At 36.1% G+C, this 61,289-nt stretch overlaps 2 protein-coding genes and 1 long non-coding RNA gene across 5 annotated transcripts; all 3 read right to left on the bottom strand.

Annotated features, from left to right (window-relative positions):
• Window positions 1–15,078: 15,078 nt before the first annotated feature.
• Window positions 15,079–20,106, bottom strand: LOC126610497 (uncharacterized). Its single transcript, XM_050278595.1, has 3 exons — window positions 20,056–20,106; window positions 15,930–16,195; window positions 15,079–15,840 (listed from the first exon to the last, which is right to left on the bottom strand). Exons 1-3 carry the CDS (start codon window positions 20,099–20,101, stop codon window positions 15,496–15,498), a joined length of 657 nt encoding a protein of 218 aa, XP_050134552.1. The 5' UTR covers window positions 20,102–20,106; the 3' UTR covers window positions 15,079–15,495.
• LOC126610485 (uncharacterized) lies at window positions 20,094–31,083 on the bottom strand. 3 transcript variants are annotated; one of them, XM_050278589.1, is made up of 13 exons: window positions 30,541–31,083; window positions 30,361–30,438; window positions 29,486–29,643; window positions 28,751–28,823; window positions 27,334–27,401; window positions 26,908–27,160; window positions 26,431–26,565; window positions 26,220–26,326; window positions 26,071–26,124; window positions 25,901–25,984; window positions 24,265–24,428; window positions 23,731–23,878; window positions 20,094–20,110 (listed from the first exon to the last, which is right to left on the bottom strand). In XM_050278589.1, the coding sequence occupies exons 1-12, from the start codon at window positions 30,824–30,826 to the stop codon at window positions 23,737–23,739; spliced, it is 1,602 nt and encodes a 533-aa protein (XP_050134546.1). In that variant the 5' UTR covers window positions 30,827–31,083; the 3' UTR covers window positions 20,094–20,110; window positions 23,731–23,736. The 3 variants fall into 3 exon arrangements, with proteins under 3 accessions (XP_050134546.1, XP_050134536.1, XP_050134527.1); XM_050278579.1 differs by lacking the exon at window positions 20,094–20,110 and adding an exon at window positions 23,306–23,659; XM_050278570.1 differs by lacking the exon at window positions 20,094–20,110 and having other exon boundaries at window positions 23,306–23,878.
• Window positions 31,084–48,124: 17,041 nt separating this feature from the next.
• LOC126610502 (uncharacterized) lies at window positions 48,125–49,925 on the bottom strand. The gene is made up of 3 exons (XR_007618544.1): window positions 49,670–49,925; window positions 49,365–49,444; window positions 48,125–48,484 (listed from the first exon to the last, which is right to left on the bottom strand). It is a non-coding gene; the product is annotated as an uncharacterized LOC126610502 (long non-coding RNA).
• Between the last annotated feature and the right edge of the window lie 11,364 nt (window positions 49,926–61,289).

Raw genomic sequence — 61,289 nt, 5'->3', positions numbered from 1 at the left:
AAAAATGGGTACAAATAAATTTAAAAAATATGGGTACAAATAAAAATAAAAGTTTAAAATATATGGGCAAAAAAAGAAATTAATATATGGGTACAAATTAAAGCTGAAAATAAAATTAGTACAAATTAAAAAAAGGGCTGCAAATTAAAAATGGGTACAAACTAAAAATAAAAATATATGATAAAAATTTTAGCCATAAATATAAATATATTAGATGTAACGTTTCTAACACTAAACGAATGTATTTAGAAATAAAAAAAATATTTTATTATTGAAATAATTAATAGCTTTTATTAAAACCTAAGGACCTTAATCAAAAATTCAAAATGAATAAGGTTTTAATCAATAGAATAGTAAAAAGAGGGATAGGAACCTAATTTCTCCTATAAAAATCTCTTCCTCATGCAGCCCCAGCACCGCTTGAGGCAGTAGCGTACTTTTAACTCTTCAAAGGATACCCCAAAATAGAGCCAATGACACCAAAAAATACATACATATAAATTCAAACCCTAAGTTGGAGGCGTGCCATAAATATTAAACATGAATGGGCAAGCATGTGAAGAAAAAAAAAAGTGAGTGAAAATTAATTTCCTACATTGTTAAAACAATGGCACATGTGTCACTTATACTACTACGGTCTAGTAGTATTTTTCTTCACTTGTAAGTGAAAGGTCTTAGGTTTGATTCTCGTCAAAAGAGAATTTGAACCACATTATTGCTAGCTCATTGTGAGGCTTAGTCCACTCTCTCTCTTTTAATGTAAATAATATCGTTTATTAAAAAAAAATGGTAAATTACATTTTACCACCTCAGGTTTGAGGTCTATTGCAACCTCATACAACATCTTCAAAAAATTTACCAAAAAAAAATAGCAGTTGAGGTATGAAAGTAAAATGTTTTGAAGATGTTGTATGAAGTTGTAATTGACATCAAACCTAAAGTGGTAAAGTGTAATTTACCCAAAAAAAAAATGGCACAAGTACATAGTACTGGACTATTGATATCCACCCACCCGGTCTTCATTTTTCACCGACCATTTAATGAAGTTTCAGTGACAAGGACCGTATACGCCTCCCTGCACTTTCGTTAATTCAACTTAAACAGTCTTAATTCTCGTGTCACTTTTGTCCACCTTCTACGATCCTTCCTTAAGTACCAAATAAAATCCATGAAATAATTACACATCATCCAGTTAATTCACCACTTTCGAATTATATTATTTAAACCCCTAAAATTCAATACCAACCCCGTCCCATTTTCTTTATTTCTTTTTGTTTGGACCCGATTTTACATCATCGACCCAAGTAATCGAGGTCGTTGAGTGAGCATGGTTCTTAACTGTTGGTTGAGAAAATTAAGATAATTTGCTATTGTTGAAAGATTATATTATGGTTTTTAATCATAATAATTATCTTTCAATAAATTATCTCAATTTTCTTGTACAAAATAAATGGGACAAAAATCATAGCCCCAACGAAGAAACAGGTGAAACAGTCCGATTTAATTTGGCTTTGTTAGCAGTGTACCGTGTGGATTAGAGCAACTCAGCTTGGATTCTTATCACGTGGCATAGCATAGGATTTGCAAGGCTTGGATAATGGTGAGATAGGAGACCTAAGTAGGTTGGGTTATTTATGGATGTTGTTAGATGAATTGAATTGATGATGGACTTCTTCTTCTTTTTTTGTCAAAGAGTAGATATTATTAAATACGAATTGCAATGTTTACATCAAACGCTAGAGTGTTGAACAACCACTCAGGCTCAAACTCATCCCAAGAATGCACACCCCCCCACACGCGTGACATAAGATGCCACAAAATGCCACAAGATGCGTAGCCTCATTACAAGCACGAGAAGTGTAAATAAACTCAATAGAACATAATTGTTGCTTAATAAGATTAATATCCCACAAAATAGCTTCCATGGTTGCTAGCTATATAATTATAATTATATATATATATATATATATATATATATATATATACACAATTGGTGGTTGCCGTACAGTCAGCATATATATATATATATATATATATATATATATATATATATATATATATATATAATTGGTGGCTATTTAGATGAACGTTATTTGTTCAAATCCAAGCATGCAGGTAATCTTGGGATTCGATGTGATAAGACTAAACACAAGGATCGAATTTGGTTGCATTTTTTACTAAGTTCAGAGTCTTGGGAGTAGTAAGGCTTATCCGAGACTCAAGTCAGTGGAAGAGTTTTAATAGCTTGGGAGTCTTTATCAGCTTATCAACCAGCGAGTACTCGTCCCTATAAATACAAGACACCGTGCAACATTTCAAGCTCTCTCCAACTCAACATACAAACTGCCCTGCGCAAACTCTCGCTCTACGCAAAACTTCTCAAGAACCTTGAGATTTTTATTTTCTTTTTCGTTAACACATCTTCAGTTTGGATAAACAGCACTATGAAGGCAACCGGCGAACACCTTCAGTTTGGATAAACAGCATTGTTGCTATAGAATCAGCCAACCGCGGAGCACCTTCAGTTTGGATAAACAGCACTACGTCAAGGCCGACTGATTATCTATCCAAGTCTCGGTCTAGAAGGATTTTCAAATCCTTATTGGTAAAGATCATCTCATTAGCCTTCTCGGCGAAGTAAGGTGTTACGGATTACTAGGCTTGGTGCATCGAACGTCGAGTTGTTTTATGATTGGATACTCCCAAGTGGGATTTAGAGTTCGTCATTCTGATGGCCGAACTACGTTTACGATTAAGACGCACATTTGCTTTAAGTACTTGTGCCTGTATAGTTAAGTGTCGATTCCACGTGCTTATACTTTTACGAATATAATCACTGTGACCGAATCTGGCGCCGACGGTTTGTGAACTTCGCAAGACTAGTAGCCTTGTCTTCAGGCTCTAGAACCCAAAAGGCCGAGGTGTGTTCCTTCCTTGGCCGCAGTCGCAAGATCAAGAAGTCAGCATAGCGCTCAATGCAACATCAACAAATTTTACTCCCCGGCCGAGCTCGGCTGTCAAGTTGGCACGCCCCACACACAACCAAATGACGTAGTTAGCTCATTAGTTACTCGACCTACGCGCCACGTAGGCTTGATAGTTTTTAGTGTCAACACTTTTATAATAAATAGCCTGTTGTGGTCTATTTTTATCTAACAAAATAGAGAGGGCAGGCGGCAGTGGGAGAGAGAAGAGAGATGTGTGTTTGTAGAATTGTAGAGGAATGTGTGTGTTGTTATCCCTCCTACATTGTGCCTTTATTTATAGTAGTAAAGGGAGAGAAGATATTCCTTCTCCTCCAAGTAATACAAGTTGTAATAGGAAAGGATAACTAGAATCAAATCTAATCTAGGATTTACACAATCATACTTATTCTAGGAATGTTTACAACACTCCCCCTTGAGTGTGCAAATACTTAAGGTAGATTTAGCATCATGCAGAAGTTGAGGAAGTCGACTCGTCGGCACTGATTCCAAGGAACAACGCTTATTCTCAATAAGGTAGGAACTTGCATAAGTAGTAAGTCTCACTAAAAAAAAACCCTAAGGCTATGGCAAAAACCCAAGTAGGGACAAAATCCATAGTCTAAGGAAAAATGCGTGAGAAATGCAAAGTCAAAAGAAACGTCTACAGGACGTCATCAGGGATATGACCAGCCCAAGGTGGGTGCCTCGTTAAAACCTAGTTAGGTAACAAAAACCCAGTGAGAAAAATGCTCCTAATCGTAAGGAAAAAGAGTACATTAAGATCAAGCAAGTATCCAGAAGATACTCCCCCTAAGTTTGACATAATTCCAAAGAGAAATAGCAAAGTTACAACTCAGAAAGTTTACGTATACCAATTCCATGAACAAGCTTCTGAAACGTCGCCTTCGGTAGTGATTTGGTGAAGAGGTCGGCCAGATTGTCTTGTGATCGGATTTGCGTGACTTCAATCTTCTGATGCTCTTGTTGTTGATGTGTAAAGAAGAACTTCGACGCAATATGCTTGGTGTTGTCTCCTTTGATGTAACCCTTCTTGAGCTGTTCGATGCAAGCTGCGTTGTCTTCAAAAATCGTCGTTGGGGCATTAACGGCGGGATGAAGATCACAGGAGCTTCGAATATGGCCCATTACTGCTCTCAACCAAAAGCATTCCCGAGTTGCTTCATGTAAGGCGAGAATTTCAGCATGGTTAGACGAAGTGGCAACTAAGGTCTGTTTAGTTGACCTCCAAGATATTGCGGTGCCTCCAACGGTAAAGACATAACCCGTTTGAGAATGTGCCTTGTGTGGATCAGATAAGTATCCAGCGTCGGCATAACCAACAAGGCGAGAATCAACCCGATGAGCATAGGGTGCGGCATCACTCGAGGATTCGTAGGGATAGAATAAGCCCAAATCCGTAATACCCTTAAGGTAACGGAAGATGTCTTTCACGCCAGTCCAATGTCTACGTGTTGGTGCATTGCTGTATCTTGCCAAAAGATTAACAGCGAAGGAGATGTCGGGTCTAGTGCATTGAGCTAAGTACAATAAAGCGCCTATCGCACTTAGATAAGGAACTTCAGGCTTCAAAATCTCTTTATCATCCTTCTTCGGACGGAAGGGATCTCGCTTTGCATCTAGCGTACGAACGACCATAGGAGTACTCGAAGACTTCGCTTTATCCTCATTAAAACAGCGCAACACCTTCTGGGTGTAGTTCGATTGATGTACTAAGATTCCATCCAAACAATGCTCTATCTGGAGACCGAGACAGTATCGAGTCTTTCCTAGATCTTTCATCTCAAATTCTGACTTCAGGTGCGAAGCAGTTCTAGCGAGCTCTTCAAGAGTTCCGATCAGATTCATGTCATCGACATATACTGCAACAATCGCAAATCCGGAATGTGACTTCTTAATGAACACACAAAGGCATAGTTCGTTGTTCACATATCCCTGACTAGTCAAATACTCACTCAGACAGTTATACCACATTCTTTCGGATTGTTTCAAACCGTATAGTGAACGCCTCAGCCGAATTGAGAGCGTGTTCCGGGGTTTGGAAATATTTGAACCAGTCAATGTAAGTCCTTCGGGAACTTTCATATAAATTTCCGTATCAAGATCCCCATAGATATACGCGGCTACTACGTCCATCAGCTGCATATCCAATTTTTCGGAAACTACCAAACTGATAAGGTATCGAAAAGTAATCACATCCATAACGGGTGAGTAAGTTTCGTCATAGTCAATCCCGGGGCGTTGTGAGAAACCTTGTGCTACAAGACGAGCTTTGTAACGCACAATTTTGTTCTTTTCATTACGCTTCCGAACGAAAACCCACTTGTAGCCAACGGGCTTCACATGTGGAGGAGTAGGAACTACAGGTCCAAACACCTTACGTTTCGCAAGTGAATCAAGTTCGACTTGGATTGCTTGTTTCCAGTTTGACCAATCAGCTCTACGTCGACATTCATCAACGGAACGCGGTTCAATGTCATCGCTCAACATGATCTCAGTAGCTACTACAAATGCTAATGCATCGTCGACAATCATCTCATTTCTACGCCACACATCATCTAAGCTAGCATAATAGACCGAAATCTCACGATTCTCGGGAGGAGGATTCGTCTCTTCAAGGACGCTTCCATAATCTAGAATTTCCTCATGAGTTGGGTAAAATGAGTAAGCGATAGTCGGATTCACGGTAGGCTCTTCAGGACCTTGTGCCGTGGTTTTCCTCTTCCGAGGGTGTGAATCCTTTGAACCAAGGGGTCTACCACGCTTTTGTGTAGGGGCAGATGATTGGCTAGCTGCTAATGTACGTAGATCACCAGAATTGGCGTCCCGGGCTTCCAGGAGGGTAGTCCGTCGTACATTTAGTACATCTATCTTTGCAGGCGTATTCGCAGCTGGAATATGTGATCTTGTCACGCGCGCTAGATCGGTGAAAGCATCTGGCATGCTCTGAGCTATGCTCTGAAGATCTAATATGCGCTGCACTTCAGCTTCAAATTGAGAGGTGCAGGGATCTAAATGAGACAAAGTGAGAGTCATCCACGATAATTCGCGTCGTTCATTCGGAACGTTGACGTTCTTATCTCCCCCTAACGACGGGAAGACTGTCTCATAGAAGTGACAATCCGCAAAACAAGCGGTAAACAGATCGCCTGTCAAAGGTTCTAAGTAACGAATAATCGAAGGAGAATCATATCTGACATAGATTCCCATCCTTCGCTGAGGCCCCATTTTTGTACGTAAGGGCGGCGAAATCGGCACATAGTCCGCACAACCAAAAACGCGCAGATGCGATATGTCGGGTTCGCATCTGGTGACCAACTGAATGGTACTAAATGGTTGTGTCGCAACAAGCCTCAGGCGGACCAACTTTGCTGCGTGCAATATTGCATGGCCCCAAGCAACAATCGGGAGCTTGGTACGTATGACCAATGATCGAGCAATCATTTGTAAACTCTTAATGAAAGCCTCTGCCAGGCCGTTCTGGGTGTGAACATGGGGTACATGATGTTCAACTTCAACCCCAACCGACATGCAATAGTCATTAAAAGTTTTAGATGTGAATTCTCCAGCATTATCCAATCGAATAGATTTGATCGGATAATCAGAGTGGTGAGCCCTGAGCTTGATAACCTGAGCCAACAGTTTGGAGACTGCAGCGTTCCTTGTGGACAACAAGCACACATGTGACCAACGTGTAGAAGCGTCAACCAAAACCATAAAATATCTAAATGGTCCGCAGGGAGGTTGAATCGGTCCACAAATGTCCCTCTGAATCCGTTGTAGAAAAATGGAAGGATTCGAACGAATCTTGTCATAAGAAGGCTTAGTAATAAGCTTTCCCATAGAACATGTTTGACATGCGATTTCATGGATCGAACCTAAGCTTCAGGTTAGTGGATGCCCGTGTGAAGTTTTGAGGATACGGCGCATCGCTATTCATCCAGGATGTCCCAAATGATCATGCCAAAGTGTAATTTCGTGCGCGGTCCCTGTGGTAAGGCCGGCCACATAGTGGCATTCGATGGGGCGTATGGTCGTAGTATACAGACCACTCGGGTTACGCTCCATCTTCTCTAGAATACGCTTCTGGCCATATTCGTAGGAAGTTACGCACAGAAATTCAACTCCGTTTTCTACGTGGGTTTCAGCGTGGTAATTGTTATCTCTAATGTCCTTGAAACTTAGTAACGTTCTTCCGGAACGTGGAGAATAGAGTGCCTCAGTAATGGTCAAGATTGTACCATTGGACAACATTATACGTGCCTTACCGTATCCTTCTATCAGGTTGGATGGGCCTGAGAGGGTTGTCAGAGGTGCATTCTTAGGTACGAAGTTAGTGAAATAGATGCGTTCACGCAAAACAGTATGCGTGGTTGCACTATCTGCTAGACAACTAACTTTCCCACTAGTCATACCTAGAATGAAAAATAAATCGCCAACTAATAATCCAAAACATGAAGGAAAATTGTTCAAAATCAACCAAAAAACAAGGTGGGGTGCGGCCACTATGTGGAATTCGGCCCCAATTGTCTTATTTCAACTAAAAAAAAGTCTATGTCTAAGATTCTAATCTTCCATAGGAGTGGTATCCTCCTGAAAGTCAGAAACCTCCATCTTTGTAGTCTCCGGTTCGTCCACTTGCATGAAGTTTGATTCAAACTTCTTACGACAAGAATGATATTCATCTACAACCTTCTTGGGAGCACGACAAATACGGGACCAATGGTCCTTTGAACCACAACGATAGCACATATCGTCATTCATTGTGGCAAGTGCTTTGCCCTTATTCTTGAAGTTCGGGGCCTTAGGAGCGAGGTTTGGGCGCTTCTGGGCTTTGTTTCCTCCCTTGGATGAGCCTTGACTCTGTTGACCTTGGTGGGATGGCTTCTGGCCGCCCTTACCACACCTCTTTTGGCGTTTTGGGTGCTGATTAGTGCTATAATGTGTTTCAGGCACAGCAGTAGCCCCAGTAGGTCGAGCTTGATGATTCTTCATCAACAACTGGTTCTTCTTTTCAGCAAGAAGTAAAACAGAGATCAAATCTGAGAACTTAGTGAACTTCTGAGCTCTATATTGTTGCTGCAGGACAATATTAGAAGCAGAGAAGGTCGAGTAGGTCTTCTACAAGAGATCATCTTCAGTCAAAGTTTCATTGCAAAACTTGAGAAGTGATTGGATTCGACAAACTTCAGAATTATATTCATTCACAAACTTAAAGTCTTAGAAGTGCAAGTGCTGCCAGTCGTGTCTTGCTTCAGGCAAGAATATGTCATTTTGGTGATCGAAACGATCAGCCAAAGCGACCCATAATGCACGTGGATCCTCCTCAGCAAGATACTTAGTTTGCATAGCGTCATGAATATGTCTTCGGATGAAGATCATAGCAGTGGCTTTTTCAGCTTCGCCAACAAGTTCAGTTGTTGCTTCTGCAATAGCAGGACGCAAGTTCTTGGCAGTGAGGTGGAGCTTCACATCTTGAACCCACTTGAGGTAGTTCCTTCCAGAGACCTCCAAAGCAGTGAAGTCGAGTTTGTTCAAATTCGACATGTTCCTATCACAAATAGATGGACAAGATGTGGTTAGTGTAATGGAGAAAAATCAATCCATTCACATAGGAGTAGAACATACAGGTTCTAATAGACATGTATTGGTTTAATTTTGCATGAAAAACTTCGGGTTTTCATGGGTGATATGTTTAAGAGAAAACTTTAGGTTTTCAAACAAGGCATGTTTATAAGAAACTTCGGGTTTCAAAGTAATTATGAACTTCAGGTTCATATATTCCTGCAGGCAAACACAAATATATATGCAAACAAATATGCAACAAATATATGCAAAAATATTGTATAATGATAATTGAATTAATTTATTTGGTCTTCGGGGCCAAATTAAAGTGTGGGTGAAAATATAAAAACCCATATTATTTAAAAATATTAAATAATAAAATCGTGGGGCCTAAAAATATAGGCCGAGAATCCCCGGGTGTAGGCTGCAGGCCCACGGGGTGAGAAGGGAATGGACTGCTGCAGGCAGACCCCCCCCAAAAAAAAAATTTCTTTCCGCGCGCGGGCCACTTGAGGTTGACCCAAAAAAACAAAAAAAAATTCTTTTTTTTTCGGTTTGGGCCGCAGCAGGCGAGCCCAGGAAATAAACAAACAAACAAAAAATTTTGTCTTTGCGGGCTGGGCCGCTGTAAGCGAGCCCAGCAAAAATTTGTTTTTTCCATATGGGGCTGAGAGACAGAGCCCGGATAGGGCTCGGGGAAAGGTCCAAAAAAAATCCCAGCCGTGCTGGGTGTGCTTGGCAGGGGAAGAAAACCGGAAAAAGGTGGACGGCGCCACTGCAAGTGGTCATGTCGAGGTTGTTGAAGCTCAGAGTGAGTCACGGTTGTCGTGGACAACCACGGAGATAAGGAAATCTCAACGTATCAACAACTATAAAACCCTAAAAAAAATTGAAATCGAATTAAAAAAATCCAACGAGATTCCGGTGAATCTCAGTTCAATTTGAAATGTGGGACGACTTCTAGTCGTCGGCGACGTGAACCAGAGGTTCAAAGCAATGGCTGCAGGCCATGTCGTGGCCAATGGACACCATGAAAGGTGTCGAGGTTGGTTTGCTGGGGACGCGATGGGCGTCGGGCTCTCGGCTCGGGAAAGCATGGGGATGCAGGCTGCAGGCCTTGCAAGAAGATGGGCTAGCCATCGCAGGTTGTGGGCCTGGTTGCGTTGTAGCCTTGCGTGATGCAAAGGCACGGGTTCGAAGAACCCTAATTCCCCAATCGCAAAAAAAAAAAAAAAAATTTAATTCAATTATATTATATGCATGTATAATTCTAATGAATCACATATTTACGTTGATGCATATGCAAATAATAGTTTCAATGCATGTACATATGTAAGATTCAATTCATGGCAAATATCAAATTCACATAATTGTAGCAATTTTGGTTATGAAGCATACACAATTTATGTAGAATCTAAAATACGTTAAACGTAAAGTTGGGTCATGCATCATGGTGAATGTTCATGCTATCAGGGCTTGCAAAATATCGAGTTAAAAGCCGTTGTTTGGAAAGAACCTGATTGCGTGATGATATGGATGAACTGGTTTGATGCAGAAAAAAAATCTCCAACGTCAGATTCCTAAGCGCAGCGGTAGGAGCGTGCTGATAACGTGTTGTGGTCTATTTTTATCTAACAAAATAGAGAGGGCAGACGGCAGTGGGAGAGAGAAGAGAGATGTGTGTTTGTAAAATTGTAGGGGAATGTGTATGTTGTTATCCCTCCTACATTGTGCCTTTATTTATAGTAGTAAAGGGAGAGAAGATATTCCTTCTCCTCCAAGTAATACAAGTTGTAATAGGAAATGATAACTAGAATCAAATCTAATCTAGGATTTACACAATCGTACTTATTCTAGGAATGTTTACAACATAGCCAAAATTAATACAATCTTATTGAGGCAAAACTAAAATACATGAAAATGCAAAAGAGCACCAAACATAAGTCAAATGTATTCTACGATCTTCTCTTTATATTTACTTTTTACTGTCTTTATTGTCAATCGTTACAAAAAAGTAATGTGAGCCGTGAACGGAGTTAGAAAAAAAAAATTAACGGGACAACCTTACCCTCTAATTATACGTGAGGATAAAATATCTTCTATATTTTACATTGCTTTTCTTTTTTTTTTCTTTTTTTATTTCTCAAACTTCATTAAACTACAACTTGTAGGATTTTTTTTTTTTTAAATGATGGCCTATTGAGAATATAAACTGAAATCAACGATCTCTAATTCGCGGATGTAGATACCAAGTAATATATTCATGATGAACCGTTCATTTATATGATATGTTTGGAAGATAAAATGATATCCAATTCGAATGATTTTTTGTAGAAGTGATCTTTAGTTAAAGATTAATAAACTGAAAGATTTCAACTGTTGATTTTATTTAGTTAAAATACATTATACGCAAACAGAGGAATATGTGCATCCCCACATGAGGGTATCCAAGTATTATCCATTATTTAAAGTAATTCAATTTTTTTTTCAAAGTGGTAAATTCAAGTTACATATGTCTTGCTATGAAACCTTTGATTGACAAAAAAAAGAAAAAGAAAACTAAAGGTCGGTTCTATAACTGTTTGCATTATGACAGAGAGGAAATACATAGAGAGAAGAAGGGACGAAGAAGAGTGGACAAAAAATAGTAAACCCAAAGTCTATTTAATAACCATTTCGTTTTTTATTTTTTATTTTTACTTTCTGTATTGAAGATATGTGAAAAGTAGTATATAGGGGAAAAAATGATGTATAAAGAATGGTGATGGGAGAGAGCAACAAAAATAACGGACGAATAAACAAAGACAAAATCTTAAAAGTGAAAACAACATATTTTTTAATAATTTTTAGCTTTCATTTTATGTGTTATTTTTCTTGAATACTTATTCTATATCTCATATTATCCTTCATCCCATGTCTTGATCATTTCTTCCCTTATGTATTTTTCGTCTATCATTAACAAAAAAAACAAAAAGAACTAAAATAGATATTAAACGAATAAAAAATAGTTCTAAATCATATCCAAGAAACCTTTGTGATGAGACCCCAAAGTTTTTGCCTTGATGACACGGATTGCTACGGTAACTGAAAGGGTGTGAATCCCTACCCAAGTCCTAACATTGCGCCCTCCTAAACGGATCCATCACACACGATCAACGTGTCGAAGAACATGCCGATCAACACCCACGCAATTAATGCTCGCAAAATCTCAAACGTGGTTAGGTTAATGAAAACAATGTATTGCTGCTATAATAAATTCTAACTGCATTTTCTCTTTAACTTTCCATTCTTCCTCTCCTGCATGATATTCAGAAAATTAAGAGAAGAAATTATTTCTCACATTTAATATAGTATCATTTCGGGTAGTATGGTTGGACCAACTTGGACGTGGGAAAATAGTTGGAGAAACACCGGTGAATACTATACCAGCGATGTACAATCCCTAAAAATGCGGTCAAATTTATGAATGACATATCAACTACAAGGTACTACAATCTTGTATCAACGACATATCCTCATTTATCAACGACATATCATTTAAAAAATTCAATAAAATTGTCAATATGTCAACGATGTATCATTTATTATTCGGTTTTTCTCTTTCTATAATATTAATTTTAAAGTGTTTACCACCATGGTGTAATGTTATCAAGAGCTTACATATGAAGAAAATTTTCTTTTACCGTAACTTAGTATGGTTTTGTGGTAATCTCCTTCGCTTGTAGATGAGAGGGCTTAAGTTTGAACCAAAGTATTATTGTCATATCCCTAAACAAAATGTATTCGTATATGGTATGGCAAGGGTATACTCAATTTGTACGTTATTTAAAAACCTAATTCGTTATAAGAAATTATGAAAAGATAGACTGCATTGTGTATAGACAAGTCGGGATTGTTTCCTCAATACATGTATTTTCCTTTTCTATTATTTCTTTTAACACGAGAGGAGGTAGGAACCATTTTCTATTTATGAGGTGTAGGACCAACAAGTTTATTCATCTCAAAAAGGATATAATGTTGGATCCTGTAATATTCAACTTGACAAAGAAATTATTTACATGATAAAATATGTATTACAAGAGCTATATCTCAGTTAAGTAGAGCAATTTTTTGCACACGCCAAATTTTTTCAAAGGAATCTCCGTCATGTAATAAAAAAAAAGATTTGATCTTATTGAGAATTTGATCTCATACTCTATGACTTTTTAGGGAACAAAACCGATGGCTTTGAGTTTGACTCCGATCTATTTTTTGCTAGGTATTGCGGTGTTGCCCTCTTTACTTAGAGCAACTCCACCGTTGCAAATGCCCCTTAGGGCAAGTCATTATTGAATAGCCTCCAATGAACAGTAACTGCCTTTTACATCTCCACCCTTACATTGAATAGCCATGACAATAGGCAATAAAATATTAATATTTTTTATTTTATAAATTAATACAAAATAATTTTATTTGTAATTTTAGATAAGATTTTTAATTGTTCTCGTTGCGCCATGTGTCATTATCCGAGAAGACAATTTTTGGTGATAGATTTCGATAAGATATTTATCCAATGTCATCGTGCCACGTGTCGTTACCTTTTCAAAATCGTTGAGGATAGATTTCCGATAAGATTTTTAACCAATCATGTCGCGCCACATGTCACAATATGAAGACAATCTTTGAGGATAGATTTCGATCAGATTTTTAACAAATGACAGCATGCCACGTGGCATTATCTACAACATAATCCTTTCTTTTTCCTCCATATAACCCACCATCCAGAACCAGAAATCACACACCAAAATCAAAATCTCTATCATTATTCATAATTTCTGATTCCTTCTTCACCAAAATTAAAATCTCTATCATTATTCATAGTTTCTGCTTCCTTCTTACAATGTCTTCTTTTTCAAGGATGTGGGAAATTGAGGAGCAAGAGAAAGAATTGTTTAAGTAAGGGGAAGAAATGTTCAATCTCGAGGTGGCCCAAAATGAGATGGAAGACGAAGAGGATGAGGAGCGTAGAAGGAGAGATGATGAAACAAGAAGCCAAAGAGCCTCACATTCTCGTCGAGTCATCCAAACTGTGGCTCAGATCTGCAGGCCCAGCCGTTCCGCAAACCTTGATAGAAGCAAGCAACGATGAGGTATGAATCTCTTGAACAATTATTTTGTCTGTAACAGTGCATTCCCTGATACGTACTTTAGATGTCGTTTTAGAATGAAACGACATTTGTTCAACAAAATCATGATTACTGTTTGCAACCATGATTCTTACTTTGTGCAAAAGAATGATGCTTTTGGTGTTATGGATCTTCTTCCTGAGCAAAAAATTATTGCTGCCTTGCGGATGCTTGCATATGGAGCATCTGTAGAGCAAGTGGATGAGATAGCGATGATGGGGAAATCAACCATTCTTGAGTCCCTGATGAGGTTTTGCTCTGCAATTGAATATTTCTACACTGCAGAGTACCTCTAGAAACCTTCTGAGATGGACTTGCAAAGGCTTCTGAAGAAGGCCGAGATGCGAGGTTTTCCTGGGATGTTGGAACCATCGACTGTATGCATTGGACATGAAATTTTTTTCCAAGTGCATGGCAAGGAGCTTATAGGGATAGAAAATGAGCAAAAAGTATCATTTTGGAGGTGGTGGCATCATTTGATACATGGATTTGGCATGCTCTTTTTGGTGTTCTGGGGGCTCAAAATGACCTTAATGTCCTTACCCAATCCCCAGTGTTCAACGATGTCCTGCAAGGAAAAGCACCAAGAGTCACGTACTGGGTCAACGGACATAAGTACCACGGGCCATACTACCTAGCAAACGGAATTTACCAAAGGTGGTCATCATTTGTCAAAACAGTGCCACGTCCGTAAAGTGCAAAGGAAAAACACTTTGCAAGCTATCAAGAGGGGTGTAGGAAGGATGTGGAGTGTTGTTTTGGTATCCTCCAAGCTCGTTGAGCGATTGTCAAGGGTGCTGCCATAATGTTTGATTTAGAGTCACTTCGATCCATCATGATGACGTGCATCATTCTTCACAACATGATTGTGGAAGATGAGTACAATTATGATGTCGTTGATGAATATGAGCCAAACACGATAAACAATTCCAGAACACAAATATATTGTGCTCATGACGCCACCAAAGAACCCGTGCAACACGAGCCATTACAAAGGGATGGACGTTACAATGAAAGGCTCATTCAATGATATACTGCAATTCAGGACCCATATATGCACAATGCTCAGCAAATTGACTTGATAGAGCACCAGTGGGAATTGAAACAAGCTCAAGATACTTAAGTTCATTTAGTGTGTTTGTTTTTATTTGGTGTGTTTTTTAAGTTCATTTAGTGAGTTTTTTTTTTAGTGTGTTTGTACTTTTATTTGGTATGTTTATGTAATTTTATTTGGTGTGTTTAAGTCCTTTGAATAAAGATTCTCTTATTTTAAATAAATTACCAAATTAAATAAATATACTCTTAGTTTAAATAAAGTACTAAATTCAATAAATTGGAAACAACATAAAGTACTCTATTCAATAAATAAGAAATTACAACCCAAAGTGATTGGAAAATTATGGGCTCCGATTAAAAACAAATTCCCTAGTCCCTTGTTAATGGAAAATCATCACCTAACCAATTTGTGGTTCTAGGATCATCTCCTCTTGTGGTGCTAGGACCATCTCCTCTTGCTCTCGCTTCCCTTGCATGCCTCATTCGCACCACGTCCACCTTCTCCGAATTCCAAAAATATTTAGAATTCAGTGACTTCCCCTCTAAAGGCTCCTTCATAATATCACAATCTTGTTGAGCCCTTCTTTCTTCTTTAATCTCTTCCCTTTCTTGCCTAAGTAGCTCTCTTTCTCTCTCATTAGATTGAAATAATCTCTCAGCAGCTACAACTTTTGCCTCCTTTCTAGCCTTATCAGCCTCAAATTTAGTTATTTCCTAAGCCAAAGTCAATTCACCTTGGCGAGCAAGTTCTTCCATATATTTTGCATAATCATTCTTAGAAGCATTCCCTTCTCTCTTTGAAGACTTCTTACCTTGAGGCCTAATTGGATAATGGGAAGACCCCGACACTTGTTCAGGGGCGTTTTCGGCACTTCTTCTGCGTCATCTTCATGAACATGCGAGGCATGATCAGGCGTAGAGTGTAGAGGAGTGCTGTTCATAACAACTTCTGGACCAACAGGCACAATTCTGAATTTAGGACAATCTTTGACAATATTCCAACATTCCCACCGGTTGAATGATTTGTTTTTTTTTTTTTTTGCATTATACCAAGCTTGTGCTTGAAGTGTCTACACAATGCGGGAGAAGAAATAATTATAATCAAAGTAGCTAAGGTAAATTTGGGTATAGTACAAAGAAATAAATAATATATTGTTACCTGATCCGCTAAATTTTCCCCACTTCGAAGATTACTACTAACTTGTGTCAAGGCGTCTCTCCACATACTAAACGATTGGCTAAGTATTCTCCCACGACTGGACATCAATTCTTTGGTTTTTTTTCCACCAATTTTCTCAAGATAATTGGTATGAATAAGACTCCACATTTCTCGCAACTGCATCTCATAACCTGTAATCAGATCATGAGTAACTTCAACCCAACTAGAACACAACGTAACAGCTTCAATAAGCGTCCAATTCGTACCTGCATCATTAGTCATTTTGTTGGAAACCAATTGGATTGAAACTTTGAGAGAAAGATTGGAATATGGTTGAAAGTATTTGAGAAAATATGAAATTGTGGTGTAAGGTAGATGATAATGAAAATGTATTTATAGAAAAGTAAAATCTTTTTTTTTTAATTTTTAAATTTTTTTTCAGATTTTTTATTAATTTATAACATTTTTATTCACATAATTAATTTATGCCGTTGGATTAAAAAAATTGAAACCCAACCCTCCAGATTGTGCCACGTGGCACAACGGTAAAATTTCAAAATTTTTTACTGTTTTTTATTCTTTTTTTTTTTAATTTATAAAGATGAATAACATGGACCGTTGATTTCAAATTCAATGGCTGAAATTAAAGAAAGTTTGAATTTTTTTTTACCGTTGGAAATCCAATGGTTCACAAAAAGTAATCGTTGAAATCCAACAGACACGAAGGTGCCACGTGTCCCAGCCAATGGTAACCTTTCAGAATCTGCGTCGCGGGCTCCACATTTGAAAACATGTCAGAGACGCGCCCCCATGCGTGCTTGAAGTGCACGTGCATGACGCGAAAAAAAAAACAAAAACATGGCTAATGTCGCCCTGACGTCAGCATTGCATCATTTCCATCTCGGGCTCTCGGGCCAGCGATTCATGTTTGGCTTGTCGCTTGAGCCCCCTCTGGCGCTGAAGCCCGCATGGATTGGACTTGATCGCCCCAGCGATTTGGTCGTGTTTTGTCCACGGTCCATCGGGCTAAAGGCCCCGCTGGACTTACTCTTAACCAAGACGAAGCAGCATATGTTGCATCATCTGCTACCTACTAATAGTCTAAAAGCACTGCAAATCTGCACGTTTCAATCCATTGAATGGGACCGATATTCAAAATATTAGTGTACTCAAAACTAAATACACTGCCCCATTTGGTGGTAGGATGAGTTATTTCAATTAAACTGAACGTGTAGCCCAATGTTTGGTGAGAAAAATTGTAACACGGATTGGATTGGCTACAAATCCAAAATAAGAGAAAATATGATGGGTTATGTAACCCAACCACACGCATGGATTATGTGACCCATCCCTGCTAATTCAATCATATCCCTAGTGTCCAATCTCATTCAACCCACCAAATGAGAGACTTGTACTATGATCCGGCGTATATGACGCTCCGTATCTTTTAAGGGTTAAACTTTTGGTGAAAAACTGAGATTCAAGTTCAACTGGTTAAAATGTGCGGAATATCTCGAAGAGGATTTTTGATACATAGGTTCACAGGTTTTTTGCAGTTTCTGCATGCTTTAAATTGTGCTATGTCATTGGTAGATAGAAGAGTTATGACGAAATATTAAGTCTTCCCTAATATCGTTCGCGTTTGAAGCAATGCATGATCTGCGACGTACATCTCTTGCACCTATAAGTAGCAATGTATTACATTTTAATTCAACTAAAGTTACATCCATGAATATTATGTAATTGTAAATGAGGATTAGTTTTGAGACCCACTTCACATTGAATTTCAACATCCGAAATCGTTTGCATATTTAATTATCACAATGAAATTTCAATGTTTCTTAGAAATTAAAGTGTGTGTCAATTTCTTTGAATTCAATTAAATGCCTTAAATATTTCTAATTTAGCTAATATCTTGCAATGATGATCTATGATGTGCAACTTAAAAAATAGATGGTTCGGATGGTTAAAGTCCGATGTGGTGTGAGCCCAACAACTATTCCCCATTTTTATAAGAAAATGGAGATCCCTTCTCATTTTTATATATCAATAGTTTTATTAAAGAATAGTTTGTTAAAGATAAATAGAGAGTAATGTTTTCTTATCATCGTTATGTTTATATTGGTAAAATGTGAATTTGGACAACAGTCTTTGTATTATGTTGCTTACACAAAAAAATCTACAAGTCACATATTGCACGCATATAGTAAAGTTAGGTCCTAACTACGGGAAGAGGATCCTCGCCGGATCCTCTTTGTGAGAATCTCGAGAATCCTCCAATCACATTCACTCATCGTACATCGTGCGGTCAATTTTTATCAAGTATTGTTTATATTCAATTTTAAATAAAAAAATTTAAAATGATTTTTTACCGCACAATATACGATGAACGGATGTAATTGATGGATCTCTGGGATCATCTCTCCTAACTACAGTCTTTGAAACCGGGTGAGATGAACTATGTGGAAAGCACTGCCCTTCGGCCAATCCTTTTCAAGTACGGCGTTAAAATCACCGGAAAAGGTTAATGAGGATTTAGTGACATGCAACAAAGGCCGGGTTTGAGAATACTGATTTGGTTGGTTAGGTTGATACATTTTTTTTAATAAACCCTTGTATTTACATAGAGGAACTTTTTTAGTGGTTGTTGGAAGCTACAAATTAAGTAGAAGAACATTTACACCGCTTGTGCAAAAGTTTAAATTTCGACACTCTCATTTGAACACGAACGAAGGCTTTGAACCACCTTGCGCGTCTAGAACTTCGAAGGTCGTTGGATTGGCTACTGTACGTCGAATTTCTCCTTTGTTCTCCACCTCTCAAAACCTAGGGATGTGGTGATTGCCCTAAAGACCTAAATAAAATATTGTGAACTATGAAAAGCTTGTATTTTCTTTTATATTTCTCTCTTCCCAAATCGCCCAAAGAAATCCCGAGCATATTCCAATCTGAATCTCTCTTGATTTTCCTCTAATTATACAAAGATAATTAGGAGATATTATATCAATCCATCACCTTAATTTGGGTGAATTAATATTTGATTTATTTATCAAATAAAATCCTACTTCTCCCACTCACCTACACAGAGTGGCATAATCTCAATCAAACCATATAGTTCACATCCAGTCTAGTCTATCCCCTTATATAGAAAATGAGACTCGCAACCTTGCGAGAAAAGAACGTATATATCCAAGAGCACTGTTATTAAGCTATCACCAAACTAACAAGAGTGCATCACTCGGAAGGTCATCTTTATAGCCCAGACTCTCTTCGTAATACACAAACTTGACATTATTTATCTCTCATTTTGAAATAAAAAGTAATGTCATGTTTCACAAGTATCAAATATCTATGTCTGATTTTTAATAACAAAACATCATGTATCAAGTAGTTTCCAAAAAAAAAAAAAACATCATGTATCAAGTATTAAGTATCATGTATCTATCTAGACCAACGAGAAATTTCTTTTCCTTCTAACGTTTCTAGATCGATGTGCCCGACTCTTTTTTTATGGATCGACTTAGTCTAATTGAATTTCGATCCGGAGAGAATTTTCTCTTCGATCTAGAGAGATTTTTCTGTGTGATCGGTACACGGAATGGTATTACGTGTCACAATAAATGATGAGATATGTATGCTAAAAAGTTAATAACTTAAAAAATAAAATTTCCCATCATTCCTATTAAAACACATGGTGTACTACTTGTGTTCCCGTCACAACTAAAAATTTCTCTTCGATGAGAGATCATGCTTTTGTCATTTCAAATGAATAGCTGTTTGAAAAAATATTTTATTTTAAGAGAATTGTTATTAACACTCCAAAAATCTCATTATACACTCCAAACTTTTTATATTAAAAAAGAAAAATACACTTGTGAGGAGTGTAAAATGAGATTTTTGAAGTGCCAATAACACTTCCCTATTAAGGTTATGTGCCCCCTTTTATTTTCCAAGATTTATACGATTGATTAGTTGGTTTTGTACAGTTTCTGCATGCATTAAATTGTACTATGTCATTGGTAGATAGAAGAATTATGGTGCAGTTTCTGCATGCATTAAATTGTGCTACGTCATTGTGCTATGTCATTAGTAGATAGAAGAATTATGACGAAATATTAAGTCTTACCTAATATCGTTCGCGTTTGAAGCAATGCATGATCTGCGACGTACATCTCTTGCACCTATAAGTACCAATGTATTACATTTTAATTCATTAATGTCCCACACAAATATGGGAGGCAGAAGTGACACAACACTATATTTTGACTAAAGTTACATCCATGAATATTATGTAATTGTAAATGAGGATTAGTTGTGGACTCATTTCACATCGAATTTCAACATCTAAAATTGTTTGCCTATTTAATTATCACAATGAAATTTCAATGTTTCTTAGAAATTAAAGTGTGTGTCAATTTCTTTGAATTCAATTAAATGCCTTAAATATTTCTAATTTAGCTAATATCTTGCAATGATGATCTATGATGTGCAACTTAAAAAATAGATGGTTCGGATGGTTAAAGTCCGATGTGGTGTGAGCCCAACAACTATTCCCTATTTTTATAAGAAAATGGAGATCCCTTCCCATTTTTATATATCAATAGTTTTATTAAAGAATAGTTTTGTTAAAGATAACTAGAGAGTAATGTTTTCTTATCGTTATGTCTATATCGGTAAAATGGGAATTTGGACGACAGTTTTTGCCTTATGTTGCTTACATAAAAAAATCTGCAAGTCACATATTGCACGCATACAATAAATTTAGGTCCTAATTACGAGAAGAGGATCCTGGACAAATCCTCTTTGTGAGAATCTTGAGAATCCTCCAATTATATTTGCTCATCTTACATCGTGCTGTCAATTTTCATTAGATATTGTTTATATTCAATTTTAAATAAAAAAAATTTACAATAATTTCTGACCGCACAATGTATGATGAACGAATATGATTAGAGGATCTCCAGAATCCTCACAAAGAGGATCCGGCGAGGATCCTCTCCCCTAACTACGGTCTTTGAAACCGAGTGAGATGAACTATGTGGAGAGCACTGCCCTTCGGCCAAACCTTTTCAAGTACAGCGTTAAAATCACCGGAAAAGGTTTATGAGGATTTAGTGACATGCAACAAAGGCAGGGTTTGAGAACGCTGATTTGGTTGGTTAGGTTGATACATTTTTTTTAATAAACCCTTGTGTTTACAGAGAGGAACTTTTTTAGTGGCTGTTGGAAGCTATAAATAAAGTAGAAGAACGTTTATACCTCTTGTGAAGAAGTTTGAATTTCAACACTCTCCTTCGAACACAAACAAAGGCCTTGAACCACCTTGCACGTCTAGAACTTTGAAGGTCGTTGGATTGGCTAAGGAATGTCGAATTTGGGTGGATTAATATTTAATATTATATCAATCCATCAACTTAATTTGGGTGGATTAATGTTTGATTTATTTATGAGATAAAATCCTACTTCTCCCACTCACCTACACAAAGTGGCATAATCTTAATCAAACCATATAGTTCACATCCAGTCTAGTTTATCCCCCTATATAGGAAATGAGACTCGCAACCTTGCGAGAAAAGAACGTATATATCCAAGAGTACTATTATTAAGCTATCACCAAACTAATAATAGTGCATCACTCAGAAGGTCATCACTTTATACTCCAGACTCTTCGTAATACACAAACTTGACATTATTTATCTCTCATTTTGAAATAAAAAGTAATGTCATGTTTCACAAGTATCAAATATCTATGTCTGATTTTTAATAACAAACATCATGTATCAAGTACTAAGTATCATGTATCTATCTGGACCAACGAGAAATTTCTTTTCCTTCTAACGTTTCTAGATCGATGTGCCCGACTCTGTTTTTGATGGTTCGACTTACTCTAATTGAATTTCGATCTGGGGAGATCATGCTTTTGTCATTTCAAATGAATAGCTGATTGAAAAAATATTTTATTTGAAAGGTATTTAAGGTCATGTGCCTCCTTTTATTTTCACAGATTTATATAATTGATCTCGATATGTTGTCAAGATTTAATTAATGGAAACTTTAACGAAAAGCACCCGGTACTGTTCACTTTAACGAAAAACCATATTTTTACACTAAAAAGTCAATCCTGGTACTATTCACTTTACCCTTTATTTTTTCCTTATCATTAAAACTCAAAGTTTTCAAGTCATTTTCATTAGTTTTCCTTTAATTAATATGTTGTCCAAATTCTATCAAGATGTCCTCAAGAAGGCATCAAGGCTTCCGTGGTTCTGTCGAGATACCGTCAAAAGGGTGTTGAAACTTAGTTAGGAGTATTTTAGGAAAAGAGGGTTAGTAGAGATTATAAATTTGGAGCAAGACTATTTTTAATTGATGGGTTTGTAATAAGCTTTTAGATTCAATTTCCCAACTAAAATACACATTCACAATATGAGAATGTAGGTCCTCCAACCATCATATGTGATCTCCTTGTGGAGGATCTTGCTTTTCCTTGTACTTTGTAGTTGGCCTGATTTTGGAATGAAATGAAATATAATCTTTTCTTCAAAAAAAAAATAATAATAATAATAATTCTAATCACATCATATTCGAGGAGTTGATTCACTTTGTTTTTTAAACCCTAATTTTTATTTATTTAATTATTCGAGCAATAGTTTACACTAAATAATCTAAGTGTGTGTGAGAGACTTTCAAGTGCCGAGAGATTGAGGCCAAATCACTAAAGCATGAATAACAAAATGTAGATACGAGGGAGTAGAAACGCACATCACACGTGCATTACAAAGGCCTAGTTGACAGGTGTGATTGCAAATTGAATCCCTCCTACCTGCAACTTTTGTGATTATCATGTATTGCATTTTAATCCATCCTATCTAAAATTTTGAAGTGTCTCTCTTTCATACTGAACTTCAATTCCTTATGTCATTTCCAATTGAAATGGCTAAATATAACCCAGTCTAGAATTATAGTTTTGTAAAAAATTATTTTTAAATAAAAAGTGTCAAATCACTCATATAACATCTCCAATCGAAAAAGCTATGTTTAATCCCTTCAATAATTTATTAGTTTTAAGTTTATACTTTAAATTTGTTGGTTAATTTAATTAAACTACCGTTGAATGTTTTCAAATCTAAACGTTGAATTTGAATCAATTGTTGCAACTAAAGAGCTGAGCCTCAAAAAGGTGCTAAGAAGGGAGCTACATTTGACCAGCATGATGCCCCTTTGGCCAAATCATTAGTTAGAGATGAGTTTTTTAACAAATCAAGTCATTTTTTTAGCTTTTTGAACCTAGCCCTTTCCATTAGAGATGGGCTTAGGACAAAAATTTCTAACCCAAACATAGCCGAAAGGATTACAATTTTATAATCTTGTGAAGATGTGTGAATGAATTTCCTCTGCCTTTTATTTCAAAGAATTCAAGTAATTCATACTTATGAAAAATATACAGCCGGTTCCACCTCAATGAAACTTTAGAACGTAAAAAATTAAAATCAATAAAAAGATCATACCCAGTGCACAAGGCTCCCGCTTTACGCAGGGTCTGGGAGAGATGAATGTCGGCTAGCCTTACCCCCATTTATGGAGAGGCTGCTCCCAAGTCTCGAACCCGAGACCTACCGCTCATGGGCGAAGGCACTTGCCATCGCACCAAGTACAAAAAAAAATATAAATCACCATTGCTACTGAAGTACAAGTTTATGCTACATTCGGAGCGTAGCATATAAGAGACCCTATAAAAAACTTATATGATACACCAGGGTTTCTTGAGCTACTTCAAAATTCCAAATGACAGGTTTCTTACCTTCAGTTAGGCACCCACAAGGTTTCCCAAGAGAGACTTCTCATTTCGGGCGTGACCAGTGGGTCCCACAGCTGGAGGTGCATGCACGGTGATTGGCAGAACCCACTCGCTTTTGTCTCTACCCTCTATCAAAAGAGGATGCTCGTACCTGGAGCAAAAAGAATCCAGGATTTTGGAAACAGCTGAAATTAGTACATCCTCTGGTACATTGACATTAATTAAATGCAAATACAATAGGTTTATTAGGAATGTTTGACTGGCACTTGCTGTAACCTTATCTTCTTAAAAATAAAAATATAAGCAATAATACATGTACACCCTGGTGCGGGCTCAATCCCCCCCCCCCCCACCCCAAACATTTAACAAGTTAACCCACTAACGCTATTGTTTGTCCAAAAAAGAAAAACTGCATACTAATAAGCACGAAAATAAAAACTCATAAATCCTGAACTTAGCATGACAACCTCTTGCAGCAGTTTAATCTATAGGTCAGAAATAAGAAGCTTATGAATGATTCCACATGGTCGGTCATACCTGGTCCAATCCACATTCTTCGGAGTGGTAAAAAATTCAAATCGAAGTTCCCATTGTACAGAAACATGGGGAGTGGAAAAAGACATAGGCCCATCCATGGGAATGGAGAAAAGAAAACTTGTCTGCACCAAGTCCGCAACAACCTCATAATGATCACTCTGGATCTACAAAATTAAATAAGATCCGTCAAGCATAACAAAACAAAATCATTAAAATATGTAACCAGTAAAAATCCTTCATAACCTAACATCTGATTGATTCTCTGCCATTACTCTATAATCAATTAAATTAACCAGGATTAATAAATGGAGCAATGTGGTTTTATTGACCAATATGCAAAGTTCACAACATGATTTGATAAAATGGTATACAAAGCTCAAAATATGAAAGGTTGGTTTCTACGGTGAAACAAGTGTAGAGAAGACCGACCTCTGTACATGATTGCATGTACCCTTAAATAAATCAGAGAGGAAAGTAAACATGGTAAATTTGTTTTGGTTTACGATGATTTATATCCATTACATGAGCTTCTGTAATTGCTTTATTTCAAAGATATTGCCTGCCTTCCTCATTTGTAAACATAGTTATAATATGGAAAGAAGAACCAGCAGTCCAATTAAAAGGTTAGTAACCTCTCATTTGAAAATTAAATACAAGAAACTAGCAGTAGTTCTTTCCAAGGTGCATTTGCATTGAAAGTACAGATGAAATTACGCTGCGTTCCTTTCCAAACTTCCTATTTTTCATTTCTTTTTCGTTTCTTATATTAATATAAGAAATACAGCATAGCACCCCTTCTTTACACACTCCAGCATTCATATTACATCCAAAAACTCAATCCAAAGTTGATGACCAAACAGAAAATATACAACCCCCCACAACTTTGATTCATGTGTGAACCATTACCCATCAGAACCTACTTTGCTTAACCGCTATTATTAAAAGGTATTTTGTAGCAAACTATGTCCCTAACTTTATACAACATAGTGCAGAGTTAACACGAATCAAATGAACATCATCAAAGAGAACCACACAGAACAACCCAAGCCTTCTACAGACCAAAGATTTCATTATTAAATATTTTATCAAAGTCTGATTCAAGTACAATGAAACGTGATAATGGCTACTGAAGTCACCCTTTCAGAGTTGGCCTAACATTTCAAACATATTTCCTAAGCACATAGAAGGACCGTCTTCAAACTGAACAAAACACTTTTAGATCTGTAGAAACTTCTCAATAGCCCTAGAAAAAGCTTGATTATGAGAACATCAACACCCAATCAACTCAAAATCTTGTGGTTGTGAATAAGACCTCAAACGAGAGCACATTCTTTCCAGGTTTTGGAAGCAATTTCCATTTCAGGGTTGTTTGTGGTTTTTGAAAGATACACCTACTTCACATCCCAAAATCAATTTTTACCCATTATTAATTCCCCATTCCTGTATCTTAGGGTCTGTGTCAACTGCATGTCAAAACCTACATAGAAAAAGAACAAAACTAATCCCAGATACTAGAAGCTATTGATGTTAACTCTTAACAACTGTTCCTTAAAACTTCAATAAATTGGCATATGTTTAGGTATGGTTTTGAAGCACTTCTCATTCAATTGATAGCTAGAAATAAAAAAAGTCATACCTTTGTAATTGTGGGAGAATTCCTCCGAGAAGGATGCACAAAGCGCCGGCTAATAGTTTCTGAAATCTCCAATGTTATAGAAACCTGAAAAACAGAGCCAGGCAGTGATATCTGTAAACCTTTTCCAAACACCATAATTGATTTCAATATTACTTCTAAATTGCATCTACCTCAAGGCATCTTCTAGCTCCTTCTTCATGAAAGAAAGTAAGAGTTCCACCAATCTATTTCCATGGAGAGATAGAGAACATTCACAACTACCAGATAAAGAAAATGATGCAAAACAGGCAGACGAGAAACTATAAACAAACGAAATTACCATATCACTGAAGTAATAATTGGAATCAGAATTTTTTGGGGAACATCTAAGCAGAACTCGGTCATCCAGCCGGATATTGTATGACCTCCCTCGAATGAAGCCCTCTGCTGCAGAAAATATTCACAGAAAATTAGTTTTCAAGGACTCATTACAAAAACAGAAACAATTGCATCGAAGATGTATAAGAAGAATAAGAAGTGCAGTAATTTACATGCTAAGGTTTCAACTGCTCCAGATGCTGGTGAAGAAGATGGCCTTGCTTCATCATCCAAAGAAAGTTGCTTTGTGAGATTCTGCTGCTGGCTTGGAGAGCCAATAGCAGATGAAATCAGGGGCAATGAAAGATCTGTTTGACAAAGTCATTTGCCAATTAGAAGGCTAAACTTCTGACAAGTATCTTGTAAGGAAATACAAAATGGAATTGGACTCTCAATGAAATGAATATCGAAGAGGTTAGAGAGTTAGTGGTAGAGGTAGTGGGATTGGAATGGGAGTTGGAAGTGGAAGTGAAAGGAAATTCTGAACAAATGCCAATAGTAATTGAACAAAATAAAAGGGAACAGAAACAATGACAATAACTCAGCAAAATGGTTGAAATAACACAGAAACAATTCTGGAAATGAGCACAGAAAATAGCAAGAACAGAACATAGGACTTGAAGCTTTTTCTAGGTGGTCATAGAACTCACTAGCACCAGTATCGTATAAGACTTCAGCCATAGAGAGCCGTGGGATTGCAAGATTTGAAGATAAACTTGTACGTTCTCCTTCAATATAGACATTATCCTTATTTGAAGACCGTTGGGACTGCAAGGATAGTGAACTTCCGAATGTTCTGTTTAAATGTTCTTTCATGGGATTGTATGAAGAAACGGATGAGATCTCATCCCTTGAGCTTTCATACCCTTCTTCAACCCCATCATATGTTTCGTTTGCTTTCACCTGTAAGATGAATTAGTTCACCTTATTAATGATAAAATGGATGAGTAAATTTGTTATTTTGAAACTCAAGAGACAAATATTGCTGAAATAGGGAACTCTATAATGACTTTGCATGCCTGAAAATTCCTAGAAACATATAAATGAAGAAAGACATTGTGGTAATATGAGCATACCCAATCAGAGTCCCCATCCATCTCTTTCCAATACATATCCATTTGGATGGTTACAGAAGGTACAATCCCTGTAAACACATAATTGACAGATATATCTCAAAACAGTATCCAACATGCATAGACTATTATTTCAAAACATGTATATCAAACCAAAATGGATATATCTAAAAACAGAAAAATTTATTAAAATGATTAAGATGCAGGAACTCGAAAATAAGACAGAGTTTAGTGTAGACTACACTTCACTGGTACAAGGATAATTACTTGAGAAAAGACGAAACTGTATTATAAGAGCAGTATCCAAGGGCTTGTCTATTGCCCAAAAGAACTTGAATTGCGACATTTACATACCGTAACACAAATTAATTACTACTCTTACACAATTGACAGAGATCTTACCTACATTAAAGAAATTGGCACAGGAATCTTTACTTTTTTTTCTAAAATTGATTCTATCACATCACCAAGTTGACAGTTCTAATTTATTGTAATGCTTTCATTTAATAAATACAATTAGTGTTGTACTTTTATGCGCAAACGGAAGCGAATTCTAACATTCTTTATGCGCAAACGGAAGCGAATTCTAACAAAGTACCAATATCAACGTTGTAGGTGAAAGCTAAAACAAACAATCTCAAACTAACACAAGAGATTTACGTGGTTCGGCGTAAAGCCTACGTCCACGAGCGAAGCACGACAAGGAATTTCACTAAACAAACTGAGATTACAAAAGAGTATTTAAACTCTCACAACCCAAATCCCACAAATCACAAACCCTAAACCAAACAAGTAGAGAACTCAAACAAATGGAGAAGATTCTCCCAAATTGCTCTCTAACTCACAAACTCACAAATTGACTCTCACCAAATTGCCACACGAATGAGCCACACAAAATACACTAACCCTAAGGTCCTATTTATAGTGCATAGGACTTAGGTTACAATAAGAATCCTAATAGGAAATAAATCCAAATCCTAATCAAATAGGTAATTAACAAAATCTCTCCACCAAGGAAACTAACTAAGAAGTCAAAACCAAACCCAAATAGGACACCAAAACCAAATAGGTAACACAAACCTAATTTATTGCATCATCCTAATTTTGAGTCAAAAACCCAACAATTAGTACAGAAGATGCCATGTAATAACATAGAGCATCCAATAAGGCTCTCATAAATGATCTACGATGAATAAGAAGCTCAATTCCAATATATTTTCCAAGTCTGATGCATGAAATACTATGATTTACTTATGATCAGAATTACTCATTTCAGCTTCAATTCAGCTTCAAAATTACTCATTTCAGGCTGAAATTATTTATTTCAAGCCATATCTTGAACCTAAAAAGAACTTCCAAGAGAAAAGCAGTGACACACAGGTTTACATCCCAGAGTAACAAAAATAAAGGAAAAACTTACCATCTGTAAGACCTTCCATTCCCAATCCACTGGTTTTCTGAGTGACCCATACTAGTACTGGAACACGAGCTTCCTGGATGTTTAAACTTGATGAGGTTCACACATCAAAATGTGGACATATCACCTCAATATAGAAAAAGAAGACTAGCATGTACAGGAAGAGGTATTTTTACCAATATCTACCTAAGTACAGATTCACACTCACACGTGAACACAACTCTCTATGTATATTTACATATGTATGACATAAGCACATGTTTGATAATGACAACCACGGATGCAAAATGTTGATTATGTTTAAAACAGAATCTGGATGAAAATATAGAGCATATGATTACTGCATATACTGATAACTACAGATAAGCCCTTGGAATATTTTTGACCAGATTCCGTTCTTATAATTGATTAGTGAATAGTCCGAATGTACCATTCAAATTTAGCAAAGAATGCTTCAGAGAATGTATCACAAGGATAATTGACAAGCCCAATTCTTTTTCTTTTCCCGTTCCCTCCAAATGTGAATATTTTTTTCATGATCAAATTGACAAGCCCATTTCTCAATCAACATAATCATGTATAAAGTTTGTTAAAGAACAAAGTTTATCAGGGTGAAATACAAGCACGCTATGATATTCAGAGGCAGAAAATATAATAATACAATAAAGCAGTGCCAAATCTATCATACAGGAGAACAGTCATGTCAACAGCCATCATAATAAGTCAAAGAAAACCAACCATTTCAGGAAAATCTTTCACTGATTCTCCACGAGAGTGGGCATTCTCCAATATCAGCCATTGTCCAGACATTGTACTTCTAACATAGTACATATATCGAAGGGTAGCACCTTTGTACGATGGTGGTATAACGGGGGCCAGCAACGACCGCACCACATCTGCAGAAAACATTGAATATTAACAGAAAAGAAGTTTACAGCGAAAACGATTCCAACATAAATTCTCTTCTTAAGATAAGCTAAAGCTCCATGTCACCATCCTTTCAAAATTTTATAATCAATAGATCAGGTTCATGTTACCACTCCCTTGACAACAATAAAGCACAAGCCTAAATTTGTTTAGAAATGAAACTCTTATTAATGTAGTGCTTGTAGAATGTCCTTTAACTAAGTAGCTCAGATAACCACTCCCCCAAACCCCATTCTCTCTCTCTCTCTCGCGATCTCTCTATCTCTCCTGCTTTTCAACCTTCCTAATGTGAATCTCTGGTTTATCCTTTGAGCAGATTCTCAGTTGATTAGATTGGGGATGATTACTGAACATCGTGGTTGAATTCTTAGGTAATGAGATGTAAGATTGTTGAACCCACTGCTTTATAATACTAGTCTTTGAGTTAATTTTGGCGGCTCGTTGGTTTATTACTACAGAGTACATGTTACCTTCCCTAGTTCAGTATCTTATTCATTCTTAAGACCAATCTTAACCACCTTCGATGAAGTCCATTTAGCATTCAAAAGAACAACAAAAACACTAACTATTCTAACAAATACGATAGATCGATTGATATTTCTCAATTTAAATCCTAACATCTACAACTTAAAATACACGAAAACAACGCTGCATCGAAAATTTCACAAGTCACGAACTTCACTCACATGATTTCGTACCCCCGGGTGAAACAATCTGATTGGTAACCAGGGCTGGAGTCGAGCACTCCATGAACACATATTCACCTAAACGTCTCACGTAACAAACAACACAAACACACAAGTAAATAGCCAAAAAAAGGCAATCAAATAATACAATTCGTTCAGCTTTTCTGCATTTGTTTCTACCTCTCCTCTGTCTGGATCCAGCCGTCGGTTTCTGCGTGGCGAACCACTGAGAATCGAGCTTCTCAATCCCCTTAATCTCAAACCCTAGGCGCTCGATCAAGAGCGAGTACGCCGAACCGTCATTGCTGCTAGGGTTCGAAATCTCGATGGTGATGAGGATGGGATCGCCGGGCCTGTAGACTTCCTTGTCGGTTTGGAGCTTGAGAGTCGGAAAGAGCTCGCTGGTCACTGTCTTGGCGTTCGAACCGAGGCCTCCGAAAATGGCGGATAACCTGCGCGGCAACATTTGCGTCGTTTTGACTCCGATTCTTCTTTAATCGTGGATCTTGATGGGGGAAAATCTCAGAGCTCGGAACTGTGTGGCAGTGGAGGTTAGAGTGCGGGTCGTGGAGAACGACGGTGTCTCGGTTGCTCTTTCATTGCTCTTTCTTCTTCTTCGTCTTCCTGTTTGCAGCAGAGTCACAGTCGCAGGGGACAGGGGAGTCTTTTTGGGTTTTGCTACTTTTTTTCAGTTTGGTTTTCGGTAGATGACACCGGTTCTTTTTTTCTTTTACTTTTTTTATTATTACGTGCGATTTAGATAAAATATAAGTCCTTTTAAGACATACTTTAATTCTTAGAGAAAATTCAAATGTTAGGTTCTAAACTTAATTCAACTTACTCTAATATTTAGGACAAATATATGTTTTAACCCAAAACTTCATTTCTGGAGCAAAAACTTCATTTCTGGAGCAAATTTAGGCCAGGATTTCTCCTGGATTAGTGGGGTTGCTATATATGTATTGACACACCCCGATCCTAGAATCAAGGCGTGCTGGCTATTACGTGAGTGTGATGTAACCAAAAGTGCGATGCGGAAGCAAAGGATATGAGAAATACGAATGAATAAAAACCAACTACTAGCAGTAATACCCAACTAGCATGCTAGAGTGAGTTTAAGTGTGCAGTACACAATTTCAGAGCATAAAAACTAGGTGCAGTCAAGTAGGATTATAATTAAATTACAACACCCGCAGGTGAGTCCTACATGCAGGAAGTCTGTCAGAACGCCGAAGAAAACCTCGTGAGCCACCAACTGCTAACTAGAACATAGAGGGGCGCAAAAACAAAATTGAGTGGGTCAATAAAACCAAAGTTTTCCAAAACATTTCATTTTAAACATTTCTAACCCCTCACTATAAAACATGTATACCTTCCCAGAAAATAATATAATAATATATAAAACCTCATACGTCACAAATCACCAATCTATCACAAATCCAGGAATATGTCATGCCATAAATGTCAATAACAAAACATGGATGCATCAAAATAACAGGTGACATAATGATTCAACCGGAGACCCTGCAGTTGGTCCTGTACGGTTAATTTCATAGCTCAATATCCAACCCAGCCGGAGTCACCACAGTGACCTATACGGCACTACTCTGCACATAAGTCGGAACTACCTGAAGTAGTCTGTACGACAAGAATGGTGTAATGATACGCTCTAGTGCTTCTCTCATCAATCATCTGCGCGCGTAATCTAAGGTCATCTACTAGTCGGAACCACCTCTAGTGGTCTGTATGACTAGCATGTCCGAACCCTCTCATGGTCTGTACGACATGCACCTACTTGGATCCAAGGTGTGAAGGATTATTTTGTGAAAACATGTTCATTTAAGCAACATCAATAAGCATGCAATTAACAATTAAAGGCGGAATCATGCTAGCATGCACTTAAAAACAAAACATTAACCAAGAAATTCAAAGCCTAGTAGATTGGTGAACCAAAACTCAACTCAAAACAAAGTGAGTTGAAATTGTACCTTTGTAGATTCCTCTTTGCATAAGCAAAGGCTAATCACCCAAAGAGAGGGCCTTCATTCCTTGCATAATAAATCTATGGATTTGGATGGATGAATAGGTTTCTCCAAGTTCCCAAAATAGGGAACCTCTAAGTCTCTTCACCAAGGTTAGATTGGAGAAGAAATGAGTGACCTTGGAGTAGTGGGATTGCAAGAAGCACCCCCCAAGGTGGCCAACCTCTTTAGAGAGAAATGGAGAGACATGTTCTCTCCAATTTTCTCCAAAACAAACCCCTAATGAATTTTAGCTATAAAGTCATATTTATACCTTTATTCATTTGAGTGGCAAACTTGTAAATAAGTCCAAGTTCACTACCCTAAACTTCATGGCCGGCCATTGGGATATTATTGGGCTATTATGCCCTTGTGAATCTTTATTCATTAAGTTGTCATACAATCTAAGTCAATGGGCTTGACGTTCGAAGCCCATTGGGCCTAAACGTCCAAAACTATCCCGAGGTCTTTTAACGAACTTATTCGTTTGATTAATTAACATATTAATTAATCCTTGCCATAAATAAATGATTAAACCATTTAATCATTCTTACTCATCTCCGTTTAATCTCCAATCTCCACCTCTTATGGTGTGCGATCCATTAGGTTCCTTTTAGCGAGGCAGTGGGCGATTAAAACCATTTCAAATCGATTATGAATTGAAACTTACTTTCAATTCTCCCTTTAGTGATTATACACGTTTAGGGCTTCCACAAACCATGAGTGACACCTTGCAGCATATCATGGTTACCCAAGCTAATCAGAAGAGGTAGAGAAAACCTATTCAGTTTGGGATTACAAATGCAATACGGTCTTACTCTAATACAATACTCTTGACCACATTGTTTGGTTTGATAGTTTATTTATTCATGTCTACTATCCAATGTGATTCGTGTGCTTATATGATTACCTTGAATGTGATTTAGAACGACTTTTCTAAATCTCATTCATACTCTGGCCAGAGATTCTAAATCATATCATAGAGTATTCTCCCTCAAACAGTTTGAAGGTTAGAGATCCCTTGTCGCGCATTCACTTGCCTCCATGGCTAAGTGGCTTGACCCCAACGATGTCGTGGGCACCCCGATGGGGTGACTTTGACATAATCAAAGATCAAGGACTTAACCACAAGACAACTGTGATGCCTCAGGTCAAAGGACTAATTTGCATTATCCCAAACATGAGTTCTCATGTGACATGAGTATGAGAACTCTTCGTTGATCACGTTCAGTGAACTCATTCTCTACTGAGCACCTACGTACTTGTCTTGATGTCACACACACCAATGACTCGAGACTAGTCACTCTCCCTGAGACAAGACATAGCACGTACCGATCTTGACGGACTGTCAATGCCCAATTGGCAATCCTATGATCAGGAACATTTAGGATGTGTCTACGAAAGAATGGTCTCATGAATCTAACTTCATTAGATTACATTCTTCCAATCACATATTCCTTGGACTTTATCGTTTAAGCATATAACATTTATATGAGACGGCTCAAACAATAATCTTTGCCCTTTATAGTTAAACTAGATTAGTTTAACATGTAAAATGTCCGTAAAGTATCATCATATGATTGGCTTTAGGGCACATTTCCAACAATCTCCCACTTGCACTAGAGCCAATCAGCTTAGTCATCAGTGATGATACCTCTTTTGTAGTCATTTCATAAATGGCTGAATAGTAGGCCTAGGCAATGGATATCTATATGTTATCCACAGAAGCAACCTTGAGAATAACGACGTCACCATTATACATGATTCTCAATCATGTGGTTCAGTCTCTCATATGAGTTCGGATCTTGATGAGACCTTGATTCTCAGGCTTGAGCTATCGCCCCATTAGTGTCATAGTGTCAGTACACTAGATACACTTTCTGGTTGGAACCGAATAGAGAGTTCACTAAATGAACTTTCCCATCCAAACAACATTGTTGCAAACTTCTATATGGCAATATATTTTGCATTCATAATGGAACACACTAAAGTCATTACTTTAATGTTTCCATTCCAAATATCTCTTTAGTCATAATAAAGAGATATTTGTTTATCTCTTCATTCATAATGAAGAAACATCCAATGATGGATTAGATTCATAATCTAATACATTTACGCTTCCATTACGTTACTCTAATTCTTCCTCGATCTTTGAGGAATTTATCCTTTAGTATTTCTTAAATACTTAAGGACTCACTTGACAGTTGCCATGGTTCTGATCCTGGGTTTGCACTGATATCATCTTGTACCGTTCTAGGTACAACTCATATCAATGTTTTTCATACAATATGAAATACATAAATCACCTTTGTGCGTATGCATAAAGGATTCTATTTACGCATTATTTCTTTGGGAGTTAAAAGGGCACGTTACATTTGAGAAGGGCAACTTGCTAGTCACACTAGAGTCATCCTTCTATTTGAAGTTTATCATCATATGAGAAACTTCCTAGCATCTTTTGTCTATTATTAGAAATTGATATAATCCAATTATATCCTAAAAAATCTATCATTATAGATTTCTATCCCATGTATATAGACTATGTCTCCCATATACATTCTATCGTTATAGAATGCTTAAAGTCATAACTTTAACGAAGAAATATTCTTTTCATTTCCAAAATTAATATATCATATATACATTCATATATATCACATATATATATATATATATATATATATATATAAATTTAGGAATATGATTAACTCCCACTAATCTTTTGTAAACCTAGTAAACAAAAGATTCATTTACATCTTTATGAGAAAGCAAACGATTTGACATTTCTCTCATAAGACGCTTATAGCTCCCACTAGCTTGCTAAGATCCATGATGGATGGATCTCTACAACTTACATGTCTTGTGATTCATAGTTTTAGACATATATTATCAAGACTATCTTAATAATGGTTTCGGAAACCTATATTATGTCCAAACATTGAATCACCATTTAATTGTAGCTAGCAATCTTCGAATTAATTGAAACTAAGACTACGTCAAAAATGGTTCCTTCAAAGTCAACCATTCTCTTTGATTGTAGTCACCTTAAGCTACCAATTAGCTTATGAAGGTTTCATTATTTCGGGTTAAATGGTACTTTACCATTTCCTTGAGTATATATCATATATACACTCAATGTAGTCATAAGGATTTTCATTCTTATTTCTTTCGAATTAAGAGGTGCAACTCTATAACATAGTCATAAAGTTCAAACCATTTAACTGAGACGGTTTATAAATCCTTATCAACTACCTTGGAGCTTTTGATATAGGAACTAGGTTGTTTATATTTGTTGATTACTTTCTTGTCTCTCAAAGAACCTATTCTTTTGAGTTCTATCTCTCGTTCATTTGCTCTTAGGCAAATCACATTGTAGGATTACAATGAACTACCCAACAAAACAACATTTGTTAGTTGGTTTATAGAAGTGATATCCAAAAGTTAATTTAAGGATATCCCACAAGATTGTTATCAAACAAATATTGCTTATTAGCACACAACCCCAAATCTTAACATGCTTAAGATTTGTCTTTCTTTTCAACTACATCTTATGGAGTCATGAAAATTTTTGAAGATCTTCTAATTGACAATCATATTGTCTTAGAAGCATATATATCCTATATATGGGTAATTGATAATATCCAACGAACTAAATCTTATTCAAGTTCGTTCTTCTCCTAATGGAGAAATCTATTATCTTATGATGCTTCTTTCCTTGATATCTTTCAAGAAAACTATTCTAAAGTGTTACCATTCCTTGGATCAAATCTAAGGATGTAAATACTTTAGACGTCTTACTCATCAACTTACATTTCTTGAATTCTTTGAAACCTTTTGCAAAGTATTCGGACTTGTGTTTATTTAAAATAAACTATAGTCCAACCGAGGGTGATCTTCGGTGAATGTCATACAACATGAGTAGTATTATGTTGTGGACAAGTGCCACTAACATCTAAGTGAATTAACCTCAACAACTTTGTGATTCTTTATTCTTTCCAAAAGAATGAAGATTCAAACATTTTGCCTCTATACAATTTTAACAAGAAGGCATTGGATCCGGATCTAACGATCCTAAGTATCCATCTATGACTAACTTGTAATTTATGTTTTTAGAGGTATCACAACTTTAGTTGGGATTAGTCACTACCTTGCAACCTTTTGGGTTTTAAGCATCGTTGTATTCTAAACAGTTAACACTACCATATCATCTCTACTATAGAGACAATCAATTAGATTACTATAATCCAATCATTGATTAATAAAGAACAATGTTTTGTCAAACAAAACATTCATCCATCTCTACTATAGTGACGGAATTAAATTCCTTAAAATTGGAATGTAAAGACAATCTTTGGTTTTTCCAATTTCTTTGGTAGTTCATATGAGGAAGTAAGTACCATCTGCTTTCGCAGAAATCTATATTTTATTCACTTTCCGAATGTGAAGTACTTTCTCTTCTCTCATTAATCTTCTACTTCTTATTAGCCACACTTTTACAACGATTGTAAAACATAGTTACTAATACGGAATCAAACATTCAAGTAGAAGAACCAACTGTTTTGAACTATTCAAGAACAATTTACAACACCTTCGAAATGTGTGTTCTTGACACTTGCAAGACATTTCTTGCAAATACCCCTTCCAATGTCCATCCTTTCATAAAGAAAGTTTGTTCCCTTGGAGTTATTTCGCTTTCTTCATTTGACTTCTCCTTTGACTACCATAGTCAAGGTCCCTAAACTCCCACTATCTCTCTTGAAACTTATTTCAATTGTGTTATACACATCAAACATTTTGGAGAGCATGTGTTTATTGTACACTACATAGTTTACAATAAACTTAGTGAACGATTAGGATAGGGACACAAAGGTGAAGTCCTTGCCTAGTTCCCGTCTCTAGAAGTGTTCTAACACTTCAACACTCAATGATTCAAAATCATCATAAGTCCATGTTGATGCACTATTTTTGTCAACCAACCATTATGTTCTAAACATAATTACAAACTTTCAAGAGTTGTTCAAAGCAACTCTCATTTCTTCATACAACAATTTGTAAGTGAAGAATCATGGCACATTAAGTGTCCATGCCTTTGTGCTTTCTTCTTAAGTTCTTTGTTCATTTAACAAAGAAACAAGCACTAAGTGTTTGCATTGACTAAGGGTTGTTCAAAACAACTCATTATTTCTTCATACAACGATTTGTAAGTGAAGAACTAATAACACTAAAAGTGTCCTTTTCTTTATGTTAATCTTCGTAAGTTCCTTTGTTCATATAACGAAGGAATAAGCATTGGTTGTTTGTGTTGTTCTCTTCATGATAGACTTTTCTAACATGTTCTTCCAATGATACATTATCATTAGGAAGATTGTGAGGATGAGACTACTTAGGTACATATGCAATCCTTTTTAAGACATTCTTTGGGATTGTGGTACCAAGTCCGGAAACTAAAACATTCGGTTTTTATTTGTCAAGTGTTGGATAGCGTTTGCAAATATATTGGTAAACAAATACATAACGAATATAAATTGATTGATTTTAAGCCATTTGATTCGGGTCTTTAAATCAAAATAGCACCACCCACTATTTTTGGCAAATTCCATATCCCTCATTGGAATTCGAGAGTTTTGGATGAAACTCCTAGTAGGTTATGGGAGGCTCACTATTACCAAGCCCACCTCACGATGATACGATGTTTGGCTAGCAACAATAATAATGAGAGAGTACACTTACTCATTTGCAACAAATGCAAGTACCCATCTTATTTGGCCTCTAGAGAATGTCACCTCACAATGATATGATGTTGGCTCCACTGCACTTAGTTAAGTCATTCCCACCATGCTTAGTTCGTGAAGGGGTTCAAGAATAGCCTCACGATGATATGATGTCGGCTATCCTCGTTGCCTACACTAACCTCATCATATGTTTATGGATTCCTCCTGAGTATAAGCATGCACTTTGTACTCCCCCATGATAGGGTGAAGCCGGTGTACAAGTCATAAACGATTGGAGCCACCACGGTGGAAGGCCTACGAAAGAGTGTTCTAAGCACTCTCACGCTTATCAACTTAATAATGGTTTGGTTGAGGGTTTTAGGTCTCATCACATACAAATATTCAATTTTAATCTCTATTAAAACAATTTTGGTCCTATTACAATTATTGGTCCATATGATTGTTTTTATTTGTATATAATACTCCCACTATGTTTATAAAACAGTTTTTAAAGCAAGAGTATATGATACTACTAACATAACCTTTGCATTCATTTGATGGACTATATAGTTGCCTTAGGGCCTTAGGATGATTATGAACCTTTGTTTAGATTCAACACGAGCCTTGTGTTGAATCTCGGTCTAGGGATGGTGATTGATTTTAGTTACGCGTTTAATCACATTAAGGCGTGTTGTCTAAGGGGCGTTGGACCCAACTACTTCATTTTCATGCATATCAAATAAAGCAAGAAAGAAGTACTTCAAAGTAAAGGTGAGCTTATGCTCATTACAACATTTGCATATAACAAATTACTTTAAAGTAAAGAAGAGCTTATGCCTTTTTACAACATTTGATCAAATCAAATTACAACCAAAATCTAATCTACACATTCTCATGGTTCAAACAAATTTGAAACGGCCTTTCACATAGCTCAATTATATTAGGCTTAGGTTCATAATCACCCTTTAATTAATTAACACTTTAACTAATTAAATTGAATGCAACATTTTCATTTGGTTTTTGTATCCATAAAATTGATTTAAATGGAACTAAACAAAATGAAAATCCAATTCTCATTTAAAGAGACAAAACAATTTTGTTCTCTACTTAATTTAGGCCAATATGCAATAACCACAACTTTTGGGCCATAAAGCAATTAACCTCAACTTTTGGGGTCACTTTGTAAAGACACAAAAGTCCACTACTTCATGTAATTACACTAGAACCCAAAATTTAATCAATGCAAAAACTTCATTAAAGGAGCAAAACAATTTGTCCTTTAGCGTTTTTGGACCTAAACGTAAAAATGTAAACTTTTGGGTCAAAGTGCAAATACACAAAAGTATCAAAACTTTATGTAATTGCATAAAAGACCCAAAAGTACTCCCATTGAGGGAGGGCCGGTTTTTAGAGAGGGAATGGGAGTGGAGATAAGTCCGCAAAAATTTGGAAATTTTTTCAACAATTTCATAAAGCCTTGCAAGTGGTTTTTGGTTGGTGTAAATCATTAAACCATGCATGTGGTGTGTAAGGTGTGTAAGTCTTACACACCCATCACAATTTCTATCACCTTTCAAAAAAAATATAAATGTTTTGATGATAGATATTTCACACCAATCAACACAAAACAAAGACTTTATGAAATTAATCAAAACTTTGAATCAAAACACCAAACTTTTTGTTCTTGGCAAAAATGTCAAGAACATTGAAGAACATTCATGAAAAACACAAAAAATTTCCATGAACATTTTTCACCCAAAAACATTCCAAAAACATTCAAACTTAAGGGAAATAACATCTAACCAAACTAGGGTACATAGGGGTTCCAAAAGTCACTTGAAAACACTTTTAACAAGTCAAACAAGAACCCAAAAAATCACCCTTTGTATTTGGCCGAAAATTCCCAAAAGCATGGCACCAAATTTTAGCTCCAATATTCATGCTCATATGAACTACATCTACAACATTTGAGATGGCAAATTTTCTAGCAAAATTTACATTCAAAAAACAAGAATAAAGCTTGTAACATATTACAACTTTTAAATCACAAACTATGAAATACAAAACCCAAAAGGATTCACCAACTACTAGACCTAGGCTCTGATACCACTTGAAGGATTATTTTGTGAAAACATGTTCATTTAAGCAACATCAATAAGCATGCAATTAACAATTAAAGGCGGAATCATGCTAGCATGCACTTAAAAACAAAACATTAACCAAGAAATTCAAAGCCTAGTAGATTGGTGAACCAAAACTCAACTCAAAACAAAGTGAGTTGAAATTGTACCTTTGTAGATTCCTCTTTGCATAAGCAAAGGCTAATCACCCAAAGAGAGGGCCTTCATTCCTTGCATAATAAATCTATGGATTTGGATGGATGAATAGGTTTCTCCAAGTTCCCAAAATAGGGAACCTCTAAGTCTCTTCACCAAGGTTAGATTGGAGAAGAAATGAGTGACCTTGGAGTAGTGGGATTGCAAGAAGCACCCCCCAAGGTGGCCGGCCTCTTTAGAGAGAAATGGAGAGACATGTTCTCTCCAATTTTCTCCAAAACAAACCCCTAATGAATTTTAGCTATAAAGTCATATTTATACCTTTATTCATTTGAGTGGCAAACTTGTAAATAAGTCCAAGTTCACTACCCTAAACTTCATGGCCGGCCATTGGGATATTATTGGGCTATTATGCCCTTGTGAATCTTTATTCATTAAGTTGTCATACAACCTAAGTCAATGGGCTTGACGTTCGAAGCCCATTGGGCCTAAACGTCCAAAACTATCCCGAGGTCTTTTAACGAACTTATTCGTTTGATTAATTAACATATTAATTAATCCTTGCCATAAATAAATGATTAAACCATTTAATCATTCTTACTCATCTCCGTTTAATCTCCAATCTCCACCTCTTATGGTGTGCGATCCATTAGGTTCCTTTTAGCGAGGCAGTGGGCGATTAAAACCATTTCAAATCGATTGTGAATTGAAACTTACTTTCAATTCTCCCTTTAGTGATTATACACGTTTAGGGCTTCCACAAACCATGAGTGACACCTTGCAGCATATCATGGTTACCCAAGCTAATCAGAAGAGGTAGAGAAAACCTATTCAGTTTGGGATTACAAATGCAATACGGTCTTTCTCTAATACAATACTCTTGACCACATTGTTTGGTTTGATAGTTTATTTATTCATGTCTACTATCCAATGTGATTCGTGTGCTTATATGATTACCTTGAATGTGATTTAGAACGACTTTTCTAAATCTCATTCATACTCTGGCCAGAGATTCTAAATCATATCATAGAGTATTCTCCCTCAAACAGTTTGAAGGTTAGAGATCCCTTGTTGCGCATTCACTTGCCTCCATGGCTAAGTGGCTTGACCCCAACGATGTCGTGGGCACCCCGATAGGGTGACTTTGACATAATCAAAGATCAAGGACTTAACCATAAGACAACTGTGATGCCTCAGGTCAAATGACTAATTTGCATTATCCCAAACATGAGTTCTCATGTGACATGAGTATGAGAACTCTTCGTTGATCACGTTCAGTGAACTCATTCTCTACTGAGCACCTACATACTTGTCTTGATGTCACACACACCAATGACTCGAGACTAGTCACTCTCCCTGAGACAAGACATAGCACGTACCGATCTTGACGGACTGTCAATGCCCAATTGACAATCCTATGATCAGGAACATTTAGGATATGTCTACGAAAGAATGGTCTCATGAATCTAACTTCATTAGATTACATTCTTCCAATCACATATTCCTTGGACTTTATCGTTTAAGCATATAACATTTATATGAGACGACTCAAACAATAATCTTTGCCCTTTATAGTTAAACTAGATTAGTTTAACATGTAAAATGTCCGTAAAGTATCATCATATGATTGGCTTTAGGGCACATTTCCAACAAGGTGAGAGTGCGATGCGGTGAATAATATAAGCACTAACACTAGGGGTGCAGGTTATGAGCTCTCAACACAATTCACATCATCAATGATTCACATGATTAACATAAAACTCACATGTGCGTCCACAGCACCAATTCACACATATATATATATATATATATATATATATATATATATATATATGCATCAATATCAATTCATATAATTCATAGTATGCATGCATGGCGTTTGAAAACATACTTTCATATAAATTCAATTTCTAGGAAAATCAATAGTATATAGGTATATACTGAAAACAAAACTACCCACTCACTGGTAAGTCGATGGGTCGTAACCCTCGTGACGTCCCTGGATGCGCTCGTCCCCGGGATAGGTGTCACCTATATGCGAAACAACTATAAAAACGTTAATTAATACACATAACCCACAATTCGAAATAACTTCTCATACAGTGCTCAATTTGGGTATATGAATATACCACATCAACCTACTCAACGTCACGGACGTCAAGAAATTTTTAGAAAATTTTTCTGAGGCCGCACGCGCCGAGAGGGGCACAGACCCACGCACGTCTTCTTCTTCCTCCAGTCGCCGGACTGGTTTCACCGGCGACGGAAAAGTCGTCGATTTCTGGGGAATTTTTAAACCACTATAACTTCCTCATTTCTTCACCATTTTCAACGTTCTTTATATCAAAATGAAGATCTTGACGAGATGAACACATCCATACCTATCTCGACCCTTAACTCGTCAAGGATTCACCGGAAAAAGCTTCGAAAGTTCTGGCCAAAATTGAAAAGTTTTGTTCTCTGTCCTCCGACGTCCAAATCCTACCAACGACGTACCCCGAAGCTCGTGAGGACTTCCTTAAGCTCACTGTGAGCTTGAAATTCCTTGAAACACGATATTTTACGTGTGCATGAACAGTGATTTCAATATGGGTCACGGGTTCGACGAGATTTCTAAGGTTTCACGTCCTAAAAATAACACCATTCAATTCAGGAGGTTAAAAGGATGAAGAATCTCACCTTATTGGCGTCGATCCGTGGTGATTCGAGGGTATTGGCCCTTGTCCGTACAATTTGAGAGGGAGAGAGTGACTGGAACGGAGAGGAGAGAGAGAGAGAGAGTACGGGGGAGGGAGAGAAAGGGTTTTGTGCGTGTGTGTTGTGTGGTCCACCCAAAACAAATCACCACATCATTCCCTAACCACACAATTTTACAACCCAATTTAATCTAACTTAAATATTTTTCCTAAAGTTTAGGAATGAATTTAGTCCAATAAAATGCCACACACACATACCTTAATACCCGTCAAGGGTAATTTCGTCATGAAAATTCCGTCATTTCATGTCCCCGATATAAAAAATCCCGGAACGGGCTGTGACATGTATTTTTTTAGTTTTATATTTATAAATTAATTGAATTCAACGGTCAAGACCTAATATAATCAAATCCAATGGTAAAAAAACATATAATGGTCCAAATTTAAATCCAACACCAAAAGTAATTAAAAAAAAATCCTTTTATGTGTTTCACATTCTTTCATACTGTTCCACAAGTTTCATGGTGTCGGTTTAATGGTTTTTCAATATTTATTGGTATCTAAATATTTTAAAGTTAAAATGTCCATAAAATTAAATTATGATAGTCTACATAATTATTTTTTTAAATTACTTTAAGAAAAAAAAATTATTCTTAATTTATTTTTTAATAATCTCGGGCTAAAAACTTAACACATAAGACCATCTCCAACTCTTGGAATAAAACCTAAAATTTTTAGCCCAGAAAATTTAGGTTTTAATCCAGAAACAGTTTTTTTGCTCCAACCCTTCTAATCTAAAATTTTAACCCCAGATTATTAAAGAATGAATTTAAGTTAATTTTTTTAACTTAACTTTAAAAAAAAATTATGTAGGCTATGCAAAATTAATTTTATGAACATTTTGACCTAAAAATATTTAAATTCCAATAAATATTGAAAAATCACTAAATCAACACATGAAACTCATAAAACACTATGAAAGAATATGAAACATATGATAGAGATTAAAAGAATTGTAAATGGGAAGAAATGGTTTTGGAAGATGGTAGAAAGAAAAATTGGAAGAATTGTAGGAGGAAAGTGAGTTTTGTGTGGATGTTTAAACAAATACATAGATATTTATAGAGTTTTTTGGTGAATTTTTAGTTAAATAATTTTATTTAATTATTTTAACCGTTGAATTTAAATTTGAGTAATTAGAACTTTTTTTTTACCATTAAATTGGATTATATTTAATCTCAACTGTTAGATTCAATAAATATATAAATATAAAACTAAAAAAATGTTTGAATGTGGACCGTTAGATGAACCGATGGCCCAATTGATTGTGGCCACCAGATCATAAAAGAGTCGTTAGGCTCAGTTACCCATCAGACAGCCCTATAAGGATGGGCCATATTCTTTAGGCTCCACCAAATTTTTTGGGCTAAATCTTGGAGGAAAATTGAGTTTGTTTTAGGTTTTAACACTTAACCCAATTTTAGAACAAAGGTTTGAGAGAAATGGAGGGGGAATATAATGGAAAATTTAGGACTTACTCCAAGCGTTGGAGTTGGTCCAAGGGTTAGAGAAGAAAAACTGTTTCTAAGTTAAAATCTAAATTTTCTAAGTTAAAAATTTTAGGTTTTAACCCAAGAATGAGAGATTGTCCAAATAAAAATATGTCTAGCATCACTGTTTTTTTTTTGTTTTTTAAACTTCTGGGTAGATTTGCTCAAAAGGCCGTGTGTGAAATTGTGGGACGACATTTACAATTTTATTTTTACAGGCGACAAGTTTTTTCATATAGCAGATTAATTTTTCCACATATTGTAAATAGATCTAGTTGAGTATTGACAAAAAAAAAGATCTAGTTGAGTTACTATTTTATTTAAATTATAATATGTATATTTAGTTTGTATTAAATACATATTGTAATTTGTATTATTATTGACAATATATCAATAAATTTGTAAAATGTTATTGACACTCCAAAAATCTCATTTTACACTCTTGTATGTTTCTTTTGTAAATATAGAAAGTTTAGAGGGTAGAATGAGAAATTTGGAGTTCCAATAACAATTTCCTAGTATTTATGCTAATTATAAATAGGTCAATGAGATTTTAAAGTAAACTATTGCACCTAAATTAAACAAAAATTACTAATTATACTACTACATAACAACTGGGATTACAGCTAGCAACCCTCTTATTAGATTTTTTATAGGGAGTTTTAACGAAAAGCTCACGGTACTGTTCACTTTAATGAAAAACCACATTTTTACACTAAAAGGTCAAATCTGATACTATTTACTTTACCCTTTATTTTGTCTTTATCGTTAAAACTCAAAGCTTTTAAACCCTTTTCATTAGTTTTTTTTTTTTTTTGTATTTAGGAATAGGTGAACCCGACATCAAACAATGCATTGCAGTTTATGTTTTGCAGTTTAATTGATTCAGACTTTGCATGGCAATTTCTAAATTATTGTAATCGAATTAGTGATATCAAGTATTTAACTTTAGTACGAGCGGTTTTGACTCTTGTATAAAGCTAAAATCCAATATTGAATGTGACTAATTTAACTATATTAAACATAAACTGCAATACAGAGTCTAAATTACAAAAAGGAACTGCAATGTCGTGTATGATCTGGATTTCAATTAAAACATGTCCAAATTCAATCAGCCTTTCGTCCTCCATTGCAAACCCCTAACCCAATCAAGAAATAAACCCAAAAAAATCAACTTGCACATTCTAAAACAAGACCCAAATTGAAAAATATACTAATCTGATTTCAATTTGCCATCCTTTCTCCTTCCTCTGTCGCTTCCATCTTTGTGAACTCAATCAACAACCCCTTTCTTCTTCATCTCTCATTCATATTATGAACTCGATTGACAACTGCTTATCCAGCCTATAAATTAATGAAATTCAGTAGCGGATAGATGAGATACAACAGTCGACCGACAAATTTAGTGACAGCGAGAGTTTCGTGTCCACTGTTATCACCCAAGAGATTTTCATACATGGGCTTTCAAGTCTAGAATTAATGATCAAGCAAAATTTTAATTACAAAACCGAAAAAGGAAGCGAAAGAAATTTGATGCACTGAGTTGGAGAGACGCTAGTTTGAGAATAAGCAGACAAAGTCATTGCAACACCAACCATTCCAATCACAAAAGCACTCGACTTCGGATTGATTTTTCCTTTTTGGCTATCAACTTAAGAGGAATGAGAGAATACATTTTTTTAAAAACTTTAATGCGGATGTAATTGAAAGATTTTAATGGATGATTAGAGTTCAAGAGCAACTGAGGTCAACTCTTGACTTATGAACAACCGTTGATATGGGCTTGAAACCCATGTGATATTCTTATGCCTAATTAACAAAAATATTTCATTGATTAGGTCCGAAACATAAATTTAACCATTGATATATGGTTATCCTTTAATACAATCAGGTGGCATCAGTCCCTTCCCTACTACGCTTCTCTAAGAACTCTTTTTTAGGATTTTGGCATCTACGAGTGGGTATGAATTTCCTTCAATAGTGATATTTCCATCATGAAGAAGTTTGGAGGAGACTGAATTACATACGGAGATTTCTCTCTCAAGTGACTACCCTACAAGCTATTGAAGAAGAATACTCCCACATAATGAACAAATAAGTGTTAGCATGCCTTTTTATCATTTTGTTTTAGGCTAGAGAAGTAAATGCATTTCCATTTTTGTTTGATTTGTCTTCCTTGTTCTTCATACTCACTCATAATTGGCAACTGTTGGACTTACACCACCATATTCTTTTTTTAATTCGAGTCTTTTACTTCTTTTATATATATATATATATATATATATATATGGGATAGGATTGAAGGACAAATATCTTTACACTCCTTATTAGCCCTTGGATCTTTTTTTAATCTAATGGTCATAATTAAAAGTTAAGATTATTGTCATTAATTTAGTAGGGGAAGTGGCAATGACTTGGAATAAATTAACATAAACCTCTACTAAAAATTTAAAATATTTTTAAAAGAGTCATGTTTCACCTAAACCATTCATCTTCCTTGGCGAACATCATCTTCTTCATGCCATTGTGTTGTGCGTCAAATAAAAGTTGTTGCTGAGTCTGATTAGTTCTTTTGTTTATATTGTTGTATATTTCATTAATATATATATATATATGTATATGGTGTTGCGTGCATAATGGGAGAAAGGCTGCAGTGCCTTGTGTGAAGAAACATAACCAAAGGTTGCAGTGCCATGTCTTTTGGCAAAAGGAGCATGGCTGCAGTTCCATGTTTCTGCTGCAATGCCGTGTCTTTTGGTAAAAGGAGCATGGTTACAGTTCCATGTATCTTGGATGAAGAAGCACAACTAAGGGATATGTCCCTTGCTATGAAATCAGAAAGTTATGACTTCTTGCAATTTCGTGTCACTTACAATGAGATTTCATCTTTTCAGAAAATGAAAGATGCAGCAGGGTGCGACTTTGATTAAAAGATGCATCCATTTGGTGGTAATGATGCAGGAAAGAACATGACTTTTTATAAGCACACTTTGATCCATCTTCAAAGTGTCACACCCCAAAACTAGAGATGTGAGATTAAGAGAAATAACTAGAACAAAGTGGTTGTTCAAGGGTGCAAAACAAATCTCATCTTAAGATTATGTCAACGAAAATTTAAATTCCACAATTCCATTAAACCAAACTACAAAAGTCAATTTAAAGAAATAGAGTTAAGGATCTCATGGTAAGACAAACTACAAAAGCGACCTGAACCATCAAATTCACCGAAAATAGCTTGTTCAACCAAAACAAGTGAAAATTTCCAAATCCAAAGTAGACACATGAAACTAAGTTGTGTCAAAATTTCATTGATTTTCAAGTTTGGGAAGTATAGGAAAATTTTAAAACTAAAACAGGCATGCTGCTGTTTTCCTGTAAAAACAATTTCAGCAGCACCAAATTACTTTGCAAATAAAACTGTCTATATTCCAAAGAACAAAAATCTGAAATTTTGCAACATACCACTTAGGTAATAGACACCCACAGTTTTAAACATAACCAAGTTCATAGTGGTTCTTCAAGAGCCATTCATAAAACCTTATAGATTATAATGAGTTCACAAAAGACCTTCAGGGCTTCTAACAAGAAAACATTTTCAGGCCATTTGAGGAAAATATACATGAGAAAAACTATACAAGCCAAAAGACAAGTACTTACATATACATAGTTTTCATAGCCCAGGTAAGTAGAATCTCCAACCCACCGAAGTCGACATCATTTTAGTCTACTACGCAACAAAAGGATCTTTTACAGACAGAGACTAACTATACAAACACTTTGGCAGCTCACCCAAAATAAGTATACGTCTGGACTCCCTTCTACTAGCCCACACTAGAGCTGCCACTTGAAAATCAACTAGTCGACTCTACACACCTGAAAGTACATGTTTAGAAAAACGGGTGAGCATAAAATGCCCAATAGGGGTTTTTAAGTAAGTCCGTAGTCATTTAAAATTTATGGTGCACACCAGAAAGTAATAAGAGTGATTCAAAACCATTTATATTCATTACCACGAAATCCAACAATCTGAAATATGCTCTAAAAAAATGCTTGGAAGTAACATATGACAGAAAAACCAAAGTTTTAGAACATTAGTAGCGTTGATAACAACAATACAACACACAGGTTCAGAGTCACTTCCTTTTTCATAAGGATAAGAAAGCCATTATCATTTAAAGAAACACAAACACAACTAATCTCAAAGATTTTTTGTTATCCCCAAACAAGTGACTAGCAGATTGGAAAGAACTGTGGTAATACCTGGGCAATTTACATATCACATGTATTTATCACTTTTATAACTCATTCTCACAACCCACACATGAAGCTCTTCCCGGGGAAACATTGGGTCATTGTGCCCATAATCAACAACTTCACAGGTCATTGTGCTCATTCATACATTTCTCAACATTCACATCTGCACAGGTATTATACTACTTTCCATCTACTTTTACAATTTGAACACTCGTATCAAGATGCTTCAAAATTCGACATTGAGTAAAATATTAGGCATGCACATCAAAACAAAATCTTGAAAAATCATTTCAATCACTTTAAACTCACCAAAGTTGTAGCAACGGAATTCGAATCATTAAGACCAAACCATAGAGAAATATTTTCTTCACTTTTTTCACATAATCGAAAAAGAAAAACATTTTAGGTAAGCTTCAAATAATGCTCAAATGCCAACAATCCTTGATCAAGTAAAAATGAAAAACCCAAAATATTTTATTTTTTATTAAAACTCCCCTACCTCAACACAATTTCTTGATATTCAACTCCCAAGGTGTTCGTCAACTTGTTCCGTAGTCACCTTGGCCTTCGCCTCCTTATCTATAAGTAAGAAAAATCATAAAATCATCACACACCACTTATACAAAATATCAGACAACGAACCCTAATTCAAGGTTAATTGGGGACTTTAATCAAACACTTGGTGCTCAACTCTAAAACTAGAACATGAACTATGATACTTTCATGTTTCCTACTCCCACCCAAACTAATTCATGAGTTATCAAACCAAATAACAATTAGATCCCAAGGGTAAGAAATAGATACCTTAAATGGAGACAAAAGAAAGATCCTCACTTGTTCTAATCTTCACAAATAAAGGAAAAGAAAGTTGATTTCCTCCTCCTTCAATTTTCTTTTTGACAATTTAAGGGCTAAAAGGGATAAACCCTTTCATTCCTTTCGGCTAGAAGGGAAAGCAACAAATATGAGGGGGTTTTCTAGAAACCCCATCCTCTTTTATTCCCTTTTTCTAACGATAGCTTTCCCTTTTCTTTTATATTTATTTCTTTTCATTTAGTTCTTCTCTTTTCCAGCCAAAGCTTGGTCTCAAAAGTAAGAGAACTTTTAATGGCCACAAGTAATCCACTCTTAATCACCACCTAAAATTTTGGGGATATTACACAAAGGGTTCCATAGTATCTATAAATAGCCTATGTTGGCTGCATATTGGGATATACAATTCTTTAAACAATATTTTCTTATCATCTTTCTCTCCATCAAAATCATACAATTTCCTTTTAGAAGATTTGAAGGGAAGTTCAGTTCTTGCTAAACTAAAATTTCAAACTTTGTTGTATCCTGAAAGTGATTTGCTTTAGACCCGTTAGCAAACTCATATTAGAGTGGGGGCAAATATCACTTTAAGGAAAACGTATTAACATGCCTCAAAGTCATTTTTTTGTCTAATTCTCAACTTTATTCTTACAATCTTAAAGTGATATTCGCAATGGAGAAGATGTCCGAAACTATGGCTTTGTCTGCAATGAACGACGGTGCTTTTTGGAAACTCAACAAGTTTGATGGAACCAATTTCATGCGCTGGAAGGACAAGATACGCTGGATGTTGACGGCCTTGAAAATTGCCTATGTTCTTGATCACAAGTACAGAAAGAATATGACACTCACTGATATGATTAATTAAATGATCATAAGTGCAAATGTTCCTACATATTTATGGGGTGAAGCTCTTCTTGCAGCATGCCATATACAAAACAGAATTACCTCTAAGAAAACTCATGTGTCACCATATGAAATATGAAAGGGCAGAAAGCCAAATTTGGAATATTTAAGGGTTTGGGGGTGTTTGTCCTTTTATAGGTCTCATGACCCAAAAAGATCCAAATTAGGTCCTAAAAACATAAAAAGTATTTTTGTGAGATATGCCCAGAACTCTAAAGCATATAGATTGCTTGATGTGAACTCAAATGTCATTGTTGAGTCAAGAGATGTAGAGTTCTTTGAGGATAAATTCTATAATGACCCTAGTCCTAGTTCAATTGAAGAACATAATCAACAATCAGTGTCGAAAGAAAATCCCAGTTCAGTTTCTGGCACCAAAAAGAGAAAAGAACCGGAAGAGCCTTTAGAATGTAGGAAAAGTCAAAGGGTCAGAAAAGAAAAGAATTTAGGTTATGATTTTATATCTTCTAAAGCCATTTTATTTTTTTGTGAAAGGAAATAGAGAAAATGTTCTACATAAAATACCCTTCGTTTTAAATGTAGAAGGAGATCTTGTAACTTTAAACGAAGCAATGACTTCTAGAGATGCTGCTTTCTGGAAAGAAGTTGTAGATGATGAAATGAACTCATTATTATCCAACCAAACATGGAATTTGGTTGACTTACCACATGGATCTAAACCAATTGGTTGTAAGTGGGTGTTTAGAAGAAAATATAATACTGATGGTTCTCTGCAAACCTTCAAAGCCTGATTGGTAGCCAAAGGTTTTAAACAGAAAAATGAAGTTGACTACTTTGACACCTATGCACCAGTTGCAAGAATCACCTCCATTAGAGTGTTGTTTGCTTTGGCACCCATATATAACCTATGTGTACATAATATGGATGTGAAAACAGTCTTTTTAAATGGGGATTTGGATGAAGAGGTATATATGGAGTAGCCGGAATGATTTGTTCTTCCTGGTAATGAAAAGAAGGTTTGTAAATTAGTGAAATCACTATATGGTCTACAACAAGCGCCAAAACAATGGGATGAAAAATTTGACTTTGTCATTTTGTCAAATGGTTTTAGACATAATAATGCCGATAAGTGTATTTATTCTAAATTCATTGATGAATATGGTGTTGTCATATGCTTATATGTAGATGATTTACTAATATTTGGGACCAACATGAAAGCTATATCCGAAACTATGTTGAAAAATTATTGCAGAAGTATAAGCATTTGCAAATAAAAAAAGCACCAACCCCTTATGACTCTAAGATTAACATGCTAGTAAATTATGGCATATCAGTTGCACAACTTGAGTATGCTAGTGTAATTGGAGGATTGATGTATGCTTCGCATAGCACAAGGCCAGATATAGCATTTGCTGTTTGTAAGCTTTCAAGATACACTAGCAACCCTGGCACATTACATTGGAAAGCAATGTGTAAAGTTTTTAGTTATCTTAAAAAGACTACTAATTTGGGTCTATTTTATTCAAGATTTCCAGCGGTACTAGAAGGGTACTCAGATGCTTGTTGGATTACAAGTGCAAGCGATAATAAATCCATAACACGATGGATATTCACTATTGGGGGAGGTGTTGTTGAAGGAAATTTTGTGAAAAACATGTTCATTTAAGCAACATCTATAGCATGCAATTAACAATTAAAATGCGGAATCATGCTTGTATGCACTTAAAAACAAAACATTAACCATGAAATTCAAAGCCTAGTAGATTGGTGAACCTTGACTCAACTTAAAACAACAATTGTTAGTTGAGAAATTATACCTTTGTAGATTCCTCTTTGCATAAGCAAAGGCTAATCACCCAAAGAGAGGGCCTTCATTCCTTGCATCTTAGATCTATGGATTTGGATGGATGAAATGGTTCTCCAAGTTCCCAAAATTGAGAACCTCTAAGTCTCTTCACCAAGGTTAGATTGGAGAAGAAATGAGTGACCTTGGAGTAGTAGGATTGCTAGCTAAACCCTTCAAGGAGGCCGGCCACTTTAGAGAGAAAGGAGAGCTTATGTTCTCATCCTTTCCCCAAAAGAAAACCCTAAATGAATTTTGGCTATAAAGTCATATTTATACCTTAATTCATTGGAGTGGCAAACTTGTAAATAAGTCCAAAACTCACTCCATCTCTAAATGGCCGGCCTTAGGGTATTATTGGGCTAATTGGGCCTTTGTGAATCATTATTCATTAAGTTGTCATACAACTTAAGTCAATGGGCTTGACGTTCGAAGCCTATTGGGCCTTAAGGTCCAAAACTATCCCGAGGTCTTTAACGAACTTATTCGTTTGATTAATTAACATATTAATTAATCCTTGCCATAAATAATTAAACCATTTAATTATTCTTACTCATCTCCATTGTTTCTTCAATCTCCACCTTACACGGTGTACGATCCATAAGGTTCCTTTTAGCGAGGCAGTGGGCGATTAAAACCATTTCAAATCGATTGTGAATTGAAACTTACTTTCAATTCTCCCTTTAGTGATTATACACGTTTAGGGCTTCCACAAACCATGAGTGACACCTAGCAGCATATCATGGTTACCCAAGCTAATCAGAAGAGGTGGAGAACCTATTCAGTTTAGGATTACAAATGCAATACGGTCTTTCTCTAATACAATACTCTTGACCACATTGTTTGGTTTGATAGTTTATTCATGTCTACTATCCAATATGATTCGTGTGTTTATATGATTACCTTGAATGTGATTTGGAACGACTTCCTAAATCTCATTCATACTCTGGCCAGTGATTCTTAATCATATCATAGAGTATTCTCCCCCAAACGGTTTGAAGGTTAGAGATCCCTTGTTGCGCATTCACTTGCCTCCATGACTAAGTGGCTTAACCCCAACGATGCCGTGGACACCCGCGGATGGGGTGACTTTGACATAATCAAAGATCAAGTACCTAACCACAAGACAACTATGATGCCTTAGGTCAAAGGACTACTTTGCATTATCTAAACCATGAGTTCTCATGTGACATGAATATGAGAACTCTTCGTTGATCGTGTTCAGTGAACTCATTCTCTATTGAGCACCTACATACTTGTCTTGATGTCACACACACCAATGACTCGAGACTAGTCACTCTCCCTGAGAGAAGACACATCACGTACTGATCTTAACGGACTGTCAATGCCCAATTGGCAATCCTATGATCAGGAACGTTTAGGATGTGTCTACGAAAGAATGGTCTCATGAATCTAACTTCTTTAGATCGCATTCTCCCAATCACATATTCCTTGGACTTATCGTTTAAGCCTATAACATTTATATGAGACGGCTCAAACAATAATCTTTGCCCTTGATATTAAACTAGATTAGTTTAACATGTGAAATGTCCGTAAAGTATCATCATATGATTGGTTTTAGGGCACATTTCCAATAGTTGTTTCTTGGATATCAAAGAAACAAACTGTTATATCACACTTCACTATGGAATATGAGTTTATAGCATTAGCAGCCGCATGCAAAGAAGCAGAATGGTTTAGAGATTTAGTGTTTGACATAAAGTTGTAGCCATAACCAATGCCATATATTTCTTTGTATTACGATAGTGAAGCTACACTGTCAAGAGCTTATAGCAAAGTATATAATGGCAAATCTAGACATATTAGCTTTAGACATGAATTTGTCAAATAGTTAATAGCACAAGGAGTTGTTAACATAACTTACGTAAGGTCAAATAAAAATTTGGCAGATCCTTTTACTAAGGGACTCTCGAGAGATATGGTACAAAGTACATCTAGTGGAATGAGGCTGAAACCCTTTACTATAAATCATCAATAATGGTAACCCAACTTTGTCTAGAACATCACTAGACCAAAGTTCAATGGGTAATAACAAGTTACTGATAAGTGATTTGAATAAGCACTGAATAATTTATATAGCCTATTCTAGACTGTTAGTGCATACTGCTATGATATAGAGGATGAAATTTAAATTCTTAATGAGGTATAATAATATAAGATGTTAGAATAGCAGGAACATATACAAGTAACCTCACCTATATAAACATAAGGAGTGGTGCCGCTTCTACCAAGAAATTTTTTTGAGTTTTCTCTTGTAAATGTTTATGAAACCATGATGTAGCACATGGCCATAATAGTGCTAACTAGACACAAAATTTTCTCTAAGGAAGCCATAATATGATCATGTGTGTAGCCTTTTCCTGTTTTGACTGATAAATACATAATTTAAGGTATGGAAATGCCACTATTGTATTTGTAAGAACTTTGAGATACTTACACTAATTGAAGGTTAAAATTGAAAGATACCATTTTGTATGCATGAACATATGTGTATGATTAAAGTTAATGATAGAAAAAAAATTGATTCATTATAATATTTTTAGTTTTATATATTTTGAGATAGAGGAGAATTGTTACATGTTTCCAAGTATATGAGCATATATATATTATTGAAATAAGGAAGGATTGTTGTGTATTTCATTAATATGTATATATATACATATATGTATATATATATATATATGTATATGCATATGGTGTTGCGTGCATAATGGGAGAAAGGCTGCAGTGCCGTGTCTTTTGGCAAAAAGAGCATGGCTGCAGTTCCATGTTTCTGCTGCAATACCGTGGCTTTTGGTCAAAGGAGCTTGGCTGCAGTTCCATGTATCTTGGATGAAGAAGCACAACTAAGGGATATGTCCCTTTCTATGAAATCAGAAAGTTATGACTTCTTATAGTTCCATGTCACTAACAATGAGATTGCATCTTTTCAAAAAAAATGAAAGATGCAGCAGGGTGTGACTTTGATTAAAAGATGCATCCATTCGGTGGTAATGATGCAAGAAAGAACATGACTTTTTATAAGCACACTTTGATCCATCTTCAAAGGGTACCATAGTATCTATAAATAGCCTATGTTGGTTGCATATTTGGATATACAATTCTTCAAACAATATTTTCTTATCATCTTTCTCTCCATCAAAATTAATTTACGAACATGTATATTGTTGGTATATAAGTAGCATGTATCCCTGCAACACAATTTTAATATGCTAGTTACACAATATTAGTAGTAATATTGAGAAATTCCATAAGAGAACCAATTATATCTCCTGCAGTCAAAAGTAGCTAGGTGAAGCAATATTCAAATTCTTATGTCACTTTCTTAATAGCAATAATTAGGTTGTAGTCAAAGTTGTTTCTGAATATTTAGTTGCTTATTTCGATAAAAAAAAAAAAACTTGTTAATACTACCAAAATAAAGAATTCAATAACAAATAGTCAAAATTATTCTCTTTTAAAAGCTAGTTGAAGAGCACCGTTCATCATGTGAGAGGCGCTACTGTTGCTTAACAATGAACGCCCCAAAATGCCTATCACGTTGGTCTTCAGCAAGTGCTTTCCTCTTTTTTTTTTTGTACAGTAAGATGATGATTTTACTACACATTAGTCATCCTTCAATGGTTTGCTTTAGGTCAGTATTTTAGCTTTTTTCTTCTGTTTGAGAAGGGTAGAAAAGCCAGGGGTTTCCATTTTCTTCTAGATTCATGTACACGTGTTGGTCATCGTGGGATGAGTGTCACTTTACTTGGCTCTTCTTCTACTTTTGCTTCTCTTTTGTTTTCTTTCTCATAATACTCATCGTGATCTCCCGTTCTCTCTTAGAGAATTAAACCATCTATGCCGTTCTTGCTCAAAAACCTCAACCCATTGTATTTCCATCGGCATTTTAGGTTTGCATGCACGAATTCATTTCGTATTTGAACAAAATTTTAAACCAAGAAAGTGTTGGGACTGACAAGCGTGCTTCAAAACAGCATGTTATATAGCTCCGTTTGATTTAGATGAAGAATTCAAATGGATTTCTGGTGTGAGATTTGTTTGATTGTTCGTTTTTTTTTTTTTTTGAATTATTCTGCTGAAATCTGCTGAAAATTAGTTGTGTTTTAGAAATTCTTTGAACATAATTGACATAGATTCTTCAATTTTTGTGGGTTCAATTAGGATCCCTATTTTGAATTATGGAGGGGTTCACTTTCTTTTCTCTTTTTTTTTTTCTTTTCTTTCTTTAATTTGATAGTTAAAGGGACTTGGTGCACCAAATAAGTGGGTGGGGCTTCCAAATGTACTTTTGCATGATGGAAAATATTTGTATATGAGGTGTGTTACTTATATCCTTAATTTGGTTGTCAATGATGATATAAAGTGATGATATAAAGTTGTTGAATATGACAATACAAAACACTCATAATGCGGTTAGGCATGTAATATCTTCCCTTTAAAGGTTGGAGAACTTTAAAATGTGTGTTGAGAAGTGATAATAGACAACAAATGGCTTGTGATTATGGATGTCCCTACTAGGTGGAATTTCACATTTTAATGTTGGAATTGACTTTGAAGTTTAAGAAGGCTTTTGATAGATTGAAAGTAAATGATCGTCATTATCTATCATACTTTGTTGAAGACAATCATAGTAATATGAGGGAGGAGCCACCTTCGATTGACGATTGAAGTGAGGTAGAGATATTTGCAACCTTTTTGAGACTTTTTTATGAAGTCGCTTTAAAAATATGTTGTTTTAATACTTCAACAATACATACTATTTTCGGTGATTTGTTTAAGGTCAAAAGTCTCTTGCATGAAAACAAAGATAATCCATTTTTTGTCTATGATCTCCATGTTGATGCAAGAAAAATATGACAAATATTGGGGTTCAATTGACAATATGAATCAATATCTTTTTGTTGCACTTATGCTTGATTCTTGCTATAAATTGGATAAAGTTGTTGATTATGTTGAGATACTAATAGATGATGACAAAGAAAAAGTTCAAAGTGCCACAAATGCGATGAAGGATTTGTCGTGAAGGATTTGTTTATTGATTTTTAGAAGATTCATGAAAAGATGTCTTTCGGGACACAACAAAATACAAGTAATGGTGGTAGTTCTTAAATGACGAGTGGAGGTATTTCATTAAGCATGACAGAAATCGAAAGAAAGTTGAAAGAAAAGATTGAAATGAGAAAAGCAAAAGGGAGTCCGGATTGTGCACAATAATGTGGATAGATATCTTTCCGATCCTTTGATATATATTGAATTGGTGGAGGGTGATTTGGGTTTCTAAGTATCCTATTTTGGCACGTGTTACAAGAGAATTTTAGCACAAGTGGACTGATAATTAATTCATATTGTAGTTATTTGAGTGCAAAAAATGGTGGAGACTTTGATTTGTACCCAAAATTGGCTTGGTTTATCCATGTTGCATTACTTCATGAGCCAACCATTGAGGAGATTGCGTTTTGTGAAAGAGCCGAGAAAGGTAATTTTATTTATTGCATTTGATTTTGTTAGATTATTTTAAGTTAATTTTAATTACATGTTCATTTTTTTTTATTTGTATGTAGTAATGGCAAGTTGAAATTTAAGAAAATGTGCTATGTTGCCCTTAGGCCGACTAAGCGTTAAGAAGCAAACTCTCATTCAAACTTGAGTGTTGAACTTGAGGACTTGAAGAGGTGTGGAAGACATGAAACTTTGCATGTTTATTTGAATTTATGATTTTAGTTGCAATGTTTATTTAAGTGTAGAAGAATTGAAATATGATGTTTATTTTAAGTTGGACTTTTAGAACACTTGAACTTTGTTTTTTTTTTTTTTTTTTTTTTTTTTACAAGTTGGACTTTTGGAAGACTTCAAACTTTGATGTTTATTTTAAGTTTTGGACTTTGGAAGATTTGATTCTAGTTAACTTTGAATGTTTGAGCTTTGATTTTAATGTCTTTGGTTCTAGATGGAATGCTTGTTTTATTGATTGTGTTGGAATTGTCACTTCGAAGTTTTCTTAAAAAAAAAGAACCAAACTGGAACCAAACTAATAAAAAACCGAACCAAAAGAAAACCAACGAAAAACCAAACTGAATAGTAATTCGATTCGGTTTCAGTTTTGGCAAAAAACCGAACCGAATTGTACCAAACCCACCTCTACATATTTCCACCAAGCCTAACTTTCTTTCCCTCTCTTCCCCCACGTGCCTCACTTATGGGATTTCTTGCAAAATGTCCATAAAAGAAAGAAACCTTTGTCACGCCCCGATCCCGACATACGTCCCGGATCGACATGTGACGTCATCAAGTATCCGTATGTCTAACATACCTTACCTCCAGGATATAGCAAAGTACAACTCGAGCATCGACGCATAGTAACTTTTCGTGCACTTTATGGTTGCATCTAACCTCCTTGTTAGACTGCCTACGTACCATAAACAGGGATCAAGCCATTTGTAGTTCATCGTTTCACTACACTCGAACATTCATCACATAAATCGCTATGTCTCAACAATATACCACAATGCATATCATGCAATTTTCAAAGAACAAACAACGAAGCACAATCATATTCTCGAACCATATTGATCAACAAGTCTAATCATAATGCCAACAATCACAACCAACGTCATTCCATAACCACATTATCAATGACACATACAATACACCAAAATGCAGGGCTAGAGCGACACAGTTCGGCCAAAGCCTACATCTCTGAAAATAGGATTTCGGACCACTCAACGAAATCCAACAACATCAAGTTCTAGACCACTCAACAAAACCAAAATACCAAATGAGATTTCGGGCCACTCAACAAAATCCAAACCAGGATACGATTCCGAATCACTTAACGGAATTGCAGAGTAAAATGGATTTCGAACCTTTCAACGGAATCCGAGTGGATACGATTCTAGACCACTCAACGAAATCGCGGAGTGCAATGCATATCAAACCACTGAATGAAATCCAAGCTGGATACGATTTCGGATCACTCAACGGAATAGCGGATCACAAAGGATTCCGGACCTCTCAACAGAATCTAGACGGAGCAGGGAACCAAAATACTTAATGGAACCCTAGCGGATACTCAGTTCCGGATCACTCAACGGAACCAAGTGGAAGGCCAAGGAATATAGCAACGCTCGAAGAACAAGATATGAAACAAGTACTCAAAATACAAAAACTTAACAAAACACGAAATGGAACAAAGCACAAGGTACACAATTAGAACGGCTCAACGAAACAAGAAATGAAATAATGATACGATATATGAAACAAATCTCGAAGCAAGAAACCCCATGACAATGGGTTCATGGTCCACTACTAGCCCTCACATTTCATCACATAAGGCCAAACATATAAATCAAACCATATTTCCAATATGCATGTTAAATCACATTTCATCACCTCATGCCAATCATACAATCATAGCACATTTCAAATATACACATCAAATCACTTCTCGTAAATGTTTTCAATCCACAACCAAATTACAATTCACGTACGTAGATCGGTGGTAATAAAATAAAATAACAATTCAATATAAATCATCTATATTATAGTCACTTGTACGTAAATCAAGACACATGTCGTCGCAATGAGCCCACTAAGCTTCATGAAATCTCAACCCCACTCTAAGATAACCATCACGCTAGAAGAACTTGGTCTAGTTGACTAAAAAGCCAATCATCGATCAAGGTCGAAAGTAGGGTCCACAACTCTAGAAATCTAAACCGGAGGATCTGCCTAACAGATTTCTAATCTGTAACATCCCAAAGTCCACATTATGCTTCTAGAACAATATACTAAAATTTCATTACGATCTAACGATTGGATCTTCGCCAATCACGAATTCAAGTGGCGGTTGATGTTTTATTTTTATGAACTTACAAATCCAATTCGGGAAGATCCGTAAGTCAGATTCTCGATCCATCAGTTCCTAATGTCATCAAATATTATGTTCTATAACACATTAAAGTTTGGTGACGATCCAACGGTCGGATTGTCGATTCATATATAATTAAGTGACGTATTATAATGGAAATAGGTTCAAACAATCAAATTCCATCAAGCGGGTATCAAATCCGAAATCAGGGCATCCAATTTAGCTTATAAAGGCATCGTCGACCTACTGGCCACGCGTCGTCGCCCCGATTCACCGGAATATTCAACTAATTCCAAAAATTACCAAAATTCACAGAATTGTAGATTTCAAAGAGTAAAGCAAGTTTTATACCTGTGGCCAAGTCCAATTTCGCCGGGAAAAGCTCCAATTTCCCTCGAACCCGCCGGAAACCCTAGAAATTGGTGGCTTCCGTCACCTCCAATGCTCCGCCACCCCTATAGTTATTTGGGCTTTGTTCTCGGCATGGTTTCTCGCGGCACCCACGATGTAAACCCTCGTGAAATCACAATCAATTTTCATCGATTTTAGCTAGAATTGGATGTTGTGATGTGGTGATAAAGTTTGGTGGTGATGAGAGGTTGAAGAAAGCCGAAAAATTGGACAGAATAGTCGTCGGAATGGTCACAAATGGCGGGTCGGGTCACGTGTACACAGGTCACAGAAGGGGGAAATCCTGTTGGGTGTTTCTCACCCCCTCTCCTTTTTCTCCCAACTCTATCCTCCCATTGGTTCACATCCTCCCTTTTTTTTTCCTAATTAGCCGCACCCCACCCTCATTTCTCTTCTTTTCTTTCAATCCCAGCCATCCATCACTTTCCTTTCTCCATCACAGCCATCCACGTGGCCTTCCAGATTTTGTGGAGCATTCCAGATTATGATCAAATGACCATTTCGCCCATAACTTTGCTCGTTCATAACTTATTCGTTATAACTTCGTTTCATGAACGGTTTGCACTCACGCGTTCGTGAGATCGAGCTCTAATCGTGTA

The sequence above is a fragment of the Malus sylvestris genome, chromosome 2 (assembly GCF_916048215.2).
Source record: "Malus sylvestris chromosome 2, drMalSylv7.2, whole genome shotgun sequence".
In the NCBI taxonomy this organism is placed as follows: domain Eukaryota; kingdom Viridiplantae; phylum Streptophyta; class Magnoliopsida; order Rosales; family Rosaceae; genus Malus; species Malus sylvestris.
Note: the sequence above shows the minus strand (reverse complement) of the source record. Positions and strands in the feature narration are given on the sequence as shown.

What these genes read in the sequence shown, in the direction of transcription:
- LOC126610497 (XM_050278595.1), bottom strand. Translation starts at nt 20,101, where the DNA reads ATGTACGTCGCAGATCATGCATTGCTTCAAACGCGAACGATATTAG. An exon ending in TCAAACGCGAACGATATTAG is followed by an intron (nt 16,196 to 20,055) that starts GTAAGACTTAAT and finishes CTAATGATGCAG; the next exon opens with GTACGAATTGGACGCTTATT. An exon ending in GGGAAAATTTAGCGGATCAG is followed by an intron (nt 15,841 to 15,929) that starts GTAACAATATAT and finishes CGCATTGTGTAG; the next exon opens with ACACTTCAAGCACAAGCTTG.
- LOC126610485 (XM_050278589.1), bottom strand. Translation starts at nt 30,826, where the DNA reads ATGTTGCCGCGCAGGTTATCCGCCATTTTCGGAGGCCTCGGTTCGAAC. An exon ending in TGGATCCAGACAGAGGAGAG is followed by an intron (nt 30,439 to 30,540) that starts GTAGAAACAAAT and finishes TGAGACGTTTAG; the next exon opens with GTGAATATGTGTTCATGGAG. An exon ending in CTTATACGATACTGGTGCTA is followed by an intron (nt 26,566 to 26,907) that starts GTGAGTTCTATG and finishes TTTGTCAAACAG; the next exon opens with ATCTTTCATTGCCCCTGATT.